Source organism: Juglans regia, chromosome 15 (assembly GCF_001411555.2).
Source record: "Juglans regia cultivar Chandler chromosome 15, Walnut 2.0, whole genome shotgun sequence".
Classification (NCBI taxonomy): Eukaryota; Viridiplantae; Streptophyta; class Magnoliopsida; order Fagales; family Juglandaceae; genus Juglans; species Juglans regia.
In genome coordinates, this window is record NC_049915.1 from 3,044,804 (window position 1) to 3,113,696 (window position 68,893).

At 35.5% G+C, this 68,893-nt stretch overlaps 5 protein-coding genes and 1 pseudogene across 5 annotated transcripts in view; 3 read left to right on the forward strand and 3 right to left on the reverse strand.

The window, feature by feature from the left end:
- Positions 1-6,751: 6,751 nt before the first annotated feature.
- On the forward strand, positions 6,752-14,646 carry LOC109008893 (replication factor C subunit 2). Its single transcript, XM_018989164.2, has 12 exons — positions 6,752-6,974; positions 7,087-7,165; positions 7,261-7,340; positions 7,978-8,100; positions 8,202-8,271; positions 8,345-8,418; positions 9,174-9,294; positions 9,405-9,467; positions 10,591-10,650; positions 13,409-13,534; positions 13,620-13,703; positions 14,330-14,646. Exons 1-12 carry the CDS (start codon positions 6,931-6,933, stop codon positions 14,432-14,434), a joined length of 1,029 nt encoding a protein of 342 aa, XP_018844709.1. The 5' UTR covers positions 6,752-6,930; the 3' UTR covers positions 14,435-14,646.
- A 9,785-nt stretch (positions 14,647-24,431) lies between these two features.
- On the forward strand, positions 24,432-32,390 carry LOC109008892 (metal transporter Nramp5-like). The gene is made up of 13 exons (XM_018989162.2): positions 24,432-24,788; positions 25,053-25,131; positions 25,204-25,244; positions 25,387-25,465; positions 25,579-25,683; positions 26,326-26,435; positions 28,735-28,916; positions 29,615-29,684; positions 30,024-30,197; positions 30,345-30,449; positions 30,685-30,816; positions 30,903-30,998; positions 31,797-32,390. Exons 1-13 carry the CDS (start codon positions 24,594-24,596, stop codon positions 32,133-32,135), a joined length of 1,707 nt encoding a protein of 568 aa, XP_018844707.2. The 5' UTR covers positions 24,432-24,593; the 3' UTR covers positions 32,136-32,390.
- A 584-nt stretch (positions 32,391-32,974) lies between these two features.
- On the reverse strand, positions 32,975-38,998 carry LOC109008891 (annotated as a pseudogene).
- Positions 38,999-50,865: 11,867 nt separating this feature from the next.
- On the reverse strand, positions 50,866-58,720 carry LOC109008890 (beta-galactosidase 16-like). Its single transcript, XM_035686076.1, has 19 exons — positions 58,544-58,720; positions 57,621-57,716; positions 57,394-57,506; positions 56,902-56,968; positions 56,689-56,781; positions 56,426-56,569; positions 56,144-56,238; positions 55,892-56,000; positions 55,734-55,818; positions 55,527-55,645; positions 55,235-55,396; positions 54,861-55,033; positions 54,664-54,755; positions 54,098-54,213; positions 53,668-53,760; positions 53,008-53,115; positions 52,662-52,807; positions 52,130-52,481; positions 50,866-52,011 (listed from the first exon to the last, which is right to left on the reverse strand). Exons 1-19 carry the CDS (start codon positions 58,718-58,720, stop codon positions 51,901-51,903), a joined length of 2,451 nt encoding a protein of 816 aa, XP_035541969.1. The 3' UTR covers positions 50,866-51,900.
- A 2,668-nt stretch (positions 58,721-61,388) lies between these two features.
- Positions 61,389-62,300, reverse strand: LOC118344735. Its single transcript, XM_035686077.1, has one exon. It carries the CDS (start codon positions 62,298-62,300, stop codon positions 61,389-61,391), a length of 912 nt encoding a protein of 303 aa, XP_035541970.1.
- A 5,494-nt stretch (positions 62,301-67,794) lies between these two features.
- The window catches only part of LOC109008889 (proteasome subunit beta type-3-A), a 7,058-nt gene continuing 5,959 nt past the window's right edge, over positions 67,795-68,893 (forward strand). The window contains exons 1-3 of the mRNA XM_018989160.2: positions 67,795-67,964; positions 68,115-68,296; positions 68,393-68,500. Of these exons, the coding sequence (XP_018844705.1) occupies positions 67,959-67,964; positions 68,115-68,296; positions 68,393-68,500 (296 nt within the window). The 5' untranslated portion in view covers positions 67,795-67,958. The remainder of the gene's footprint in view (positions 67,965-68,114; positions 68,297-68,392; positions 68,501-68,893) is intronic.

The window sequence follows — 68,893 nt, forward strand, 5'->3', positions numbered from 1 at the left end:
CTCAAGTTCTCTCATCAAGCTGTCCGGTTGACTCAACGAGGAGGAGAAACTCAAAATGCAGACTCAGTTGACACTTATGGCGTGGAGTGTGGGATTTGATGGCTTATAAGAAAATTTTTTCTATATAAATGGGTTTGATTTGGCTCCCGTGACAAAAATAAGAGGATATTTCCTATTAACCAAACCAATATAGTATAATATTTTTACATTTTATTTTTAAAAATTTTAAAAATTATAATAATAAAATAAGATAAAATAAAATGCACCGTTACAATCTAATTATTGTATTATTCAACAAAAATCAAGAACAACACACTTCTGAGACTGCTAGTACTCGCAGACTTGGTTTCCCATCTTGAGGTACCAAATCCAAATCAAAATGTTCCCATATGAGGTACCAAAATCCAAATTTTCCCATCTTGAGGTACCAAAGACAAAGAAGTGGCACTGTTTTAAGCCTAGTTTGAATATTTAGGTAATATTCTAAAAAATACTTTTTTATTATTTATTATTTTTAAAACCACCCTCAATTATCTCCCCAAACTCGCGTCCGGATCGACCGAATTGATAAAAATAAACACAGATTAAAACCCAAAACATTTTTAAACCAATAGAAAAATAAACAGCTCCAAGAACAAAAATCACAATAATCTCTTTCATTTTCACAGCCCAAAAACTCCTACCTGTATACAAGAACCAGGTTTTATGATAAAAACTCCATTTCCTTTTCTAACTAAAGAAACACACAAATTAAAACCGAAAACATTTTAAAACGAAAAGAAAAGAAAATTCAAGAAAAAGTCCCAAAAATGCTCTTTCATTTTAATGACCCGAAAACTCCTACCTGTATAGAAGGACCAGTTGAGAAAGGAAGAGGATAGGTGGTAAGAGTTTGAAGTGAAGTGAGGAATATATAGGTCAGAAGTAAGTGCGTGGTGGAGCCGGTAGAAAGAGGGTTCCTTCGATAACGCATTGATTGACGCCTGAAAATAATACTACACGACGTCGGTTTGGAGCCAGACCCATATAAATATGGAACCTGCTACTGACACAGAGAAGATTCCTCGACGAAAGGAAATTTTTTTTTTTTCAATCATTTTTTAAACACTTCAAGTATTTTTAGAAAATATAAAAATATCATAAATTCATTTAAAAATAATTTATTAATCATTAAGTAAACAAAAATTAAAAAATAAAATAAAATGCGGTAAAAATTTCCGATAAAAAATTTATGTGGGAATAATATTTTCCTATAAATATACCTTGGTACAGAGAAAAGGTGGTGTGAAAGGTTTTTTCAAAGCATCTACTTTCTTTTTCTTTTTTTTTTTCTTTTTTTGTTTCTGTAATTTAGTGGTATCGTTTGGCTCAAGCGACAAATTAGAGGGGTAACTAGGGGAAGGAGTATGTAGTTGTGAATATAAATACATACGATATTCCCCATCTTATCCTTAAAAAAAATTAGTGATTAGGTAAAAATCTTAATCTAGTTAGCATATTATTACTAGAAAACTATTTATCATGACCATCCTTTAATTATAATTTGATAATACGTGACGATATTATGAGAAAACAATGTTTAAGGAGACCGACGACAAGTAACATTTTTCAATTTAATAATCATGTATATATGTGGCATTTCATGACATGATAAAATTACTCATCTTGTACTCTCAAATTGGTGTAAAATGGAGAAACCAAATTAGGACCTAATGAAATGCCACGGGATTATTAATATTTGAAATGACCATGACCAAAGTGGGTTAATGGCTTATTGGCGAAGTTTCTATGTCGGTTGAGATCACTCTGGATAGGACCCATTTTAAGAATCCAATGCATATGCTTGCCGCCATTCACGAGGAGTTTTTCTAATAAAAATGCTTAGTTGGTTAACCAATATATTGTTCGTCATGCATGCTCACTTGCTCAGATCCCGATAGAGTGCAATCTAGTAAGAGACCCGAGATTTCTTCTCATGATTTAGAGAGTAGTAAAAATACATTAATCTCCATTGCGTAATGGGTAAATTCCAACAATATTATACGTGTATGAAAACATTCCCGGCCAGTGCTTATAATTAGATTTCCATAGCGGGAGGAAAGGTGCCAATATTAATATATGAGAAAAAATATTTACAAACGTGAATTAATGTGTAAGCGCTACGTAATTATTTTGTAAAATGTGAATAAAATATGAGATCTATATGAAAAAATTAATTTTTTAATAATACAATTCACCATTTTTTAAAGTAATTACGCGATATTTACGTACTTCACGGTTGTATGTAGAATTACTCTTAATATATATCTACCTATATATTATGTTCATCGGGGCCTTTAAGTTTGTATCATACAGTTCCCTTTCATCAATGAAGTCTATTAGCGAAGGAAAAAAAAACCAGAGAAGTATGCAAACCTCGGATACACGACATTGTTATCAATATGATCTACAACCTGATCAAATGTTTCCATCTCCACATGAAGTATATGTGTATATATACATCTCTCACAGACAATATTCCCTGGAATCAAATATTAGAGAAATTAAATAAATTAGAAAGGGCATGCTCATGTAAATATTCACATGCATGCACCTTGCAGCTATATAATGAAAGTAGAATAAGATGTTACGTACGGCCCAAATTGGGCATGATAGTTGAGACACAAATCAAAGCTTACACATTCATCGATTATTACGATACTAGCTAGCTAGCTAATTGGTTTCTTTCCTCCCTTTTCAATTTTCTATTTGATCTTCACATGATCAATGGTTTCAATCTCGATGCATCATGTGGTCCACAACAACACATCATGATTTTGCTTATTTTCTCAAAACTAGTCCAACCTCGAGATATTTCAAAGATGATCACTTTGATGACTTTTTAAACCATATCATGTTGGCCTTGGAGCCATTGAATTCGACCAAAATTTTGCTTTGATTTTCTGGTTTTTTTTTTTAATGTTTTTCTGCTTAGATTCGGAGTTTCGAACCTATATATATATATATGAGATGGTTGCTGAGCTCCTGATCTCTTTATTTTTATTAATACATACTCCCACTTGCCTTAAAAATATATATAAAAAAAGGAATCAAATTATTTTGATGGGTTTTACTGTCTCCATCATTCAAAATTTGGGAGTGTTTATGTGTGCACGCGTGTGAGAATTGTTCAGTCGACCAAAACAAGTGAAAGATGTAGCACACCATGGATTAGGTGGTTCGGGTCACGACTCCTCACAATTAACACCCTCGAGACCAGCTAGCAATGTAGCAGCTGTTACACCCATTCGATCTGCATAAGTTATTCAATTTCAGAAAAACCCTTTCTCAATATTCTAATTTTTGCCTTTTGTTTTTCCTTGTTTTGTAGTGCCCGCACATGATGCTCTCTATTGGAGCTTGAATCTCGCCTAGTCCTCCTCCGGACTGTAAGAAGAACATGCGAATTCCTTTACGTTCCGTACGTTCTATTATATTGAGTGGGTACAGGCCTGCATGAACGGCACTTTTTTACTTTAGTGGTGGGGTTGGCTTAATTGCTAATTGGCTTCAGCAACAAATTAGAGGGTAAGGATCCCAGGTAGGAGTACTTATTAGTTCATGTGAACATAGATACATACAGTACGTATTCCCCATCTTATCCTTAGAAATTAGTGTTTATGAAAAAACTTTAATTTAGCAAGCATATTACTAGCTAGAAGAAGAGTGGTACCGTCACAAATGAATTATATAAAAATAATTTCACAAACTAAAGTGACTTCATATGATTCGTCAGATCTATTATTTTACAATAAAAGTAATTTTACAATATGATAAACTATATCAAGTCACATCAATTTATGAAATTATTTTTTGTGTAAATTCTTTATGATTGGAGTATTTACCTTAATGATCATGAAAACCTATTTATCATGACCATCCTTTAATTATCTTCTAATAATTTGATAATACATTAGGAGATTATGAGAAAAATGATGTTTAAGGAGAAGACAAATAACATTTTTCAATTTAATAATGTGGCATTTCATGATAAAATTGAAAAATGAGAATATATCTTATTCTACTATAAGCTAATAATTTGATCAATACTACATGATCCTCCGCACTCTCATAATTTTATTAGTATGATATTTCGTGATCATGATGATGAGTTTTACTATTTACAATTTGAAATCACCCCACATGATGCTGCATGCAGGACTTACTAATTCATAAAAAGAATAAAAATACAAATTATTTTTAATTATATACGCTAATGTTGTAAGCTTTCACATGATTATAGGTGTATCTTGTGTGGTGATAAAGAGCTAGCTAATTTGCAAATCTATTTATTCTTTCGGGCCCGAAAAAATCCCTCTTATTAATATCTACATGTATATATGTTATGTTCATTATGCCTTTTGATCAATAAAGTCTATTTGCGAAGGGAAAAAAAAAAAAAAAAACATAAACTTATTGTGGAGAAGTACCTGATCAAATGTTGGTCAAGGAAACAAACATTGAATTCGACCAAAATTCTGCTTTGATTTTCAGTTTTTTTAAGACTTAGTTTATTTTTACGGATGAAATGAATTGAGATTAAAATTAAAAATTAAATAAAATATTATTAAAATATATTTTTTTAATATTATTTTTATTTTAAAATTTAAAAGAATTAAATTATTTATTTTATTTTGTGTGAAAATTTAAAAAAATTATAATAATTAAATAAAATGAGATGGGTTAATGAAAACATACGAGTAGTTTGTGTTTTTTTGCTTACGCTGTCGAGATTCGAAACTATATATATATCTGCCTATAACTTAAATCTGCCTATAACTTAAAAGCATCTATAACATCTACAGTAATGAACAGTAACCGTAAACAGTAATTATCTGCCTCATCACGTCCCTCTCTGCCTCTGCCTCCCTCTCTATCCTCATAGAAACCCACGGCAAAATCACCACAAAAACTCACGGTAAAATCATCACAAAAACTCACAGCAAATCACCACACAAATAGCACAAAATCAAAAAATCACCTCACAAATCACCAAATCAACACAGCAAAATCATCACAAAAACTCACGGTAAAATCATCACAAAAACTCACGGCAAATCACTACACAAATACCACAAAATCAAAAAATCACCGCACAAATCACCAAATCAACACACAAGTTTCACACAGATCACAAATCAACGCACGGGGAGAAACCAAATCACCACAAAATCACCAAAAAAATACAACAAAATCAAAAAATCACCACACAAATCACCAAATCAACGTATAAATTTCCACACAAATCACAAATCAACACACGGGGGGAAACCCGTGCGTGTAGAGGAAGAGAGAAGGCGATGGGCTTCGACCTGTTGTGGCGGGAGAGAGAGAAAGGTTTGTGGGGACGAGCTCGGCGGGCTGCTGGTGGTGGTACGGTGCCGTAGGGGTGGCTAACGGCGGCCGTACGGGGAGAAACCCGTGGTAGCGGCGGCCGGTTGCGCTGGGTGGAGCCGAGGAGAAGACATCGAGAGGGAGAGAGGCGTGCGGCTGGAGGGAGGGAGGAGAGAGAGGGAAGAATGAAAATGAAATAAAAAGTTAGGGTTTTGAGATTTTAAATCTCAACCATTCATTTTCAATCCTCATTGATTCAACAGTGAAGATTAAAACATTAAAAATAAACTAACTTAAAATAGATAATTGCAATATAAATTCAACTTTAATTTATAAAATATTAATGTTTTATCATTAAATAAATGATAGAGTTTTGTTAAATATTTTTAAAAGAATAAAATCATATAAATAATTAGAATTTTTAATATAATTTAAATCTCATAATATTTTTAATTAATTAAAATCATTTAAATAAAATGATTTTCTACCATTATAATATTTTTGAAGTTTTCAAAATAGAAGAGACTTACTTTAGTGATGAAAAAATATGAGAACAATATAGAAATAAAAGACTCTGTATTTTTTTAGTACTCCCCGAGTCATTGAGTAGTATGGTTGAATTCTACAATTCATATATTGCAAGTGAGGGGAAAAGAAAATTTTTTGGAATTTAAATCTAACATTTCATCATAACTCTCCAAATTAGATCCAATGATGAAAATTTAAATACTGATTTAAATTAATTTAAAATATATAATTAACATATAAATATCATATCATAAATAAATTATTAAATTTAATTTATAAAATACTAATCTTTCATCATTAAATAAATGATGAAATTTTGTTAAATATTTTTAAAAAAGTAAAACTATATAAATAATTAAAATTTTAACATAATTTAAATATGATAATATTCTTAATTAACTAAAAAGAACTGTTACAGCTATCGAAAAAGAAACCCGAAAATATGTCCTGAATATGTATTTCACTTTTTTATTTTTCTTTTCTTTTTTTTATGCATATTTTTAATCATCATAAAAAAATTTTAAAAAAATAAAAAATTTACAACATCATTAAAAAACACTTCTTTAATCACTCACTAGGTTTAAAAAAAAAAAAAATATTAGGCAAACGTCCCTTGGACGTTATACTACCGCTAGTGTATATATATATATATATATGAGATATTGTTGAGCCCCTGTCTTTATTTTTATTAATATACACTCCCACTTGCCTTAAAAAAAAATAAAAAGGAATTACATGATAAGAGAGAGAAAAAAATGTGAAGCCGATGAGAAGCTCGGCCCAATAAGCGTCTCTTGTCCGTGAGCAGCCCAATAAGTATATATATATAACAAATATACGTCAGCTGGTTACCCAACGATTACGCCCGACGGATGCCTGTAGCATTGTTGCTGATTTTCTCTTCTGCATTGACGCCTCTTTTGCAGCTTTTGCTGAGAGCCTTCTTCTTCTCTCTCGGACCTCAACCAAAGCGGGGGAAGAGAAAGCCTTGTATAGAAGGCAGGGAAAAGATTTACAGAAGAAAAGAAAATGGCGCCAGTATTGCAAAGCTCTCAGCAATGGGTCGAAAAATAGTACGAAACCTCTCTACTGCGTTTCATATTTTCTTTATTTTGATGGGTTTTATTTTCTCCATCATTCTATATTTGGAGTGTTTATGTGTGCGCGCGTGTTAAAATTGTTCAGTCGGCCAAAACAAGTGAAAGATGTAGCACACCAGGAGGAGGTGGTTCGGGTCCTCACAAACACCCTCGAAACCAGCAATGTACCAGCTCTTACACTCACTCTGCAAAAATGATTCAATTTCAGAAAACCCCCTTCTTAATATTCTTTTTGCCTTTTGTTTTCCTTGTTTTGTAGTGCCCGCACATGCTCTTCTACGGCCCACCGGGCACTGGAAAGACCACCACCGCGCTTGCCATTGCCCACCAGCTCTTTGGGTTACAACTGCACCTATTTCTCATAAATCTTTAATTTATTTTAATTGAAGTATTAGTTTTGCTTTGAGCATTATTACAATGTGCTCTGAGGGAGCTTAATTGCTTTGAGCGGACAAGTGAGTCTCTTTGGGAGCTTAATTGCTCCCAAGTGCCTGTATAAGCACCAGTTTTGCTCGAAGTACATCATGGATCTGTTTCTTTTAATGCTTTGACGCAAACACATTTATATTATCATTTTTTTCAATGCCTGCCTAAAGCTAAATGAAGAGATACCCATGGAGCTTTGTGGGAGGGAAAACAAATGGGGAACATAAGTCCAGGAACTCGATGGCAGAAAATAATTTGGAATGGGTTGCTTCTCATGTTGAAAAGGACATGACAAGCAGTTAACCTCTGTTGCGTGTTATTTTTTTCTCTCTTTACCCTACCTTGATATTCCTGTTCAGTTTATTGACCCCGTTGTGTAGAGAAAGCACTTTTGGACTACACATAGCATATATAAAACCTGTCTTTCACCTGGACTTGGTTATTTTAATTGGCATCATCCTGACAACTATAGACCATCATCCTAGTTGGTGGAGTTGATAGACTTAATTTACTGGTCTTCCCTTCGTAATAAAACCGTGATGTTTTGCAGGCCTGAGCTCTACAAGTCTAGGGTGCTGGAGCTGAATGCGAGTGATGACCGTGGCATAAACGTTGTTAGAACAAAGATCAAAGATTTTGCTGCCGTGGCTGTTGGTTCTGGTCAGCGTCAAGGGTGTGTACTCATACCTTGTAACTATTGGTATTCCTATTTTAGTCTACACTTTCTTCTATGCACTTTTAACAATGTTTTCCCTTTTCTGCATGGTATTTCAGAGGTTATCCATGTCCACCATTCAAGATCATCATTCTAGATGAGGCAGATTCAATGACCGAAGATGCTCAGGCATGTTTGTTTCCCCTTTTTTCCTTGGTTCTGTTAAATTAAATATACATTCCACTTATATTCTACTTGACAGAATGCCCTGAGGCGTACTATGGAAACTTACTCCAAAGTTACAAGATTTTTTTTCATCTGTAATTACATCAGCAGGTAAGCCTTAATGCTTCCTAATTTAGTATGAAAGTTGATAGGACTCTGACTCACTAATCAATTGCAAAGTATAATAGAAATTGACATGAAGCTCTTGATGATATCCAAAGTAAATGATCCAGGTAAACTGATTTATAGACTGATTATAACTACTCTCTGTTCATTAAAATAACAAGCATGTATAATCACAGTTCTCTTATGTAACTGCATCATAGAATTTCCTAATCCAACTGTTACTTGTGAACCAGTTCAGTTCATGTGTAAAGTACTTTATCAAGGCTTAAGGAGTCATTTTACAAACTCTATTGCCATTAGTCACGCATTTCATTGATTTCTTTAACTCGTGTATGTAAGTCTTTAACTCGTGTATGTAAGTTGCTTTCATTTCTTATCAACAATGATTAAGTTAACTGGGAGCATGAGGCAAGGATCAGGTCGGTGGCTTGAATAAAGGAAAAATATAGACCCACACATTGTTTTTGATATAATCATCATTTGTGATTTCATCTTTGGCATTTTATGATCTTAATTGTTAATAGTTCTGCTCCTAGGAAAGACCTATAATTGTAGTGCTGAACTTAGCCAAACGGAGTGGAGCTGCAATAGGTCTTTTGACTTACAAAGTTCTCATGTTTTTCAAAGTTTCTTTTGTTCAATTTTCATGTGAATCTTTACCTTTTCGTATCACACTGATATGCAGATGATTGAATGGAGACCCTTATACTTTATGATGAAGATGATTGTATTTTCTGTAGGATCATAGAACCACTTGCTTCAAGGTGTGCAAAGTTCAGGTTCAAACCACTTTCAGAAGAAATCATGAGCAGTCGAATATTGCATATTTGCAAAGAAGAACGTCTCAATCTGGATGCCGAGGTGTAGCCATGGTGTCTCAGATTTGTCTTTTGAAATAGTTTTCAGAGTAGATTTCTTCATTGTTTTGGTGGTAGGTTTTCTAACTTCATTAATATGATGCATAATTCTAGGCTCTTTCAACCTTGAGTTCTATTTCACAAGGTGATCTTCGTCGGGCTATTACGTACTTACAGGTGAGAACTGGTTTGTATTTTTCCTGTCGTGTGTTCAAGTATGTAAATATTATCACCTATAAAAAAAAAAGTATGTGAATCTTATGATTTCATCTCTGTGCTCATGCAGAAGAGCATTCTTTTTTAAATTGGATGCCATCTCTGCTACTTAAATAATCTATTCTTGCCAAACTGGTTTGGTCCATACATTTTGATGATGGTTGCTCCAATGAAGCACCCCCATCCCATGAGTGGATAATCCTTCAATGCATCTCTGAAACCTTCAGCTTAAAGTATTGGTTTGCAAAAATCTTTTCTTGGCAGTGCCAGATATACAGGTGCCAGAAATAACCATTGTGTTTTCAATTTAGTTAGTATTTTCTTCAATGCTCAACATACATTCATTTTGGCAAATCCGTGATAAAATTGGAAAAAAATTATTTGATTGATGTTGATGGGTTGACTACTAGGAACTTTCAATATAGGTTTTCCATTTCATTGGTCTATGGTCATGGTTGAAATTGTGCAGAGGATTAAATAGTAGGTCTTCCAGTCAAAATATTGTTATTAATCTGGAGTATCAAAATCTTAAATTCTCAAGTGGCTTTGTTTTTTTGGATCTTGGGCCTTTAAATAGCTATTAATAAACAGAGTACTAGATATGCTTTTGTGAGAGATCATGGGCTCTTTTGAGTCGAATTTTCAATGAAAAAGGTCAAATAAAAATAGCTCTGACATTGGAGCTTAGAGACACAAATCTTTGCCTTGTGATTAAGGGCTGTTGGATGTCTATACAATATAATTGTACAATTTCTTGATGTTGAGCAATGTTACTCTCCAACTTAAATCTTGTCATTCACAGCCACACACGTGTCCCATTTCAAGGTTTTTTTTTTTTTTTTTCCTATCGATCACTTAAATGACACCCATTTGAATTGTGTCTCATCACAAAGTGTGATTGGGGATGACAGATCGGGATGAAGAAGAGCATTTCTCAATTGTTTATTCTGTAGTCTTGCTTTTAAATTTAGTCCCTCTTCATCCATTTATTTTTTCTTTTCTACTAACTATTCCATGGACACTGAGTTGGAGCTTAGTATGTAGATAATGACTTAAGTTTCTAATCTGTCTTGGCATATTTCAGTCAGCTGCGCGATTATTTGGATCATCCATTTCTTCGAAGGATCTGATTAGTGTGTCTGGGGTAAGTTATGATAAATTTCTAAAGGCTTTGTTTGTCTTAACATGCATCAAAACCCATACACAAACGTGCATACACATAGGTGCATGGATGCAATATGTGTATACATTTATATGTTTCTCTGATTTAATTGTGGCTTCTTCAAGCTTTTAATGAATAAAACCACCCGTTATATCCATGTGGTCAAGTATATAAGAAACTTCTCTCAACATCAAAGATTGTTGTGCTTGTGCACGCAAGCTTGTTTGAGACTTTTTTTTATTTTTTTAAGAAAAACCGAGGTCCAGCCTCTTATTATTGATAACCCTCACTGAGGTGGAGGAAAACCATTCACATAACTTTCCTGTATAATAAATCAAAGCCGAATATAAGGAAAAGACAATTTATCTAGTCGAACAATGCCCCAAAGTTGTTCATGCACAAACTCCTCCCCAATAAAATCTGAAACTCTGCCTTTTGTGCCTTCTTTTGCCGAAACTCTGCCTTCTTTTGCCAAAAACCCGCTGCCATGTTAGCCTCTCTAAAATTATGTCTAAACGGAATATTAAGCAAACTAACAATCTCTTTAATCTCCTCCCAAAAATCCCAAAGAACCAATATTTGCATATCCCAGAGGCTAACCAACCCATCACAACACTTGATACAAACGTAGCCCATCAAGTAAAGCATGGCACTCAGCAATAGTATTCGTCGCATGCCCATAGAAATGAGAAAAACCCGCTAACACTTTACGCCGATAATCACGAATGATGCCTCCACCACTGGATCTACCTGGATTACCACAAGATCCGCCATCCACATTCAGTTTAAGCAACCCCACAACCGGCGCCTTCCACGCAATCAACCTTGGTAATCTATTACTGACTGGAAGTATTGGACAATTTAACTCCTGCAAAACTAACAAATCATTAGCTCCCATTTTTTTGAAATGCCTTAACCCTTGTGAGATGTCCCTTAAATTTATTTTCACTCTCAAAATGACCCTCCAATCATAACTAACACCTTCCATCCGAGAGGCACATCTAGGCCTCCAAAGAGCCCAAGAAATACCACGAACCCAACCAGCCTGGGATGAAGAAGCCGCGCGGCCGCACCAAAAATTCATCTTCCCCTCCCAAGTCGAAAAGCCTGGTAATTGGACCCCACAAATAGAAGCAAAATATCTCCATATTTTTTTCAGTCCCTCCCCCACACAGAGCATGATCTAATGTCTCAATATTCGGCACAACACAGTAACAACACTTTGAAACCATCGGGATACCCAGCTGTCGAATACTCTCATGAGTTGGAATTGCTTGCCGTCTAGCCCTCCAACAGAAACAAGACATTTTTTTTGGCACTAAAGCCTTCCACAACCACCTGCGCCGAGGGCAACTCTCACCTTTCTTCCTTACAATCTCCCAAGCTGACTTGGTAGAAAACCCCCCATCAACCGAAGGCATCCATATAAATATGTCATCTCCATCCCTCAAATTAATACCTGAATGAGTAATTTTATCCACCACCTGTTCAGGAACAAGAGCCCTCAACTTCACAATATCCCACCCAAATTCAGACCACATAGCTCTTACTTTCAATCCAGCATCAACATTCCCCTAAACTGCTTGCTGCCAAAGGACCATCTCCCAACCAGTTATCATTCCAAAAGCTGGTGTTTCCACTACGAAGTATCCAACTGGAGTTCTCCAAAACCATAGGCATTATCCGCATAATTCCTTTCCAAAACCGAGAGCCCCTACTCAAATTCATAATTGAATAAATGTGAGCATCACCTACATACTTAGCAGAAAAAACATTGAACCATAAAGAATTGCCTTGAATAATTTTCCATGCAAACTTCATAAGCAAAGAAGTTTGAACCTCTGACAAATCTCATATTCCAAGTCCCCCTTCCTTTACCGGCATACAAATCTTCCTTCACGAAATCCACTTCCTTTTTTTTATTTTCTATGGTTGAACCCCATAAAAAGTTCGAGAACATTCCTTTGAGTGCCGACAAAACTCCCTTAGGCAAATTCAAATTGAAAGCATATGAATGGGCATACTATTCAAAACATGCTTTATCAAAATAATTTTACCACCAAAGGAGAGTAACTTACTTTTCCATCCCGCCAATTTTTTTCAAATTTGATCAAGCAACGGATCAAACATCCATAATCTCATTCTTCCCACATGGAATGGGATACCCAAATAAGAACAAGGCCATGCACCTTCCTCAAAGCCAGAAATACGTTTCAATTCCAATTTTCTATCAACAGAAAAATTAGAAGAGAAAAAAATTGCAGATTTATGAGGACTAATTAGTTGACCCAACATAACCTCATATAAACGAATTACATCTATCAGTCTTCGAATCGACACTATGACGCCATTAGAAAAAATTAAGAGGTCATCCGCATATAATAGATGACTAATCATGATTCCCCCACAAGACTTGAAAGGCTTGATCCTTCCCAACTGAAATTCCTTGTTCAACATTCGTGATAACACTTCTCCTGAAAAAACTGAGACTTGGTGCAAGATGTTGGAAGTTTCATCCATGAATTTCACACTTGGGTGTTTTCTCTGATTCCAACATGTTGCTGTCAGTTCCATGCTTTATTGATGTGATAGTGGAACTTCATATCATCATTCAAGCATTTTCTTTATTCTTTTTTCAGCGACCGATGATAAATATAAGCACTCTTCATAAATACAAGGACTTTTTCCTCCAGTTTTAGAATCCCCGCCATGTGCTAACTCCTAAACGCTTTATTATTAGGTCATTCCACAAGAGATTGTCAAGGCATTCCTTGTAACTTGTAAGAGCGGTAACTTTGATGTGGCAAACAAGGAAGTCAATGATATAATTGCAGAGGGATATCCGGTCTCTCAGATGCTTTACCAGGTTTCCAAATTATACTTTTGTTAGTGGTTCTGTACCATTTGCAGTTGGTAGATAAAGATACAAATAATTGAATGTTTTTTTCCAGTTACTTGAGCTGGTTGTTGAGGCAGATGACGTATCAGATGAACAGAAGGCCAGAATTTGCAAGAAATTGGCTGAAGCAGATAAGGTTAATTATCTAGTTTGAGCATTTTTTCAAGCATTTAAAATAATGGAATTTGGTATCATTCTGTTAAAAATGAAACGAATCTTACCATAACTTTGTTGTCTTCCTAGTCAAGATGTTGTACATATCATGTAGAATTCAGATGCTATCTTTTTGAATATTTGAGATTGCTTGAAGGTGAATCATACTTCCGCAACATAAGATGCTTTAAAGAAGCTTTAAATCATTGTAGAACTTATGCTCTCTCAGGAATGACCTAGGGTTTACCAATTGCCATTCTCAATTGATTGAACCCACTATTGCCATTTACCTAAAGAAAAATGGCCCTAGCCTTAAAATTTTAAAATCTGCGCCTGGATAATGGCTCTACAACTGGAAGTTTCTGGTATTCCTACTTATCAAGTAGAATTTCTGGTATTCTTGTTTTGGTTTTTTGGAAATTCTAGGGTACTATTTTCAATTGAATGTAATAAAAGGTTATTGTTTACTTTCCTTCATGAACTTAGGAATCATTCTTTATCCATGCAATAATGGTTATCTACATTGATGGCTAATTTTTAAAGTAGCACTCCACAGTACAGAGACATTGTTTTGCATGGTTCTTACTTCTTTTAATTTTGAATCGACAGTGTCTCGTTGATGGTGCAGACGAGTACCTGCAGCTGCTGGATGTAGCTAGCAATACAATGCGAGCTCTTTGTAACATGCCGCAAGAATTTTCTTACGAGTGCTAGGTAGTTTGGAACCCTGATCTAAATACAGTTTGTTGTCATATATTGCAGAGATAAGCAAATTCAGCTTTGGATGGATGTTGAATTTATAAAGCAGACGAGTCTTTTTGCAGCCAGATGCTGCTGATATCATGTAGCATTAACACTGCAGATTTTGCTTCCAGAGTCTGTTTGGCAAGTGTCTTTTTTGGCTTCAAGGAGGTTCATTTCTGAGTTAACCCCACTAGCAAATTTTGCATTAGCAAAGACTCAAAACTTAAAACTACCCAGTTCTAAAGAAGCCACCCTCCCAAAAAGAACTAATATCAGTTTTTTGTTAGGTATTCAAACAGCTTAAAATGTTTTTCTTTATTAAAAATAAAAACCTTCTTCATTTTTTCCAATCTCTCTCTCTCTCTCTCTCTCTCTCTCTCTCTCATCCGGTTTGGATGCTAGTTGGGAGTTGGACAGAGTATATACTCTTACATGCACAACCAAAAAATAAATGGCAATTAAGAAAATGGACAAGTAGAGAATATAGAGGCCTTTACTAGGTTTTTTTTTTTTTTTTTGAACTAAAATAGGTGTCCTATTTGTGATTTTACATTTACCACAAAACTCCCACCAGAAAATTAAATAATTTTGATTTTTAAGTCCGGTTGAATTCGCTTAAATATATTAATTTCTCCCCATTCACAAAGAAATATGTATTATTTTATCATAACATGTTCTAAGCCACCCGTTGATTGGTTAATATAATCAATAAACATTCAACTGCATGCCCTTAAATTTAATTAATGTTATCTTTGTCTGACTATCCTAATTATCCCCACCTGTTGATAAGAATATTCCCCCCATCGATCACAACATATATATATATATATATATATAATGAAGATTTCCGTTGCAGGCACGATCCAACCTGAAAAATGGACCCAAAATAAGGACGTTTTGACAGTAATCAGAAAATCTCAACACTAGACATTTATCTAATCCAAATAATCAAGACCACTCACTTCATCATCAACAATACGTACGTACGAGATGTCCTTTGTCGTGGAGGGTTTTGAGGGTCAATGCGACTACTGCTGATCACTGCTGATCGTTCATTACACTTTAATTTTTCAAAACCAGCAATCTTTAGTATTAACCTCTTGTCATTTCTGCTTATATAACATGTCTTTTATACATACATACATATTTATACATGACATATAGATTGTAATGTTTTAAATTTTTAAGGGAGGCAAAAGTTATATCTTGACCTCTACTTCAAAAGAATTAATCAATGATAAAATTAAATCTTATTAAAAATATTATAAAGAGGAAAAATTTATCATTTTCAAAAAATATGAAATCTCATACATCATATATTCTTATCAGTCAATATGAAATAATACAAGAGGCTCTTGTTTGATCGATCCTTTGATGGGGTTTCTTGTCATTATAAGAGAAGATTCCACAAATCAAGCCAAGGATAAAAAATCAGCCAGCTAGCTGAAAATCATGCTTGTAACAGTCTTCATATCTCAAGCAAATCAATTCTCTGTAACTACTATTTTGTATAGCCATAACAATAGCTAGTTTCCTAAAATAAAGTTTGTAAGGTCTATATTTAAATGTATACGAGTCTCTGTAAATAAGGAAGTATAGTTTTTTTATTTTTTAGAGAAATAAAGACATTGCTCTTACACAATTTTCATCATGGTATCAGTGGAGCCATCTTCTCACGAGAACTCGATCCCCATGTCATTTAACCCCACTCAGAAATCCTTCATCCCCAACAAATATTCCCTTGATTGCCCACAATATTTCCGCACAAATCAATGACAAACTTACTCCCTCCACCTTCCCACAGTGGCGTGCCCAATTTGAAGCTCTTCTAATTAGGTACAATCTCCTCGACTATGTCACTGGAGATAAACCTTGCCCCCACCAAACCGAGACCCCCACATCCTCTCTTAAAAAAACCCACTGGGTAAGGCAGAATAAGCTAATCCTAAGTATTATCCTAGCCTCTACAGCAACCACCATCACTCCTCTGATTTCAGTTGCCAAAACATCTCAAGAAGCGTGGAAAAAATTAAACACCCTTTATGCTAGCAAATCTCGAACTAGAGCAATACAACTCAAAGAAGAAATAACACTGATCAAAAGAGGCAATCAAACCATTCAGGAATACTTGTAAATTGTGAAGTCTATTGCAGATGAAAAAGCTCTCATTGATCATTCCATTTCAGATGATGATCTTACTTTATACATCCTCAATGGTCTTGGCTCTGATTTTCAGGAGATTGCTGCACTGATTAGGGCTCGGGAAAAATCCCTCACCTTTGAGGAACTTCACAATTTACTCGTGGGTCATGAGGCTTACTTGCGTTGTCTCGAAGCTTCTGCACAGCAGCTGCTAGCCACGACCAACTACACGCACCGAAGTACAGGTATGTCTTCTTCATTTGGAAATTCCTCTCAGGGTTCAACCCAATCACGCCAAAACAATGGGCCATGTGTTAACAAAAAGCAACACAACTCGGGCCGGTCCAATGGTCAGCGACGCTTTAAGCCCAAATGCCAAATTTGTGACCAACTGGGTCACATTGCAAAGTAGTGTCCACGAGTAACTTTTTCAGACGCTACTGCAAATTGTGTTTCCACCTCCCAACAGCAGGACAGTAAGTGGCTCATTGATTCTGTTGCTTCCCATAATATTAAGGGTGATTTGGCAAATATCTCAGTGCACTCAGAATATGATGGAACAGATGAAGTTGTCATCGGTGACGGTTCAGATTTGCGTGTCTCACACATTGATTCTTTGGTATTCCAATCCCCCACACACACCTTTCATTTAAATGATACACTTTGTGTTCCAAGTATTCGAAAGAATTTAATTTCTGTTCACCACTTTAACACTCAAAATAATGTTTTCCTCGAATTTCACTCCACTTATTTTCTTGTCAAGGATCAGACCACGGGGGCAATTCTACTCAAATGTGCATGTGAAAACGGTGTTTACACTCTCCCAGACTCACTAGTGGACTCTTCCTAAAAAATGGTTGCAAATGTGCATGAGCAGACATCGATTGATAGGTGGCACAAGAGGCTTGGACATCCATCTAAAAAAATTGTCCACTATCTTATCAAAACTTTTTCTCTTCCAATAAAAAAAGACCAAGTGTCTCATCTTTGTACTTCTTGTTCAATTAATAAAGCTCACCAACAACCATTTCTTCCCACTAGTTTAAAAAGCAATGCAACTCTTGATCTCATCTACACTGATATTTGGTATTAATGGTTCAAAATATTATTTTATTTTGGTCAACCATTTTACCAAATATATGTGGTTTTATCCTTTGACAAACAAATCCGGAGTAAGCACCATTTTTGGTCAATTTAAACATCTTGTGGAAAATCACTTTCAAAGAAAAATCAAGTGTCTTTATTTCGATAGTGGTGGTGAATTTGTGGCACTCAAAAAATATTTTTCAATTCATAGAATTAGCCACTATACTACCGCACCTCATACACCACAACAAAATGGGGTCTCTGAACGTCGTTATCGTCATCTTGTTGAAACGGGTTTAACCTTATTACAAGATGCTTCTTTGCCTTTGTCATTTTGGCCCCATGCTTTTCAAACGGCTGTTTATCTCATTAACTGACAACCAACACCATTGTTGAATAATAAATCACCATTTGAAGCCTTATTTCACCAAACTCCAAATTATCTTAAGTTAAGAAAATTTGGATGTCTTTGTTTTCCCCTAACCTGGCCCTATAACTCAAATAAACTCCAGCCCAAATCCATTCCGTGTCTGTTCGTGGGCTATTCCCAAACCCAAAATGAATTCAAGTGCCTAGATCTCTCAACACAAAGCACATCTATCTCTCTCAGCATGTCCTTTTTGATGAAAACAGAAATGCCATCCAGACCCACAGCCCCTGCACCGAATCCTCGCCATCTATGCTGCCCATCTCAACGAAGCCCTTGCCGTGACCACCGCCAATGCAGTCTGAGAGCTCACCGTCTTTTGCTGCATCCTCAGGTAATTCCCCTAATCTTCCTCCTCTAGATTTCCCTAATTTCATCTCTTCATCTTCAATCTCATCACAGGAGTCACACACGAGTGAGTCCACTCACTCCATGACCTCACCCACCACGGATGCACAAATATCTTGTGCCGAAATCACTGAGCATGTAGTCCATAGCACACCTCCTGCAATAACCCACTCCATGACCACTCTGTCAATGAACAACATCCACAAACCGAAACAGTTCCACTTAGTCACAAAACATCCCATTCAACCCACCATTGAACCAACTTGTGTGAGTCAAGCACTCCAAGGCCCAAATGGCGACATGCTATGTCTGAAGAACTCACTGCATTGATGAGACATGGTACGTGGAAATTAGTTCCCCCTCTTACACACTGCAAACCAGTGGGTTGTAAATGTGTATTTTGAGTCAAGAGGAAAGCTGATGGGTCTGTTGATCGCTTTAAAGCATGACCTGTTGCCAAATGGTACAACCAACGCCCTAGCTTAGATTACAAAGAGACATTTAGTCCAGTTGTGAAGTCGGCAACAATACAAACTATCTTGACTATTGATGTTATGCAGGGGTGGATTCTAAGACAACTTGATGTCAACAATGCATTTTTGCATGAAATGTTGACTGAAATGGTTTACATGATTCAACCTCCAGGATTTAAGAATATTTCTAAGCCTAATCATGTTTGCCAATTACACAAGGCCATTTATGGCCTCAAACAAGCACCAAGAGCTTGGTATTCGGCTCTCAAGAAAACCATTATGGAGCTCGGGTTTGTGAATTCTAAAGCTGATTCTTCATTATTTATATACAAAACCAGCTCTGTCACATGTTTTATGTTGGTATATGTGTATGACTTAGTCATAAAACTGGCAGTGATACTCAATTTGTTGCTTCTATAATTGCAAAATTTGGAAACTGTTTCTCCTTAAAAGACTTGGGTCAGTTCCATTTTTTTTTTGGTATGGAAGTTATACCTACAAAATCTGGCATTTTCTTATCTAAGCATAAATATATTAGAGATATTCTGTCCAAAAGTAATATGCTTGGTGCAAAAGATGTGTCCACACCAATGTCAACCACCACAACCCTCAAACTCATTGATGGAACCAACTCAGTTGATAGCATCGAATTCAGGAGTGTTATAGGTGCTCTTCAATACCTCTCTCTTACAAGGCCAGACATTTCATTTGCAGTGAATAAACTCTCTCAGTTCATGCATAAACCCACTACAACTCATTGGACAGCTGTGAAGAGGCTTCTTCGTTACTTGAAACAATTTTTCATGGACTTCACATCAAAAAAACCAGCTCATCAATTCTTACAACATATAATGATGCGGATTGGGCAGGGAACTTTGATGATAGAACTTCAACTTTTGGTTACATAAGTTTCCTTGGCTCCAATCCAATTTCGTGGAGCTCAAAAAAACAGAGGGCAGTTGCTAGTTCATTGACACAGGTTGAGTATAGAGCTCTTGCAAATGCGAGTTCTGAAACCATTTGGCTACTTCAGTTATTTAAGGAACTCGAGCACTCTATATCTTCCACACCAAAAGTGCTTTGTGATAACTTTGGTGAAACACACTTAGTTTAAATCCAGTCCAACACTCTCGAATGAAACACATTCAAATCGATCTATACTTTGTCCGCGACATGATTCAGAAAGGAACACTCCAAGTTCATCATGTAAATACACAAAACCAGCTTGCCGACATTCTAACAAAACTGCTGTCACGGCAACGCACGGAACAATTGAGGAACAAGATTGACCTTGAAGATGGTAGCCCCATCTTGCGAGGGCGTATAAGAGAAGATCCCACAAATCAAGCCAAAGATAAAAAATTAGCTAGCTAGCTGAAAATCATGCTTGTAACAGTCATCATATCTCAAGCAAATCAATTCTCTGTAACTGCTATTTTGTATAGCCACGTAATATTAGCTAGTTCCCTAAAATAAAGCTTGTAAGGTCTGTATTTAAATGTATTCGAGTCTCTGTAAATAAGAAAGTACAGCTTGTTAATTTTTAGAGAAATAAAGACATTGGTCTTGCACAATTTTCATCAGTCATATCATTTTATTTACTGTAAATTTGCAAGTGTATTAGGATTGATTAGATGGCAAAAGACAATAATCTTTAGCTATCTCTATAACGCCCTTTTTCATCATATCGACAAGATTTGATATATCCCATTTTGTTATAAAATAAATATTGACTTGCTTTTATAAACTAAACTTACTACTTCCATACTAATACGATCGGATTACACAAAGAACTATTTAATCTAGATTTAGAAAACAAAATTATCTTAATTAGTTATAGAGTAATGTTACCCACTATTTCTTTTATTATGATTCTTCTATCATCTCATGGTGTAACGTTTAATAATGGAATATTATTTGTTATGTTTCATTTGTAGGTAAAAATTTGATACCACGTCAAAAAATATTGAGAGAATGATAAAATGGATGATAAATATAATTTTTCCTATAAAGAGTAGTGAAATCAACACACACACATAAATATACATTAAGACAAGAGATAATATTGTTTCCTAAGTCAAGGCTGTAAGAGTTTTATTTAAATTATATGTCCCACACGCTCATATCTTGATAGGTTTAAAATAGCTTAATACTTATCACTTAATTGATGAGTCACAATGGGATAAAATTAACTCCAATGAGATAAGATTAATTCTATATCTAATCACAGTGAGACACAAATTAAGTCTCTAGATTTCTTGATAGCCAAAAGTCTATAAATAGTACTGAGTAGTTAATAGTTTTCACCTATAATATCATTATGCCTCTAGCCATCGAGAGACACTTGTGAGGTTAAGTTGCTAAGGTGATTCTTTTCTCATAATCAAGTCAGATTCTTCATCAAACTGTGATGGAAAAAAAGTACGTCTTTTAATTGTTATTATTTTATTATTGTAAATCACAAAAAATCAAAGATCCGATTAATAATGTTCATGTTAGAATATTTAACATACCTCGAGATTTTCGTATGTACCTACATCGACAGGTATAATATTAAATTTCTTACTGTTTTTAATTTAATATGATGACTATTGTTTAGTAAAGTACTTACAGCTGTGCAACAATTCAATTAAAATGATGAGTCAAATAATATTTCGATAAAATAAGTGCAACCTGGTCTCCTATTCTTTACGTAAGATAGATTAACTTAAGATTAGAGTTCTCATTTTTTTAAGATCCTATATATAAATATATATATATATATATATATATTTATATTACACACACACACGAGTAGAACTAGTATGAGATCACAGATGGTGAATTGAAGTGCAAATTAGTGACAATAATGCTTCGGACAACAAATGAGAATCGGTCCACATGATATGATTAATGAATGCATTCACTGTCGAAATCCTATTCAAGATTCAAGTTCTATAACATGATCAGTGAATACATTTGGGTTTCTTTTTGTCATGAGTACCGGAAGCTTTTCTTTTTCCCAGAAAATATGTATTTTCCCTGCAGTCATGAGATCAAAAGCGATGATTGGCCGGTTAGAGCAGCTAGCCTCGAATTTTTAAGCCATATATCTTCAGGCACACTGAAGTAGAGGAAATATATTATGGAACAGAGTCGTTTTCCTTCAATGTCAGACATCAAAGCAAAAGTTCTCGGAGATATTAATGCATCCAAGGGTTAACCATCATGAAATGATTCTTCGATAATAAGTATGAAGTACTGAACATGAACTGGGATTTATGTTCATTAATTTCTGTCCAGTCTGAGCATCCTTTTACACACATTAATATCTCCGAAACTACAAATTATGATTCAATATATAGTTCTATATAGTTTTCATTGTTCAATGATGTAATTCCAAGTGGTAATATATATAGAAAGAGAAATTATTCAGCCATAAAATAATTTAACAAAAGTCAGATTACATACTGACGTGACCTGATGTACTATATTAGATTGTAAAATTATTTTAATTATAAAATAGATTTAACAAATTAATCATGACATGAAATCACGTCAATTTGTGAGTTTACTTTTATGAAATATTATTTGTAGTACTATTATATATATACACTAGATTAATTGACTAAGATTCAATTAAGCTTCCATATATTTATATATATGGTTTGATAATATGATAGTTCAAGACAAAACTATGCCATTAATTAATTAATTATAGGTTTAAATTTGTTGAAGTGGTCTAGGTGTGACGTCCCAACAGACTGATCATATTATAAAGCCCTGTTCATTATTGAAATGGTACTCGTTGATATTTATCTCCCAGACAAATGTACGTACGCACGTAAGTGTTTAGAGTGCAGAAGAAAAAATTGATCTGTCAAATTGAAGGTACAGAGTAATTAATTCCTTTCTCCTTACAAACAACAATAATGTGAAAGGCATACATGAAGCATCGGTTTTAACTTGTAACTAGGGATGCTAGATTCCTCTTCTTTTGTACACCTTCTTCATATGATCAATACCTATATTATATACCAACTTACCCAAAAAATAAAATAAAATAAAATTAATGAATCATGACAATTACACCATCATTGAAGGTATATAGTTTATATATGTTGATATATATATATATATTTATATACACACACAAAATGCTTTAAGCATAAATAGATTTCATAAAGATAAACTTATAAATTAACATGGTTTAACGAGGTATATCAGATTGTAAAGTTATTTTTATTGTAAAATAAATCTAATGTATCACATAAAATTACGTCAATTTCAAATTTCAAGTTTATTTTTATAAAATCTTTTTGTAGATGTTATACGTTTTACCACTTGCAGGCTTTGAAATAGTATTATAGAATATTATTGATAGGTTAATATTAAAACTTTGATGCCTGAAAGTTCCATCTCAGCAGCACAAAGTTCCAAATGAATGGCTTCAAACTAACACTGATATTAGAAGTCAAGGCCAGGTTTCTATTTGCAGTTTAATAGACTACTTTTTATGTTGTTTTTTAAATGCGAATGAAGGTGGTAACTTGCTCTTCCTGGCATGCATATTTTTATTATTTGTCCAGCCCTTCTTGTCTGTTTCCAAAGAACAGCCATCATGCATCTTTATCTATCTAGTTTTTCTTTTTCATTTTTCCCTTTGGCCAAACAACAGAACGGACAACAGAATATCATTGCTAGAACATAAAAGTACTAAAGCATCTTAATTCATCCTATGAAAAATTAAAGAGCCTCTCGATCGATGTGGTTGTTTTAGAAATTAATCCAAAAGCTGATCATTGAGGTGAAACATCATTGACAAATGTTTTAGCTATATAAAAAAAAATCCGTACAATTAAACTGATAAAATTACAGTAAGTTAAATTGTAAAGTTATTTTTATTATAAAATAAATTTAATATATTATATAAAGTCATGTTAGTATGTTGATTTACTTTTATGGTCAGATCAGTCCATATCACTTCTCTTCTTATAATAAAATACTTTTCTTTATGTTTTGTTTATGAAAAATAATATTTGTAGTATATATAAAGTGCGTAAAGTGCGTGAAAGTGCTAGTTAATTCTTTTTAAAAAATTAAATAAATATAAAATTTATATAAAAAATTTAATTTTTTAATAATAGACTACAGTAAAACATTACAATTTGTTTACTTCTTTCGAGACGTACGTGTCTTCTTGGGTGAAGAAAGTGATACGTCCTTTCGTCGTCCACCAAGTGTTGACGCCATTTAGAGCAAATGATCATGGACTACTATGCTGTCAAGAAAGCCAAATTAGATGGATCAGCCCTTAATTAATATATATATTTATGTGCAATCGATAGTGCATTTCAGCTCTCTTTGTAATTATTAGATGATTAATTAATATAAAATTACGTTTATTTAGATAATAGGATTAATTGCAGGATATTTTGTCTAAACCACATGGGATATTGCTATTAATTTGGAGGGATTTGTACTAATGAAGGCATAAGATCAATTTTAGAAGACTTGGCAATGACACCCTGGTTTTAACAAAATTAAAGACACTGCCATACATGCATTATAAATACATGGAGCTCCCAGTTTTGACAGTTTCATTGCAGAACCGCCTCAAGTTTCCAGAGATCAGAAAGATAAAGAGAAGGCCAGAGAGACCTAGAGATCAGAGATGGGAGGCCATGATCAGCAGCAAGCTGAGAGTGAAGTAGTTCCAGCAGGTGGAGGGACAGGGAGTAACCGCATCGCAGCCGCTCTTTATTCGGAGGGAGAGAATGTACTCCCTCCATTCGTCGATCACGATGTCAGTGCTACCAGGAACAACAAACAGCTTGATCATGATTATCATGAAGACCCTAATCACCGAGTCTCTGATCTCACAATCTTTCTCTCTTCCTTTCTTCAGTACCATGCCTTAGTTTTTTTTCAGTTCAGACATTTCCCAGTTCTATGTTTCTTCACCAGGCCTTTCTTTTTGGCTTGGTTCTGATTATTATTCACTTTTTTCTACCGTGAATATTATTGTCTTTATTTATTGTTTGGTTCTATGCTTTGATCATACATTAACTTTCGAGGATCAACATCTGATCAGTACGATGATTCTGCTTTTGTGATTCTTTTTGATGTTCAGAAACCGGGATGGAGAAAGTTCATAGCATACGTAGGCCCTGGATTCCTTGTTTCTTTAGCTTACCTTGACCCCGGCAATTGTGAGTCTGTGTGTGTGTGTGTGTGTTTGACAGTTGATTAATATCATTTTGATATATTGTATCACTTCACAGTGGAAACTGATCTGCAAGCAGGAGCAAGTCACAGATATGAGGTAAATCAAACAGCTGCAAGAGAAAATATTCAAGAAAAAGCCTTCAAATAACAATTTGAAAGCATAAATCGATCTTATTAATGCTCTTTTATTCAGTAGTAATGGGAAATTAACGCATGTTTGTGATATTTGGAATTTGCAGCTACTGTGGGTTGTACTCATTGGATTGATCTTTGCGCTCATAATCCAATCTTTGGCTGCAAATCTTGGAGTCAGCACTGGTAAAGCTGCAAAGCAAACAAATTCAACCCCAAATCTCCAATATAATTGTTTCTTCTGCAATATTTTCTTTCTTTTGTTTTTGGGTAGAGTTAATTAAGTAAACATCTTTCAGGCAAACATCTTTCAGAGTTATGCAAGGCTGAGTACCCCAAATATGTGAAGTATTGCCTATGGTTGCTAGCTGAGCTTGCTGTCATAGCCGCTGACATACCCGAAGGTATTTGATATTTAAATTCTTATCAAGTTGTTCAATATTTTACGTTTTGTATGGCTTAAAAAATGTATACAAGATTACTGATGCTAGATATAGTCTTTATCTCTTTCATGAAAAAAAGTAGGGTGGATCATTTAAAAATAATTATTTTTTATGTGAATCTCAAATTTATTCATTTTATTTTTTCAAAAAAAGGGCGTGAAATTTGTACACTATAAAATTACAAATATAATTTCATCAAATAATATGTGTAATTAAGTATGACAAAATAGGCAATATCCTTCCAAACTGTTGATATGGTCTCGTTTGTTTTCGTAGATGAGATAAGATGAAATGAATTGAGATAAAAGTTGAAATTCGAATAAAATATTATTATAATATATATTTTTAATATTAATTTTATTTTAAAATTTGAAAAAGTTGAATTGTTTATTTTATTTTATATAAAAATTTAAAAAAATTATAATAATTAGATAAGATAAAATGAGATAAAATAAGAATAATTGTAAAAACAAACGGCGTTTGATATTCTTTGAAATTCTTCTATATATATATATATAATAATCAGATAATAGAACAAAAAAGACAACATTATTGTTCATGCAGCATTGACCTCAGAGCAATTTCCTTTTTAAAAAATGGCAGTGATCGGGACAGCCTTTGGACTAAACATATTGTTCCATATTCCGGTATGGGCTGGAGTTTTGTTCACTGGTTTGAGCACTCTCTTACTTCTTGGCCTGCAGACATACGGGGTAATTTCTTTTTTTCTTTTCTTTTTTTCCCTTTTTTAATTAAGTCGGCCATAATTATATTTAAATTATGCTCGACGACGTACGTACGTACGTAGATTGTGTTTTATATATTTAGCGACCTTAATTTTGTCGTACGTATAGTTTGTAAGTAAACGAACAATTAGTTTATTATTTCTCGTCAATTAATTTAGAGTAATATATGCTGCATGTATGTATAACATTATACATATGAGTAATGTTTGATAAAATTTTAAGATATATAAATTTTGCGCACTCTTTTTAAAAAAGTATGAGATCTATCTACTATTAAAATAATTATTTTTTCATATAAGTCTTATATTTACACACTTTTTTTTAAATAGAGTAAGCAAAACTTGTACGCCTTAGACTGTAAATATCATTTTTTTATACCGTATTGAACAGTAATAGTCCCATATTATCAATTTTTCTTTTTTGATTTGAATTTTAAGTTTTCAATTTCAAGATTTTCATCATTTTAATAAATTTAATAACTGACACATCAACACACATATTATATGTATAAAATTGTAAGTATAGATAACATTTTTTATTAATTTATAAATAAATAAAAAATCTACATTAATTACTTCATGTGTTTTTGTTTGTATATGGATACATGTGTTTTCCACATATGATGATGATCATGTGTAATAGGGTACATCATGTGGGTGGGGGACCCTGAATATATAATAAATCCAATACAAATATCAAATGAATAGATTTCCACTTGTGTATTTTAAAAAATATTATAAATATTTTAAGGCAAAAATTTGGTCATGATCTTGGTTTCTTCATTTGGCTTATGCCTTGTATTGCTGATCTTTTTAAACTAATTACTTAGTGAGCTAGGGTTCCTTTTTTTCCAATATATTCCTATAGAAAATGCTTCACTTCTTTTGTCTCATTTGTCACGTGTATGCTGATGGAATCATAATGCTTATGCTTAATTTATTATAGTTAAGAGTATATTTCAAAAGAATATATCCCTTTCTATTTAGGATTAGTTAATTCTAAGATCATCAACGTTATCTTTTTCTTAATTAGTCTTTAGTATTGACTTATAATACTATGTCAAGTAATGCTGAATGAAAAAAGCTATAGGTAGTCGTCTGGTGCAAGCGCGGCGCAAACGAATCTAATGTGGAAAAATTAAAATGCAATGTTTTCCTCTCTTTGCATATCCCCAAATTTCTGACTCTCTCATTTCATTTCCCTCCCTCTCCATTTCTCTCTTTCAAAGAATTGATTTCTTTCCATTTCCCTCCCCTCTCTATATTTCTCTCCACAAAGACCTTCCATTTTGCCAAGACGTCTCTCCATTTCCCTTCGATTTCTCGTCCTCTCTATATTTCTCTCCCTCAAAGACACTCCCTCAAATAAAGAAAAATGAGAAAATGTCGCCATTAAATTTTCTTCTCTCTCTATCTCAGTGCCCCTGTTCCTTTCTCTATCATTCTTTTTCTCTCGGGAGTGTGAAGCAGATTCTCTAAAATTTCCACTTTCCACAAAAATCCAAATCGGTGAATCGCATTCATTTCTGGACCCGGAAAGAAAACGAGTAGGAAAGTAATATATTGGAGAAATCGACTTTGTAGGCTGGCCCGGTTTCTTGGGTTTTGTTTTCCTTTTCTTGGTGAACTCATCATGACTCGTTGCTAGTGAAAGAAAAAAAAAAACCCAAACGAGCGGGAAGACGAAAATGAAAATGATGTCGAGCTCTGTTTATCTTTTTTCTTTCTTTCTCTTTTTTCTCTTTTTTCTTTTTTTCTTTCTTTCTTATTTCGGTTTCTGGTGAGCTTCTTTTCTTCTTCTATTTCTTTTTTTTAATCTGATATGGCATCATCGACTGCGCACCGACTGTATGCATCAACTGTATATAGAAGAATTATTGCTAAATATAAGTCTCAAGATAGTACAAATTTTGTACGGACCATTTGTAAAAGAATGGGTCCCACAAGAGAAAATGTTTTATTTTAATATTTTTTATAGTACAGTCTGTTTTTTTACAAAATGCTTGCGCTAGATTTATATATTTGAGTCTTCCACAAATCATTACTCTATTATGTCGCATAAGATTGTCAATTAGTCTTCTCTTCACATTATGCCATTATCAAATCTCCTCATTATTTTACTATCATCATTTTTAAAAATAAAATATCATTGAAAACCAGAATATATAATTAATTTGTATGATTAATTATGAGAAAGAAGTCCATGTATTTTTGAATTAGATGATCAGAAAAATGAATGAATTATGAGTTGGGGGGGGTTGGTGCAGGTTAGGAAGCTGGAAGTGCTGATAGCAGTGCTGGTGTTCGTGATGGCTGCATGTTTCTTTGGGGAAATGAGTTACGTGAAGCCTCCAGCAGCTGATGTGCTAAAAGGAATGTTTATACCAAAGCTCAAGGGTCAAGGAGCCACCGGCGATGCCATCGCTCTCTTGGGTGCCCTTGTCATGCCGTACGATATTTTTGATCCCCCTCGTATATATATTTATAGAGAGTACTGCTACGGTCTCAAATTCGAGATTCAAAAAATAACTCGAATGGTATAATTTTTTTTTTTGTATTTTTTTAATCATCATAAACATTTTTTAAAAAAATAAAAAATTCATAACATCATTAAAATATATTTTCTTAATCATTCGGTAAAAAAATATAAAAAATAAAAATAAAAAATCTCATTCGGGACATTTTTTGAATCCCGAATTACATTTCTCATTTATAAAAAAGGAAAATGTTAAGGGCACCGACAATGTGTCGGGACTGGCATGACAATACCACGTGGCACTCTCATGTTGGTATGTAGATTGCATAGACTTGGCATTGCCATGTTGTCCTACCATGTCAGCAAAGTCAACTACTTAGCTCTCGTTTTAATATAGAAATGATTTTTTCTTATTTTATTTTATTATTATAATTTTTTAAATTTTTAAATAAAATATAATAAACAATTTAACTATTTCAAATTCTAAAATAATAATTATATTAAAAAATAATCTTTTAATAATATTTTTTTCAACTTTTAACTTTTATCTCACTATCTAAATGAATCTTAATGTTGATTGTGTTAGTAGATGTTTCATGCATGGGCATCGTTGCATATATAAGTATACGATTGTTCGTAGCATGAATTAATTTCTGTTTTCTTACCAACAGGCACAATCTCTTCCTCCACTCGGCTCTTGTCTTGTCCAGAAAAATACCCTCTTCTGTTCGTGGAATTAATGTAAGCCAATTTCCACTAAGAAAAATAAAATAAAATGTTCAATTTATCTCCTATTTTTCAAAACAATATACTTTTCACTAATCCTAGAATAAATCATGACTGAATATTAAATTCATATTTCTCGATTTTTTTTTAAAAAAAATCATAATTAACAATTATATCATGCATGGAAATATATATATATATATATATATATATATATATAAATACATATGATAGGACAAATGATGGCATGGAGTATTAGAATGGTTATTCAAAAATAACTTAAAAAGCTTTTGAAACTGCCAAAAAAATAAATAATGGATATTTTGTCTTCCTCATGATCATGTAAAATTGCAGGATGCATGTCGATATTTCTTGATAGAGAGTGGATTCGCACTGTTTGTGGCATTTCTAATAAATGTTGCAGTTGTTTCTGTATCTGGTGCTGTTTGCTCAGACAATAGCCTCACAGATGATGATGCAGATCGTTGCAGTGATCTTAACCTTAACTCTGCATCTTTCCTTCTCAAGGTTCAAGTTCATCATACAAACATATATATATATATATATATGTATGTATGAAGTTGATTGTTTTAATCCAATTAAGTACAAGCTCTAACAGAAATGAGATCAAAACATTAATTATTTAATTTTTTTTTTATTGTTGTATGTATGTAGAATGTGTTGGGTCGGTCAAGCTCAACCATTTATGCCATTGCATTACTGGCTTCAGGACAAAGCTCCACAATCACAGGCACTTATGCAGGGCAATTCATCATGCAGGTCTTAAATTATGATAGACATATAAGATATGAATCATGATAAATGTTATTCATCATTCTTTCATCATCTTCTGATATGACATGAAATGTTTGAAAGATGAGTAAAAAAATAATGAATAATTTCTCAATAATTTAATGACAAAATAAAAGAAAATAAAAAAATGAAGAACAACACATTCACACACAAAATTCAGTTGAGTTTGATTTTCATTGGTTTGAGGATGGTGTGGTTTTAGGGTTTTTTGGATCTCAAGATGAAAACGTGGGCTAGGAACTTGATGACTAGGTGCATTGCCATTACACCTAGTCTTGTTGTTTCCATTATTGGTGGATCTTCAGGTGCAGGCAGATTGATCATCATCGCATCGGTTTGTAACTCTTGGAAACTATTATATCTTTTTTATTCATATATACTAAACAATTATATATTAAATGCTTTTAATTTGTTATGCAGATGATACTTTCATTTGAACTTCCATTTGCTCTAATCCCTCTCCTTAAATTCAGTAGCAGTACCACCAAGATGGGACCACACAAGAATTCAATCTATGTGAGTTGTTTTCTCTCTCTGGTTTTCTTCTTTCATCAATTGCCATTTATATTGAGGTGAATCAGTCTAAGGTCTTCACTTGGGTTGCTCCGTCTCATCTTTGATATTGGGATAATGCATCAAAGCCTATGCAAACTTACAAACATAACAATAAAACTGATCATTTTCCTAGCCCAAGTGTGTGTATTTATATGGGTGTGCGACATGTTGTCCAACAAAACACATGCTTTAACGTGACTAAATATGACACACTAGATTGAAAAATTATTTTCTAATGTATTGTATCCATTATCCAAGCATTTCAATTTGTTGGCTTCCTTTTTGTAATTCTATTTTTTTAAGTATAAATGTATTAATATCAATAGGAGTAACCAAGTACACTGGGTGTATACAAGAGAAAACACCTAACACTTCTGTATTAATATCAAAAGGACTTCATCCTTTATGTAAATTCTATTAGTAAACCTAGTACTCCTCGCATGTATACGTACCTACATAGATACATACATACATTCATGCATGCATATATATATATATATATATATCATTGTCTCTGCCTTCAACATGTCTCAGTCATGGCCCACCTTTTGGCCTCCCTAACACTAAATTTTATAATTCTATATGCAAGTCCATCTGCATGTTGATGCCATGAATTGAATAGGTCAATGAACCATAACCATAAAGCAAAAGAAGATTTAGAAAACCCACGCAAAAGTAAAGGGAGAGCGAAACAAACTTCCTTCCAACTATGAATCTAAATATATAATTATGCCTGTATGTATGTATGTATGTGTGCAGATTATTGTGATCTCGTGGATCCTAGGCTTGGGCATAATTGGCATCAACATATACTACTTGAGCACGGGCTTCGTGGATTGGCTAATTCACAACAGTTTACCCAAGGTTGCAAATGTGTTCGTGGGGATCTTAGTGTTTCCCCTAATGGTCGTCTACATCCTTGCAGTGATCTACCTAACCTTCCGAAAAGATGCTGTTGTAACATTCATAGACCCCACAAAGGATGACCCAGCAGCCCAAAACAATATGGAACACGGGCGAGGTGGTGCTGATCGGCCAGGACAAGTAGACCGCATCCCTTACAGAGAGGACTTGGCTGATATCCCGTTTCCGGAGTAGAGGGGGGTTTCAAGATCAAATGCTTCACCCTCGTATAACCTAGGGAGCTCCAGACTTTTATGTTAATGACTTTCTGAAGGAGCTATATAGGGCTTCCTCGGCATTATTTGAAGCTTCTTCGAGTTCTTCTAAAGCTTTATTCCTATAGGGCGACACACACACACACACATATATATATATATATAGTGTTCAGTTGTGAGTTTATATTGAAGCTCTATTTCTTGTATCAATATTACTTAGTGTTTCGTAACTTAATCATCTCTAATGAAAAGAAACTTTTCAAGTTCCTATTTACTCATATGATAAAATAGGCATCTGTCGTCTGCACGCATACTGTTAAATGGACCACTACCAACTCAACTGTTGAAAGCATTTCTATTCAAACCTCCCCCTCCATTGCATATTTATATATTTTTGGTCCTCCCTGAATCAAATCCATTCCTACCTCTTTATTGTAATATTTTATGCATTATTTATCTCTCCCCCTTCCAAAAAAAAAAAAATGGGATTAGTCTTACAGTGTCTGTCTTCAACCATCAACAATTTTTATACCTTCTCGCAATACTTGAGTAAACATGGCCGACAATATAGGGAAAATTATAATATGGAATAATCCATGGTGTGCATGAATTTATGTCACATTTTTAAAATAGTTGAGGTTGATGGTACAACTATATGACTCAAAACACAATTCATGAGATTGTGCAGGAGAGCCAGAACAACTTCAAAGAATGTATCAAGGGAATTCAAGGATGAGCAAGACAGAAGTGGAACCTATCATAAGTACAACTGACTTGGAAAATTCTAATTTCTATCTTTTTTACCCGTGTAATTACAGGCCTTACATGAACTGCCCCAGATAACTTCTATATAGATCAAAACTCGAAAAAGTGCAAGCCAGATATATTTCATTGCAGATTTAAATAATTTCCTTCCTTTTCATTTTCAATGCAGAAAGTAATCTATAGAAGTAATTGAATCATAAAATTACGACTCATATTAAGTTCTCTTTTTCAACCTAAACCAGAGGTAGTACCACATACAGGCCGAAGCATTTGATAATTGAGAGCAGGCTGTGCATTACCTGAAGTATTGAACGTGGCATTCGAAGTAGATGAGTACTGCTTCATCCCTTCTACAGGCAGCCTTGGCCCCAACCCAAACATTTGCTGGCGCGGTATAAACGGCATGTGGGGATGAACTGGTTGGTTGTTACCAAATCCTGGAATGCTAGGCTGTGAAGGTGAAGCTGACATAATCTGTTGCTTATTATTACTAGTGTCATTGTTACCCATAGGACTAACATCAGGTAAACTCGAGGATGAAGTAAAACCAGCAGGTCCAAATCGGGTTGATAACACATGGACCCTCTCAGTAGCAAATCTCTGCCTTGTCCTCTCCACTTGTTCACATTCTTTCACCAAAAATGTTTCCACTTCAGCAAACTGCTTCAGCTTCAGCTCTAATCTTTTCAACTGTCAAATACATTTTGTAGCAGAAAATGGCAACAGGACATTTTAATTTCAAAGGAGGGGTTCAATACTTAGTATAATTTGTCCAGTTGAGTTTGTGTAAATTTTGGTGACAAAAAAAACCTTTGGTAACTAATCCAGCTTTTCTAGGGCATGATTGTTGCCCACTATACCATTAATGGGGATCAAAGACCTTGAGTTCTTGCCCGAACTTGAGGGCCTCAAGAGGGAGAGAAATAAACATATCAAGTGAGCCTTACGGCATTTATTGCTTATCTAACACTGCCCTAAACATTTATACCGGCAGCAATAAATGTTGTAGGGCCCACATGATGTCTATCTCTCTTCCACTTGAGGCCCTCAAGTTCGTACCCGAACTTGAGGGAATCTTTTTTTTTTTTTTTTATAAGTATATCAAAAAAAAAAAAAAAAAGATCAACAAATTAATGCAACTTGGTCATTTCATAAGTCACCAAATTAGCATTTCACCAGATTCAGTCTTCCACAGTAACAAGATACGGCAAGGAGTGAACACTGACTGAAATAAGATTCTAAAGTTTTGGGACAACAGCAAGCAGCCAACACAAGCCAAATAGGTTATATGCCCTTCCCCTCCGGATCTTGAAACTTCAAGATTTCCTAAGAGATTCAACTCCAACTACTAAAGGAAACATTTAACAGATAACAATAATCAATAGGAACGGATAAAACTTGGAATAGAAGTGGAAAAGACACAGAAGAGTGGAAAGCCAGACGTTTAAAAATCAATAAAACTTGCCAATATTTATCCCTGATGTTTTATAATATTTGCAGATAGCCTCTGAATTTCCCTTTCTTCAAGATCTGCAAACAGTTTCGCTTTTGTTGCTGCAGCAGCAAGGCCAGCTTTAGCAGCAGCTTTAACTTTCTCTGTAGAAAATGGAACCTGTCCCTCATTATGATTCCATGAACCATTTACTCCTGAGTTCTCTTCTGAAGTTTATTCTGCATGAAATTTTAGTATAGACTTGAGTTAATAAAATTAAAAACAGAGAAAAAACAAGAAAAGGTACAAGTGAAGAGAGGGAAAATAGACCATGCTGACCTTTCTGTTGGAATGAATTTGCAATTTCTCCATGACGAGTACCTTCTCTGCTATGTATACCTTCTGAATTCCTCCTTCATAGGTGTAAAAGAAAGTTTTTATTCTGTGTGCAGAACGCATAAGCTAACATTCATACATAAGCAATGATTTTAGATGAAAAATCCTTAAAGAGGGTTTCTAGAAATTTATAACAAAGAACCCTTCCTCCATAAATTATCCTAACAGAATTCATAATGCGGAACAAAATATCAATTGAAGCACCTTTCTTAAGGAATAATATTAGGATTTTTACCAGTGATATTAAAGTAAATGATAATACCAATGTTGTCTTGTAAAGTATCAGAAGGAAATGCACTAACCTATTACTGTGACCAGGTCCCTCCACCTGTAAAATTCTTCCAGAAGGAGACAAGCCATTGCCCTCAGACATTGCTGCCAAGGATGCATGGACACATGCTGCGGCAACTCTTGGTCCAACAGCAGAGGCCAAGATGGCAACCTAAAATTTTTTTCCACTAGTTAGATCTGTAAAAACACAAGCACAGCCTCTTAAATTTTTTGCATGTAAACAAAATGAAGTCAATTTTCACATAGGAAAGGGTTTTAGCTTCCCTGAAAAGGAAATTGCTTCAAAAAAATAGATCTTTGACAAAAATTGTCCTAGTTGTGGAAACAATTGGACCATGAGTGCAAGAATTTTTTATTTTTTTTATAGGTAATCAAGAAGTTTTATTCATAGAAATAGGCAAAGCCCAAGTACATAGGGAGTATGCACGAGAATCACCTCGATAGAGTTTACAATCGATGAATGCAAGAAAATTCAAACAATGAAATGTGATTCTTCATTGACTAACTTTGATGGAAGCATTTGATGAAAAGTGCAGAGTAGGAGAGGTGTAAAATTCAACAAGAACTATACAAGAACATTGTTAAATTTGCTGATAATTGTTTTTTGATAAATAATATGAATTTCACTAAAAGCGCAAAATGTGCATTCCAAGTTCAACAAGAAGTGTACAAGAACATGAAAGATTTAAGATGTTTCAAATTCATATATGTTTTCATTCGAACAAAATCCTAAAACCAAAATGAATTGTGTTTTGTAATAAATATCGACCATTTAATACTAGCATTTTTTTCAAATCACTTGGTTTTAAATCCTCAAATCCAAATGCAATGTCTAAATACATTTATGAAGAATAATGGATTTTAAACTTCACAGAGCCAAAAACTGCAATAGGCAAAACCCATGCGAGAAAGTTCAGTAATCTAATTTCCATGGTATTGTGGGTTTAAGTCACCTACCAAGGCCATAACTGGATTCCTGGAATTTGCAAAAGGGAGCCCGCTTTCAGAACCAGTATCTTGATGGCAGGATCCTGAAAGAAGAAAATAAAACATAATACGTTACATATAAAATATCATTACTTGATGGTGGATGCTTTAGGTCAATATGACTACCTGCTGAATCCACATTATAATTTGAATTTGATCTTCCATAATCATCTCCATTTAACAAATTGGATGACATGCTGGGAACTTCAATGTTTTCCAGTAGGCCATTCTCCATGGGTAGACGGAGAAAGTGAAGAATGCATTGTGCTTTTGACATGGTACCAACATGTTTGGCAATTTCATTCCAATTCTCGTTGTAGATCTCAATTGCCTCAAGTAGAAGTAAGGTTTCCTGATCGTTCCAATTTTCCCCATCTGGGTTAGCATAATCATTTGTTGAATCCACCCTTATAAAATCAATGCTGGATTGTCCAGTAACAAACCTCCCCTCTTGGAAGCACCCAGCGCATAGTCTAGTAATCTCCCAGAGACCATGAACCTATTCTCTAGATTCTCCATGTATTTGGCAACAATGTAGTTCCTACATTCCATGTATTTCTCTGATGTGTAGTCTAGTAATCTCCCAGAGAAATAATGTGGCACCACTTGCCTTTCCAGTCGATGCACTGCAGTTGGTGAAAACCAATCTGCAAGAAGGAGAATCCCAACAAGAAAAGACAAGATTACTACATATATGCAAATGTTTGCATATATACTTACTGTAGCCGTCTAAATCTCTATCTGTCCGCACATACACATGCCTATTTATCGCACCCACAGGCACATGCAATGCACACGGTGGGGGATAGAAAGACACAGATTCGCACTACACAATATCAATGGGGGTGGAATACGGAAAGTGGGGAAGAAAGAGAAAACAAACAAACAAAACCGTGCTTTGTTGGTCTTCCGGATGCCGGCAAATTTAGCTGGCATGACACCTGGCCTCGTATTAAGGATCCAGAATATCCCAAGAGAACTGTCCCATTCTCTCGTAACCCAAAGGGGAATGGCTGAAAGCCACTGAATGACATGAAAGGAACATAAAAGCCTGCAGTTTGAAACAGAGTTATGCAGATGAAGCAGTCCTATCTTAGCATATTATCATACACAAAGCCTACCCATGGCTTGCTTCTAAGCGGCATCGGTTCGAGGAGAAAAAAATAAAGAAACACAAAGTTTGTCGAGTAACTCGACAGATAGTTCAACTGTATGGCAGATGGACCTGGTTTCCCAAACAAATTAAAGTTTCGTTTGGTAACTAAATTCATCTCAATTTATTTTAATTTATCATTACAATTTTTTTAAATTTTATTATAAAATTTAATAAACAATTCAATTTTTTTAAATTTTAAAATAATAATAATATTAAAAAATAATATTCTAACAATATTTTATTACAATTCAATTTAACATCTAAACGTAATCTAAATGAAAACTTTAAATTAAAAAATACTAAAGATGTGTTTGGATGTTAAAGTGAGTTGAGTTGAGTTGAGATGATAAAATATTATTAGAATATTATTTTTTAATATTATTATTATTTTAAAAATTGAAAAAGTTGAATTATTTATTATATTTTATGTTAGAATTTGAAAAAATTATAATGATAAATTGAGATAAATTTATGATCCAAACTCACTCTAAGGATACGTTTGGTTATCAAATTCACCTCAACTCATCTCAATTCATTATTATAACTTTTTTAAATTCTAACATAAAATATAATAAACAATTCAACTTTTTTAAATTTTAAAATAATAATAATAAATGATATTTTAATAATATTTTAACTCAATTTAGGTTGAATTTGGATGTTAAAATGAGTTGAGTTGAGATGAGATGATAAAATATTATTAGAATATTATTTTTTAATATTATTATTATTTTAAAATTTAAAAAAGTTGAATTATTTATTATATTTTATATTAAAATTTAAAAAAATTATAATAATGAGTTGAGATGGATTGATAATACAAACGAGGTCTTAATTTAACATTAAACGTAGCCCAAACCCCACCCAAAAAAAAAAAGTGCTATTTGCGGCATTCAAAGCAACACGCTCCGTCTTTCGGTTCAGAAAAGTCTCAGCAAGTAAAAAATTCACTTTCCAGAGCTAATGGACTAATGGAGTAGACAGTGTTGCTCAAATAGGCTCAACAGCAGGTGTGTATTCGTGTATGGTATTAAAAAAATAACCTGAATGCACTGGAAGCACATGAGCCCTAGTCCCAATCCGCTTGACAACGCCACGTCCTTCCATGATCTGCGGAGGCGTGATCACATAGGTCGAACTGGCACCGTCCGTAGTGCCGTCCTGATCGAACACCGGAGCATCGGCGGGGACAGCGGAAAGCGCCTGGAGCTGCCCGCAGGACACATTTTCCAAGGCTGGCAGAGGAGTCAGGAACTGGCCCTTGCTGCAGTCTCCGCTCTGATTGGCCTGCTCGGAGGCCACTATGGCCAGAACGGAGGAGTGGGGCCGGTTGACGGCGTGCTTGACGACGGGAGGGAAGTCGCAGATGCGTTCCCCGGACTCGGAGAGGACCTCGCTCTCGTGGGAAGGCGGGAGAAGGGTGGCGTGTTGGGGGTCATCAGCGTTGCCCGTGGGTTCAAGCTCGTCGTCATCGTCGTTGTGGCGGGGGTGAGGAAGAGGTTCGTCTTCTTCCTCCTCCTCTTCCATCTCCTGTTTCTGTCTGCGTCTGATCTGGGGGTCTCTCTTTCGCTTCTTACATTTCGTCCTTGTTTCTGACCCCCAAAAAAAAAACCCAGAGTGAAAATCAAAACACAAATACCGGAGGAAAACACAGAGAGAGAGAGAGAGAGAGAGAGAGAGAGAGAATTTGGGTATGAAGAAGGGGACCTGAAGGGAAGGAAGGAGAAGCAGGCATTGTGGAAGAGAATTTGCTGAAAAGGTAATGAAAGGAAGGATGACGAGGGCAGTGAATTTGGGTTGGGGTGGATTGCTCTGCTTCTGTGAATTTGTGTGCTTCGATCCACCGGTGCCCAGCAAACAAGACGACGTTACGTTACTCTCTGATTTTCTTTCCATCTATGGTTAATTGTAAAAGCAGTCATTTTTATTGAAGAGAAAAAAGGAAGAAATTTAGAAAAAAACTAAGCAAATTGTCAACACATGAAGAAGGTAAATATTTAAGATTAAATATTTTTGTTCAGCATCTATGATTGTTAGTTTTTTAACAATAGAGTAGAATTTAATGCGATATCATGATGAATTATTCATTATGTACTCAAAATCTATCAAGAATAAAATGGGGGTTCGAAAACATAAAAGGAATAAGGATGAAGCTGTTTTCAAAAAAAAAAAAAGAATAAGGATGAAGCTAAAATTTTAGATTATTTTTACTCTTTATATATATATATATATATATATATATATTTATATAAATATATATATATATATATATATTATGTCTACTCTTTTATATTTGTGTTTTTAATTTAATTCAGGTGATACCACGCTAAGAAAATAAAGTAAGTGATATAAATTAGGGGTAAATAACATTACCTTAGTTTAAAGAAAAATTATACTCATCATTCTCACACATTATCTTTTTTTTTTTTAATTTTTTTTCTCTTAACAAATATGTGATGTATAGATGATGAGTAAAAAAATTCAATTAGTTTAAGAAGAATAAAATTAAATTAATAAATAAATAAAATATGTGTGGCGTATGGAGCTTTATTTCAAATTAAATGATGAGTAATGTTAGATAAAGTTATAAATTGTGTAAGCATCGTGCAATCATTTAAAAAAAAATAGTTCACCATTAAAAATTAGATTTTTTTACGTAGATTTCATATTTATTTATTTTCTAAAAAAGAATGCACTTATGTACTTTATGACTATAAATATTATTTTTCATGAACCTTTTTCATTAATTGACACACATTATATTATGTTTTTCCATATAATTTATTTAAGATCAATTCCATAAAATAATTGTATAAAATTAATATTAATTTTAAAGAATTGTGCTTCATTTATGTTAAAAACTTGTACAGTGATAACTGATTTTACATTATTAGCCTGAACTCTCTTGAGACGGCCACGAACTTGCATGGTGGCCCGAACGAGCTCAAGTGAGATGGCCGCGAGACTAGCGATCCGAAACCACCTTTTGCGTGTACTCATTGACACTGCGCTCCCTCCCAATCATGAAGAGGTCCAGAACCACCTCAAGTCTCACCGGCCACCTCCCTATTACACTCTGGCACAATAGGAGTTAAGGTTAAGTGAAGTGAAGTAGGGGTGCTACCCGCATGGGTAGGGAGTGAGGTTTTCTGCCCGAAGGCGGGGTATCCCATCTGGGTACCACGGTGCGGGGGCGAATACACATATGTCTGCCTCCCTCCCCCCTCCCAAATGGCCTAGATCATGTTTATGGACCCAAATGACCCAGAAATAACTTAAATGAGCCCAAAATCATATTCTTGATCCAAAATAAATTAACAAAAAAGTGAATTTACAATAATAAAATAATATACAAATTAAGAGAAAATGAAGTACTACATAATAAATTAATAATAATAACTAAACTATTACAATAATACAAATTAAGAGAAAATAATTACAAACATAAAAGGGACATTATATTAACATTACAAATAAGTAAATCATTGAATACAACTAAATGAGCTGTTTGGCATTTGGGGCAGATGGCCAAGGGTGGAAAGACATGTAATTAGTGATGTCTGCTGTGAGATCATAAAATCTGAAAAATTAACAATTTAATAGGAAAATAAATTAAAATTAAAATTACAAACATATATTAGAAATGAAAAAATTACAAACTAAAATCTGACTTACCAAGATAAGATGAGGATCAAAATGAGAATAGATCATTTGAATTTTCGTTCTTGGGCTTGGGATTAGGATTGAGGCTTGAGCTACGCATATGATAGTAAGATTATAAAAGCTAAAAAAATACAAGAAAAACAATTAGATACTAAAAATTATATAAATGCAAAAAATAATTAAGGGACAATACAAATTGTATAAGCCTATGGCAAATGGCAATGATAGGTCCAATACCACGAAATCATACTACAACGGAGGTAGATGTCGTCTTATGTATTGCTACAATAATTAAATTTTAAATTAATATTGATGAAATGAATATAAATAAATCAAAATAATAAATGAAATCAACAATTACTAGATTAAGGCTGATCACCACCCTCCTCCTCGTCGGTCTCCTTAAAGTCAAGAACATCCAGAACATGAATTTATGTCTCGTTGATCAAATTCTGCGTGCAAATCAATGCCTCCGGTACTAAAAACCGACTCTGAGGCAACAGTACTAATAGGAATGACCAAAATATTGCGGGTTATCTCTCTGAAGACAGGATATTTCAGGGCATTGGTCTTCCACCATGGTAATATATCAAATTCTCGTGTATATGGGAGAAGATCCTCTACCAAATATTCGTCTACCTTCGACTTCACCTCCGTAGATTGAAGGACTAGTAGGGAGTTCTATGAAAGGCTCTCATCCCACGCCAACCTACACTTTTTTTTCCGCCCTGGCTTTTGGAGGAGGTGGTGGGGTAGGTATAGGTGTAAGTACATTAGCACTCCTGATCACAGTAAACTCATCAAACAATTTACCAAGGGTTTCTCTAACCATTGTCTCAATAAGCTCAGCCCATGCATTCCTGTGCACAAGTCTCAAACCATATATCATACCATCAATCTTAATCTGGGGGTCAAGAGCAACAGCCACATATAACAAAATATTTAGTCTACTCAAATCTCCACAATACTTGTCATATTTAACCCCGATTATCAATGTCATCTCTCATATCCTAATATGGTCACCCCTACACATTTTATACAATTCTTCTTTCACCTTACATATTTGTTGACAAAATTATTAGATGTAGGGTACAAAGAACCAGATAGCCTCAATGTGACCTCGTAGAAAAGCCTAAAAAAATATACAAAAGTAGCAACAATCTCTCAATCATCATCAATAGGCTTTCTTAATCCTCATGTTCATCGAAATATTTGACATATTGAATGTTTTCATCACCCAATAATTCAAAGGTCGCCTTATATTCTTGGGTCGCCTCCAACATAAAAAAAGTTGAGTTTCATCTTGTAGGAACATTAGAACAAAAGTTCTTCTTGGATGTTATGCCCACATTCCTCACAGTAGTTTTGAATTTCTCCAATCTAGCAGGAGAAGAACTCACAAATCTCGCCTCTTTAAGATAGGTGTTAAGATATCTCAATGCGACATCTTTAGATAAGACATTATTAATTGTAACTGTCAAAACTCGTGCCAACCCCCACTCTTTTATTGCGGCCTCCAAGGCCTTCCCAACCACCCCACCATTGTGATTGAAAATTTGATAAAACTTAACAATTTTTTTGTATATTGTCTAATTACAATCAATGAAATGCATAGTCAAAAATATATAATTATAATTTTGGAAGAATTTCCAAGTATCGGTAATGAGGAAAACTACTTGAGCCACAATTGGTCCCTCAACAAATATTTCTCTTTCTTGTAATATTTTTTTATTATCCTTTGTCACTGTGTGACGAGAAGGAATATTAAATCTAGGTTCCAAGAATATTGTATCTAAGCAATTAGAATATTCCTTAGATAGAATATTCTTGGAACCCTCTCTCCTCCACAAACTGAAAATGTAACTCGTCCATGATAACCATGTGAGCTAACTTTCTTCTACACTCATCGGGATCATACGTAGTATACTCATTCAACGTTGAATCATCACTACTCCCATCCGACATTATTTTTAGTCCAATCTTTAGTTTAGATTGACTCTTTTTTTGTAAGGATTTTAATGTTGAACTCTTATTGCATTATTCTTCTAAATTGACATTTAATTGTGATGTACCATGTTTCTTATAGTGACATCCATAGAGTTTATCATAGTACTTACACTTTGCTTGAAGGTTATTGGAGTCACTACTTTCTAGTTTGGTAAAGTAAGACCAAACTATAGAAACATGTTTCTTGTTTTGTGTGAGCTTGGAGGCAGAGCAAGATTTCGTCTCTGTAGAGTTAGGACTAAGGTCTGTGGGGTTAGTGTCAGGTGTTGGGGTAGGGGTAGAAGAGCTATCAATAAAATCTGTTAGACCAGACATTCCTGATTCCCCAAAATAGTAAAAAATCTGAAAAGAAAACGTGCCACTAACATCATAAGTCAACACCACAAATTCACATAATGACATAAACACCACAAATTCACAGCCACTAACATCAATTGTATACTCAGCAATTTTCAGCAATTAATATAGGGTTTCCAACATGCATTATCAACTCAACAATTTTCAGCAATTAATATAAAGATTTCCAACAGTTTAGAAATGCCATCATTGCTAAAATGCAAAGGCTTATTCATTGCTCACTGGCATGGGCCAGCATGCACGATGCTAAAAGAAGCTTACTCTCCAACATATAAAATCTATGCATCCTTAATTTTTTGTTTCCAATTTGGTTTTTGTTTTCTTTTCTGCTTTCATCACCTCATGAAAAGAAGATTCTGCTTAGATCATTATGGTATGCATGTGTTTTTCATGGGTTTTGTTTTAATTGTCATGTATATCTAATTCTCTCTGATCTCTTGCATTTCATTCTTTTTTTATAATCATGAAGAATCAATACTCGCGAGATGGAACAGGTTAGAAAGTGAAAGAAAATACATATCATAATATATACCTATTTCTCACAAACTTTATAAAGCTAAGCTGATGAATTTGTCAATTTTGAAAGCATGTTCTTATTCATGTTTTGAGAGTGCTTGGTGATCTCATCAACCAAAATCTTGCATACACAAGCCTCATGAAAGTGTGAATATTAAGACCTGAATTTTGTGTTGAGCCGTGATATATATAGAGACATGGATGCAAAAATAAATTCACTGTAAATTCATCGTACGTGCATGAACACTAAATTCATTGTACGTGCAAATTCATTATACCCTAAATTCACTGCAAATTAGTTAATTTAGGAGTTTCAAGATTGAAACCCCTAATATAATTAAAAACTTTAGGGTTCCAATCTGAAACTCTAAAGTCAAAAAATATACAAAAAAAATTAACACAAACATCAAAACACATGCACAAATTGAATCTCCACAACACACAATTCACAATGACACAATCTCATCCTCCAACTATTCTATTTAATCTCATCATTCATCTAATCTCCATAACTCAACAAAAAGTAAATAAACACTTCAGACTCGATTAACTTACTTTTAGCGATGGAGATGCAGACGGACGGCAACGGCGCAATGCGTACGACAGATGGACAGCAAGAGAGAGAGAGAGAGAGAGAGAGAGAGAGAGAGAGAGAGAGAGAGAGAGAGAGTTTTCAGATGACATAGGTCAGAGAGAGTCTGAGAGAAGGGGCCAGGGGAGGGGGAGTCAGGGGCTTTTAACACCCCATACCAAAACGATGTTGTTTTGTTAGATACAAAACGACGTCTTTTTTTTTACTGCGATTTTTTTTAAATAAATACATATATATAATATAAATATATATTATAGCGAGCGGGGAAAAATTGGGCCCCCTCCGTCCCCCGCCTCCGCTAGAGGGGAAAATGTAGGCCGGGCTACCCACCCCCCACATCTAGCGGCACGAATCCCCCATCTTGCCCATGTTAGGGCGGGGCCCTGCTACCCTCCCCTACAGTGAAGTAATGAGTTAAAGAGAAACCAAAATGAATGTCATGTGAAGTGAAGAAGGGTCGTGGACCATGAACTTTAGCATGGGTGGCTTAATAAAGGAAATGACAGTTTTACGGTAGTTAGTAAATGGGTCTTAGAGTTGGGCCATTGGGTCATAGCCTTATTGGATTTGCTAAGTCCAAATATCATTTTATTAGTTGTATTTCTGATTTCAGTAGTATTTTACTTCTAATTTCCTATTGGATGGAAAACATCTAAAGGAATAGGGTCTAGGTTTGTTCTAGTCTATAACAGGAGGTTGTTAGAGGCAAACAGAATATTCTCAATTGTTCTTCCGTGTTTCCTGGAGGTGCTCGCCTCGAAGAGAGCTGTGTTATTACTTGTAACATTAATTCCAAAACTTTCCATCATTTTCTATCAATTTTTATCTCTTTTAAAGCTAAATTTCTACTATACCTTATTTGAATTTTTTATATCTGGTATTAGAGTAGTCGATTCTTTGTGCTATCAATTTTACACGACAGATGGTACACGGTTTAATCAGCTGTAGGATGGGTTAAACTCCTTGAAGAAAGCCACTGAATCGCAGTTTAAGGCTTTCAAGGTGGAGATGCGAACATTGAGACGGCAAGTTGAAAAATCTGTGGAAGGCAAGATGCAGACCATGCGCAGGCAAGTGGAAGCAATGACTCATTAGCTCTCTTCTCTGACCATGGAGCTGCAAAGGAAAAACACTAATCAGTATGAGGACTGATCATCTAACCAGAGGGAGTTTAGACAAGAATCAGTAATGACACATATGGGGGAGATCCAACCACGGGCAATAAGGTTGGAGTTTCCTACTTTTCATGGTGAGGACCCGTTGGGATGGCTTTCTAAGGTAAATCAGTTCTTCGCCTTCCTCAACACACAACCACAACATAGAATGAGGCTTGTATCATTTCATATGGAGCCTAGTGTGGTTTAAAGACTTGGATGATTCTGGAGCTTTGACAAGTTAGGATGAGTTTGTGAGCGCTCTATTGGTTCGATTTGGCCCTAGCAGCTATAATGATCCTATGGAATAATTTACCCGCCTTAGACAAACGGGTACTGTGGAAGCATACAAGGCCAATTTTGAGTTCTTATCAAACATGTTAAGCGGACTGTCAGAGGGGAATAAGCTTAGCTGTTTTCTAAGTGGGTTATAAGATGAAATTAGACTACCTGTCCGTATGTTTAACCACTCCAATCTAACCACTGCTTATAGCCTAGCCAAAATCTAAGAAGAAAATGTCAACCTACACATAAAACTACCTACCCGTACCTTTACTACCCAGCCCACTAAACCAACCTCCTTTAAATTTCATCCCACCCATCAACCACCAGACCCAAACAAAAAACAAAGCAAGGCAGTTGTCCCTGTGCAAAAAATTAGCCAAGCTCAAATGAAAAATGGAAGAGAGAGGAGCATTTGTTACTGTTGTGATTCCAAATGGAATCCGGGTCACAACTGTCATAGTCCTAAACTTTATTTGATGTAGAGGGAAGTGGGGAAGATATTGAAATGGGGGTCGAACAACAGGAACAACTTAAAATGTTGTATCCAGAAGATCCACAAGAAGTATCGCTGCATGCGATTATAGGCTCCTTAAACCCTAGGACTACTAGGGTTAAGGGTAAAATTGGTAGCCAATGGGTCATCATTCTTATAGACTCGGGCAATACCCACAATTTTGTGGACCATGCCATACTAAATCGAGTCTCTCTAACCTTGATTGAGGAAGAAAAAGTAAGGGTTAAGGCGACAAATGGAAAAAAAGGTGGACAATGAACGAAAGGTAGTGGGGGTCAATGTACACGTACAAGGAGTTAATTTTACAGTTGATATGTTTGTGCTGGTTTTAACAAGCTGTGACATGGTGCTTGGCATGCAATGGCTCCAAAATTTGGGTTCCATTCAATGGGATTTTAAAGAACTCACTATGCAGTTTTCTCATAAGCAAAAAACAGTGAAGTTGAAGGGATTAAGTGTAAATACATGGATTTAGGAAGGCTATGTCGGCATGCTTCATAAAATGGAGAATAAGGGGGTGTTGTTACATCTGATTGATGAGTCCACCAAGGCAACAAGTCCAGAAAATTCCCCAGCCATCTAGCAATTACTAGATCAATATTGTAACATTTTTTTCCTCCCCAAACCAGCTTACCTCCTGCAAGAACACACGAACATTCAATTAACCTTCAGCCAGAAACCAGCCCCATTTATGTACGACCCTATTGTCACCCCTATTTTCATAAAAATGAAATAGAAAGGATAGTTAAGGAGCTTTTGAACTCAAGTGTTGTGAGGCCTAGCCAAAGCCCTTACTCCTCCCCCGTGTTGTTGGTAAGAAAGGCGAATGAGACATACAAATTGTGTGTAGACTACTAATCCCTGTGACTATTAAGGAAAAATTTCTCATATCAGTAATGGAGGAGTTGATGGATGAGTTGTTTAGAGCCAAGATCTTCTCTAAGCTTGATCTAAGGTCGGGTTACCAGCAAATGTACCAAAGACTGTCTTTCGCACCCATGAAGGGCACTACGAATTCCTAGTTATGCCTTTTGACTTATCTAATGCCCCCATCAACTTTTCAAAGTTTAATGAATGAGATTTTTAGACCCCATCTCAGAAAATTTCTTTTAGTATTTATTTATGTCATTTTAACTTATAGCAGGGATTCCGAGAAGCACCTAACTCACCTACAGCTAGCATTTGAAATCTTGAAGGAGAACCATATGTTTGCCAAACTAAGCAAATGCATATTCAGGCATGAAGAAATCTCCTACTTGGGCCATCTGATTTTAGGTCAAGAGCTAAGGGCAGACCCTAATAAATTACAAGCTATGATGAATTGGCCAACACCTACGTCTCTAAAAGCCTTGAGGGGTTTTTTGGACTTAACCGAGTACTACAAAAGATTCATAAAGAATTATGGTGGAATTACTGCTAAGCTGACCAGTTTGCTAAAAAATGACAGTTTTAAATGGGAAGAAGGGGCACAAAAGGCATTTGAAATGTTGAAGTCAACCCTCACTCAACCACCAGTTTTAGCACTTCCTAATTTACAACTTTAGTTTATTATTGAATGTGGTGCTTTTGGAGATGCTATAGGAGTTGTCCTTATGCAATAAGGCAGGCCATTGGCCTTTTTCAGCAAGGCGTTGAAGGGAATGACCTTAGGGTTATCAACATACGAAAAGGAGTTGTATGCACTAGTGTCTGCAGTGTAGAAATGACGTCCCTATTTACTTAGGCATACTTTTGTGGTCAAAATTGACCACCAAAGCCTCAAGTTTTTATTAGACCAAAGGGTGGGCACACCCATGTAGCAGAAGTGGGTGTCAAAATTGATGGGGTATGACTTTATGGTGGAATATAAGAAATGAAAGGAAAATGTGGTGGTGGGCACCTTATCTAGGCAAGGAGAAGAGAAAGTTTGGGTAGTTATACTCTCACTGCCCAACTTTGACTAGATTACAGAAATTAAGACTTCCTATGACTATGATAAAGAGTTGAAAAAGCTACTAAGAAAACATTATGGAGGGAATCTGTCATTCCCTTACTCCATGAGGGATGAGCTGTATTTGTACAAGAGAATGTTGTATGTCCCAACTGACTCAGCCTTTATTAAGAAGTTATTGACATTGGTGCATAGTAGTCCAGTGGGGGACATTTTGGCTTTGATAAGACAATTCACAAATTAAAGAGAGATTTTTATTGACCGGGATGGAAGGCAGATGTTAGGCAGTTTCTTAGAGATTGTGATACTTGCCAGATGGTGAAGGTAGACAATACATTGCCCATTGGGCTGTTGCAGCCTCTACTAGTGCTTCAGAAACCATGGACTACCATAACCATGGATTTTGTGGAAGGACTACTTAGCTCTAATGGGTTTAATATCCTATGAGCTGTGGTGGACAGGTTCACTAAATACGCGCATTTTGTGCCACTATCTCATCCTTACACAGCTCGTATAATGGCTCAGTTATTTATGAAACACATATTCAAGCTATATAGTATGCCAAAATCCACTGTGTTTGACAGGGATCCCACCTTCACAAGCAAGTTTGGGAATGAATTATTCTCACTACAGGGTGTGCAATTAGCTTTCAATACCTAATACCACCCATAGATAGATGGTTAGTCTGAAGCAGTCGACAAATGGCTAGAGAACTATTTGAGAAGCTTCACCAGTGACAAACCAAAGGAATGGTCGAAGTGCGTGGAACTAGCAGAGTGATGTTACAATTCTAACCTACATGCATCAACCAAAGTCTCCCTTTCTTACACTGCAGGGACCTCTAGACTTGAAGAAGTGGATGTTACACTACGAGACAAAGACAAGCTCTGGACTTTACTCAAGGAAAATATCATAGTGGCCCAAAACCATATGAAACATTACTCAAATTTAAAAAGGAAGGAACAACAGTATGCAGTAGGTGATTGGGTTTATCTTCGACTTCAGTCGTATAGGCAGACCTCGGTGCAAAAACGTCGAACTTTGAAGCTCTTTACCCACTTCTGTGCCCCTTTCCAGGAGGTGCAATGACTGGGTGAGGTGGCATATCGCTTGAAGTTACATGACACAACCCAGATCCATGAAGTTTTCCATGTATCACAACTCAAGCAAAAACTGGGCCAAAGCACAACACCCATACCCAAGCTACCTCCCGTGAACTAGCAGGGAATCGTCAAACCTAAACTTGAAGAGGTTCTTGCTCATCGACTGAGGAAGAAGAAGAATCGGCCATTTGTGGAGGTCCTCGTACGCTGGCAGGGACAACATGTTGAAGAAGTCTCATAGGAACCTTACCACACGATGCATGTAGATTGTCCTCACCTTGTGGGCAAGGTGTTGTGAAGGGAGAAAATATCACACGATGGCACAATGAGAGTTAGGGTTAAGTGAAGCGAAGTGATGAGTTGAAGAGGAATTGAAGTGAATGTCGTGTGAAGTGAAGAAGGGTTATAGGCCATGAGCTTTAGCACGCGTGGGCTTAATAAAGGAAATGGCAGTTTTACGGTAGTTAGTAAATGGGTCTTAGAGTTAGGCCATTGGGCCGTAACCTTATTGGATTTGCTAAGTCCAAATATCATTTTATTAGTTGTATTTCTGATTTCAGGAGCATTTTACTTCTAATTTCCTATTGGCTGAGAGCCATCTAGGAGAATAGGGTCTGGGTTTGTTATAGTCCATGGTAGAAGATTGTTAGAGGCAAGTAGAATATTCTCAATTGTTTTTTCGTGTTTTCCGGAGGCACTCCGCTCAAAGAGAGCTGTGTTCTTACTTGTGACATTAATCCAATAACTTTCCATCGTTTTCTATCAATTTATATCTCTTTCCAAGCTTAATTTCTATTGCACCTTATCTGGGTTTATTACACTCCCACGACATCGCTCTCTACAACCAAAGCCACTCACACCCATCTCCAAATCCATGACTGCACCCAAATGGGTTCAACACGGTCTCAATAGATTAGAGCTCTTCCTGAGTCCTAGCCCTCACTTTTGCCACCGGCAACAGTGGAAACAATCCGGCTCTCTTCAGTATGCCAGTGTCGTTGACTCCCACCTCGTTTCCCCGAAGTACCTCCAAGATGGCGATGTGTCAAACTAGTTCATCCACCACATACCACCTCCGAGGCCGAAATGTTGTGCTACATGCAGCAATTACGATCAGTACGGAAAAAAGAAAACAAAAAAATACACAAATTTAATGTGATTCGACAGTGTGCCTATATCTATAGGAGCGGGGGCTGAATTTTTACTAACTGTCAAAGTAGGGTTACATAATACTATATTTATACTAACTCTAGCCGTACAAAAATATTAGAAAATTCCAATAATATCGTTCCGCTCCGTTAGACTTCGTTTGGTTAGTTAAATACTCTCAACTCATCTCAACTCATCATTACAACTTTTTCAAATTCCAACACAAAATATAATAAACAATTCAACTTTTTCAAATCTCAAAATAATAATAATATTAAAAAATAATATTCTAACAATATTTTATCATCTCAACTCAACTCAACTCAACTCATTTCAACATCCAAACACAACCTTACTTAGTACGCTACGCTCTCCTCACTCGACTCCGCTTCACTCTCGACATCAAACTGCTTTATCTGTATACGAGTCACATACTACAACACGAAACCAACAACGCCAGAGTGGCTCTGCTCGATGTTCGCAATGTGGGTATTTCTCTCAGTGACATCTGGGAAGTCTTTCGGCTCGGACCCGAGCTGGGGCGCCATTTGGGCGGTGCCCGGGTGCTCAGGCAAGACGGTCCCGCTCGAGTGTTCGATACAGTTACTGTGTTCCTCGAACAATATGGTGATGAGAATTACCAAAGTGGTGGACTTTATTTCGTCTCTGCGGTATTATATGGGGACCGTGGGGCGTGGAAGGCTTTGAGTTCCACCAGTTTCCGAACTGGGAGCGGTTGGCAATGGTTTCTGAGGATTACAGGTAAATCAGTTCTGCCTATTTTCATTGATAAAATCTCTTCTTTACTGATAAAAAAAAAAAACGGTTCTTAAGCTGGCTAATTGTACTGTTATTGATTGTACATTGTGTGTCTGTTGACTCTCTCTAGTTTTAACGTCTATTGGTCAAAATTGTTAGCATTTGATTACCCTATCAAACCAAAAAATCTCTCAGTATTTGATTGTCTATATCGATGTTCTGTAATTCATACTGGAGTAATAGCCCCTATTTAACAAACAAATTTGACCGAATGACTCTGGCCAAGAAGATGGTTCCATCTTGCCTAATGTGAAGTATATGAAGAGAGAAATGACTGGAGTTTTAAGGATTGTGGGAAGTCAATGTTGGAGCTTAGAGCATTTTTCTTCAACACCCTTCACCTTTGAAAGTGATCCATCTGTACCTAATCTTCAAGATTTCTATCTTTTTCCTTTTCTGGAGAGCTGTATTTCTTGAACTGCTTGTGTACTTGTATTGAACATTCGTTTTGAAGTTCTAAAAGCATATATTTACTAAACTAAAAATTGTTCCTTTCATTCATAGATAAAAAATCATAATTCAACGATAATATGCATTTATTACCTTCTTTACACATCTACAGATAAAAAATAGGAGTTGATAATACTAATCTTTCTTCCCCCATGGAAATGGTACAAACTTATCCAGGGTCACGTGCATTGTGCATCAACCAATAGAGCTTTAGGCTTGCCAGGGCATGGATCACCACCAAAAGTATGATTTGATACAATGATGGAACATTTACTCTTCCTTAGACAGGCCTGAGAAGTTACATTAAAATTAGAAAGAGAATTATAAGTCAAATTACTCCACATTGATTTCATGAACTTCAACATAAATGAAAAGCATATTACTTGGAAATAAGTTGCAGAAGCTCACCTTTTCTATAATGGTTCTGGAATTAGATGAGTGACAGCTTCCAATAGCATGATTCTCACAATCCCCTAAAGGTGTTCCAAAGCTTGCGAATAAGATCTTTGATATGGTACTATTTGGAGGACACTGGAGACGAAGTGCAGGTCTTCTATGAGGTTTCACTTGATAGATTATTCCGCTTGAGTTGTCTCTCATCCAGGAATTAGCTGGGGGCAAGTTGGAATCAGACACAAAGCCACATACTTTTTTTCTTGAAATTGTGTCCAGGGAAATCCCAAAGGGGTTCCCATTTTCTTCTTCTAGTAAAACTAATAGGTTGTCTTTGGGCTTGAGAAAAGATCGAGGCACATGGTACCTAAAATAGAAGTCCTACCATAAGTAAAGCATTTTACGACATCAAGAAATTTTACTTTATAGAAAACTTCTTTAGCAGAAGGGTAACAGTTTTCACAATAGAAACTGTTGTTCTCTGGAGAGGATATTGTGAGAATATTTACACAATAATATTAAAAAAAAAAAAAAAACCGTAGGTTACCATGTTTGTGAAGGATTTCCTTCTGAGGTGTGGTATGATACCCAATATCGGCCGATGCTCTGGCCATTGATCCAAACTTCTCCCTTTCCCATGGAACCAAGGTTCAATGCAAGAGGTTCATTTCCAGCAGGTGCATCAAATACCGTCTTGTATTCAACCACAAGAGAAAATATTAGGTTAAGACATATAATGGTTAATAAAATCAGAGATGTTATTGATTCTGATAGAAAGACGTGCAAGTAAAAAGGATTAAAAAAAGGAGAGAAAATCTTCCATCTTGTTGCACATCATGCATGAAGTGAACCTATAATTATTATAGGGTAAAAATGGGCTTTGGTATTCCTACCTTATACCATGCAAGTCGTTGTTGAGTAGAGCTTCCAACACCACTCCATTGAATTTTACTTGATCCAAGATTTGTATAAATTTTTAGTTTCTCTCCTAACAACCCAACCTGCAGAAAAGCTACACATTAGAATTAACCCGAGCAGTAGAATGGTCACATAAAATATGATACATCAAATTGATGCCAAAACAAAATACTTTTTTTTTTATAGGTAATGCCAAAACAAAATACTTAATAAGTGATGATAAATCATGACTTTTGAATTGTGGGTTAGACACCCAAAATATAAGTTTGATATTAATATGATATGATACTGAAATTTATGGAAAAACAAGGAGAAGTTGCAAATAATAAAATTGAATTTTCTATCCTATGCACCCGTGGGATTAGTCGGGACTTTGTTCTCAGACACCCGGTGCCAATAAAAAAATGAATTTTCTATAATGAGAAGGATGGGCTTAAATGCATTGTTGAATTTTCTTTAATTCATCTCAAATTGACATGTTGAAAACATCTTGAAAACTTTTCATGTATTTGCAAATAACTTCTTAGAAACAAAAAGGCTCAGGACTATAAATGAGAAAGCACATTGCAAGATATTACTTTTGAATGTTCTATGTAATGAAAGCAGGCAGCATTTTATAGCTATCAGTGAATTACCTGATATCCCCATGGGGAATTAGTGAAGTCTCTGCTTTGAACTCTTACTCTGCGCAAGCCTGCAACTCTATGCTCCAGATATGCTCCCCAATCCTTCATATGGAAATAAATTTTTGACACTCATGAAGAAAAAAGCATTTGTGTGTAATTATGTCTGTTTTATATTGTTACATAAAAGAATCGGTACTGCTTGCTTGTTTCACTGACAGTCCCCCTGGCTATTGTTGACAATTTCCTGAAATAAGCTAAATTTTCTTTCTGAAGGTTCTAATCTTGCTTTTCATCAAAATGAAATATTTTACTTGCCCATGTTACTGAATTGCTAGGAGAGGCCATATTAGGTCATTGTTTGGGTCTCATTTCATTAATTCACGATGCATAAAAAGTAAAAACTAGTGGGGAGAATGAGGGAAATGAGATCGAAAATTACCGGCAAGCCAACCATGACACTGAGTAAGGAGATGTAGTTTGTCCCCTTTCTTAACGTTATGTTATTCTCCAGGGAGAAAGCTCTGCTCTTGCTGTTGTGACTACCATGTGCAGATCCTAAAGAATAACAGAGTAAAGTTAAATTTGCTTGTGAAATTGTGATATATCAAAGAAAGTACTTGTTAACAGGTTCTAGTAGACAATAGCCGGGATGAAAATAGACATGTTGAAGCGTTTTGTTTTCATTGAAAAATACAAAACAACAAGGCACTGTGTTGAAAGCTTAGAGAAAAGGCTTGTTGTAGTATGGAATGAAAAGGCTTCAAAGGGAAGAAGGAAAAATTATGAATGAATCAGTCTTCCTTGCACACTTAAAGGTGTGGAAATATGATGAGTAAGAAAATGCAAGCCATCACTTCCCCAAATCTTGAAAAGAGAAGCTCACAAAATGCATACATTTCCATGTGGAAGAGGCATGCTGAATTTGTTAGCAGATGTAGAATTCACACGTTCATATTTGTGATCCACCAATTACTTGAAAAGAAATCAAGGAAACATAACACTTACCTGCAAACTCTCCATTTACAAATGCATGGAGAACGTGGCTGCGAGATCCAACATTCAGTACAGATTGAGCATTTGAGTTATCATTCTGAAACCTGCATATATATCGTCAATAACATTCATTTTAGTATGATAAGGCTTAGTTGTATTCAGCCAACTTTCACTTCAAGTCAGCTCTAGTGACTTTAAATTAGCTTTACCTGAAAGTGTACCAAAGATAATCAGACGCAGCTTTTGTTGTACTCATTTGCTCTAACAATTTATTTGCTCTTAATGAAGTGTCCTGGAATTTGGGGATGACTTCTTTGTACTTGCTCCATTGTTTGAAAGTTTGGCTCGAGATCACTGATCTTTTATTATATTGTGTGCTTACCTGTTGCAGGAGCAAGTTAAAAATGTGAAACTTAAAAATAGTTTATAGTTTGTTGTTGTTTATTGTGATTAAGCACTTATTGTCAAGTGTATCGCTTAAGCCTTATGTTTTCTGATTCTATTATGTGGAACTGGAACACAGAGACATCAAGCATATGGAATTATTAATACAAGAAATGAATTGTGTGCATTTGAGTCTTACCTTTGCAGTGTTGAAGACTGTGGTCTTGCAATCTGGTAGGATACTGATTGAATTTGGAGGCAAATCATATGTAAAATTATTAAAGAGAGCATTGACACGTCTCTTGCCATTGTTCACCAGAAAGGCAGCACATTCTCCAGAGTTCATATTGAAGACATAAGCCTGTACAGTCCAGCAGAATGATAAACAAAGGAGGAAAATATCAAAACGGACAAGATTTCTCTATATATATGGTTTTTGGAACAGAAATACTAGGAAAGAATACACAGGAGTTACTATTTTATGTTCTTACTTCTTGTTGCTGACCCAAAGGAACTGTAGATTGTGTTCCTGAAAGTAAAGGCTCCGAACATAATTTTATTGCAGCATGTAATTCCTTAAGATGACCCCACTTTGGTTGATTAAGTAGACCTGAACTCATTAGGTAAACAAGTCAATTATAAACTCAAATATATATGCAATTATGAGTAAAACAAGAGTACTTGCAAATAAAACGTACCGTACTCATCCAGAGGAGCATTATCATAATAACTTGTGGTTACATATTCAGAGCCTGTTCTTCCAAAATTGGTACCTCCATGATACTGTGAGGAAACTATGTCGTTAGGGGGGAAAATGTTAAGCTGAACAGAGAGAGAGAGAGAGAGACTATCATACCATGTAATAGTTTATGTAGCTTCCTCTTTTCTTTGCAATGAACAATGCAGCATGGAATGCAATATCTTTCTCAGATCTCAGGTAGGGTTTTTCACCAAATGTTTGAAAGCTTCAAAGAAAATTCAAGGCATTAGTTCGGTATTAGCTAGATTTTTGTTTTCCAATTTGTTTTCAGTCTCAACTTTGCCTAAAAAGAGGGCTAAAAAAAAATGATTGCAGATCATATAGATCAATATTATAATGAGAACATACAAACTCGTCCAGTTCTCCGTCCATAATGCTGGTTTATTGGGTGAGTTGGGTCCTGCAAATGTTTCTCCACATCGCATCCCATTGCATGTATTTATCTGTACATTAATTCATCAAAAAAATCATGAAATAGCTAAGGATCATTTGATATAACAAAATCAAGAAAAGAAAAAACAATTTAAAAACAGCGCAGAATCAGATCAGACGCAGTGCTCATAATGGTTCAAGAAGAAAGAACCCAGATCTGAAAAAAACAGTGCAGAATCAGAAGGAAAGCAAACTAACCACTGGATCAGGGGCATCATCTTGCTTACACATAACCCAGGGCACACCCGTTTCAAGCCCTACAGCCATTTTTGCAGCCCAACGAACGTAAGCTGGCCCTCTCTCACGAAAAGCTGCTTCCACCAGCTTGTACTCGTTCTCGATCTGCATTCATGCATGCATACGTACGTACACTTTATAAATCACGAAAATGGTACTGCTATTTAAACAAATCTCAGATGTTTACTCTTTCTTTACTTCTCATAATTAAGAACTTAATTAACCTGTGATAGTATAATCGGCCCTCCTTGGGAAGCATACAGTCTCTCTGATTTCATCATGTCGACTATCTTCTTTGCAAACCTTTGCATGTGAAACTTCCATGCATTGACAAAATAGGGAAGAGAGAACAGTTTTTTAGTAATGTTTCATTCAGGTCATATATGGGTTAAATTATGATATAGAGGGAGTTTAGAGATCATATAAAAACTAAATACCTCGAATGGTTCATTATCAGTTCGGAACACAATGCCCGGCACATCATGCAACCAAAATGGTAGACCCCTGCACACCACAATTATCAATCATACTCAGAAAATTATTATATATTTGCAAGACAGTGTAGAAGACACATCCTTTTACACTACTGATATGGTAGAATCTCTTGCAAACATTAGAAGAAAAACGAACATTTGTGACAAATTATTTGTAATGATAATGACTATTTACAATGAAAATAGACATATTTTGACAGAAAATAATCATTCTCGCAGAGAATAACTGATAACAAATAAGTAATTTTCTTGTAGTGAAATCAAGAACATTATGTCAAAACTGTGTCTTCCACACTGTCTAGAAAGAATATATAAGCATACACACAAACAAACGCAAAGTCTAAACACAGATTAATGTACGTGTTTTTTTGAGTTTGCCTATTGCACATATATAGAAGAGTACGTAGTAGGAGAGTTTAACGTTGCTTTACGTACCCATAAGACCATTCACCCTCGATGAAGGGTCCCACTCGAAGGCATGCATAAAGACCCTGTTTTTGGATTTCCTTAATGAATAGAACTAAATCACGTCCTCCCCTAAAATCAAACTGCAAATTACATACATTAAAACCAGCATCATATATATAGCCATAGGCATTAGCAAATGTGTACGTTATATCGAGAGAGAGAGAGAGAGAGAGAGAGAGAGGTCAGGGTCTTACATGTCCTTGCTGTGGCTCATGAAGGTTCCAAAACACATAGGTTTGGATTACATCTATCCCTCCCATTTTGGCTCTGGCTATCAAATGTGGCCACATCTGCAATAGAATTCACATAAGGGCATACACCGTTAATCATTTGGTCCACGTCAAGTAACGATAAAACGACCATGATTGAGATGATGATAAATAATATTTTCATAATACATCCAAGCATGATCAAGGAACAAGCAAAAAATGACCATTCAAATCATGAGAAAGGCAAGGGCTTGATGACTTGGCTGGATCAAGCTTTTGTCTTTATACAAGTGAGACAAACAAATTACTGCAGCATGTTTTAGTTAAAATCCAAATCATATACGAAGAGTGGGAAAAAAAACCTCATACGTAACCATATATATATATATACACACATATGGATAGAATAATTCTATGCATCAGCCACTATTCACTTTTACACTCTATATTTATATTTTTTTTTATAGGGTGTGGGTCGAGGGTGTTTTTCATAGAATGTGGAGTAGTGAATAATGGTTGATGCATAAAATTTTTCATATATATATATATATATATATATGCTTTTCTTGGACGTGTTTGATATATTTGGTTTATTTTCTGTCTCCCTATCTTGAAAATAAACTACTGAATTCCTGTTATGGAAATAACGACAACAAAACTTCGCAGGTTATCGGCCTGATCATCAACTACTGCATATTACTTCTGTATACATTGCGTGTAATTTGGGTTATCCATTCTGTGAATAATGTTTTCCTTCATTTATTCGTTCGTCATGCTCAATGTCCTACCTAACCAAAACAAGAACTGCATGGTTGTTTTCATTAATTTTCTCCATTCTCGTTCCTCCAAACTCTAAAAAGTACATTAATTTTTACGAAGGAAAAAGAAAAAGTGGAAAGAGCAAGTACATCTGGAGTGCTACGCGTATAGTGAATTGAGCCGGAGAAGAGAAGCCTGTGTTCGCCATTGATGATCAAAGATCTGCCATCATACGTTACGTTGCCGCCATGAACGAAGCCAATTAGAGCCAGAGACAAGCTGAACACCAACAAGCTGTGAAATAGCCACGATATCTTCATGGACATCATGACTTCAACTCTGATCTATTCTTTCTGATCAGTACGTATCAGTAGCCAGAGTTTCAACAAATCTCTGCAGTTCTTTGTTTCTTCTATATGTGTAACTTTCAGCCCTTACCATACATGTATATATATACACGTACACTCACTCTCAATATAGGACTGTTTAATGGTTCCCGGCCAGTCAAAACTAGCTAGCCTTGAGAGAAATTAGAAAAGGATAAGAGATCAGAACTAGCTAGGAATATATATCAACACTGCAAAATTCTCTCCCCGTATTCATCATACCAATTCTAGACGGCACAGATTAGGTGGCGGGAACAAAGTCGAGACTTCATAGAAAATAGTAAATCAAGCGCTACTTTTTCTGATCTTAAATTATATCTAAATTATAATTTGTTAATGCCATATATTATAATAAATTTTAATCTCAACCTATATCGTTGTTTAAATGTGTGATCATATCAATCGACTTGATTAATGATGATTAGAAAATCAAATATAAAGGATAAGTGAGGGCTTCTAATAAAATTTAGAATACCGTCTTCTTCTTAAAAAATATATATATATAAAAATTAAGAAAAATTTTCTGGATAAAATTAGAAAATTTTTAAATTTTCAAATTAACGTGAATTGATATATTAGATTGTTAACTTATTTTTATCGTAAAATAAATCTAACATATTATAAAAAAAATGTCAAGAGATGAGATCGAAGTATAAGAAATAGATTGAAACCACGTACGACTCAAGTAGCATAGCTAGATCACGTGGTAAATAATATTAGACAAGTAGATCAGTCCTGATCAAATTACGTACGGCCGAAAATTAAGAATCCAAACAACTTCTAATTTCTTCGATCACGGCCTCTTTTGCAGACGAGATTTTTTTTTTGGTAGATAAAGTTTCCATAATTAATAATTAATTGTGATATTGTACGTGTTAATTAAATTAGTAAAAACAAGAAAAAAGTAGATGCTGCGTGTTGATGTCCATTTGGATTGGAAAGTACTGATGTAGTAGTACTTCAAAATACTGCCCGGCCATGCACGTTATAAAAAAAAAAATTAAAATTATTTCTTATAAAAATAATTAATTTTTATTAAAATAAGTCTATTTTTATTATAAACAATCATTCTAATCTGTCATAAATACGATATATACATCAAGATCAAGATGATAAACACGATCATCGTAAGTGATCAGAACTACTATATACGAATCAGATTAGATCAAATAGCCTATTATTTTTGGATGTATATGTATTGTGTACTTTTTGATCTCAAACGTACACTTCAAATGTACGTTACAGTTATATATCATGTGTACGTGTGTTTACATAAGAAATTATATTTACAGTACTCTTAAAGTGTATAATTTTCTACATACTTATTTTTAAAAAGATAGATAAATTTAAGATTTACATGAAAAAATTATATTTTTTAATGGAGATTCTCACTTTTTTCAAAATGAATATGCAGAGACTACACATGATTGTATATAGCATTATCTTATATATATATATAGAAAAATTCTATTTAGCAACCCTACACTACACACATGCTTTTATTTTCTTATCTTTTTAATTTTTTTTTCTCTCAACAAGTGTGCGGACTGTTGAATGAATAACTCTATCCTATATAGTGTATAAAGCGCATCAGCCAGTAAATTAATATTTATAAGATATAATTTAATTTGAAAAATAATTTTTAAAATTTGAATCTTATATTTTAATCAAAATCGTACTGATATAGATACACATCAAATAATAAACACATGGGATCATGATATTATCCGAAAGACCATTTTAATGTTGCTCGTGGGAAAGTTCTTAAAAGTTAAAACGTGTAAATGCTTTAAAAAATGATTTATCTAAATTACTTCAATGAATTAGATAATGGTGAGACAATTCTGTGGCTACTAATCATTCCTCATATATATATATATATATATATATAAGAAAACGCCCAGGTGCGTTAGTTTCAGAGTACACCTGATATAATGATTTAAATAAATAAAAAATAAAAAAAATAATAGCTTATTTGTTTGAAAAAAAAAATACAACGTTAAAGAAAGATAAAAAATCAAGATTAAAGAAAAATCTAAATTTCAGCAAAGTATAAGCATAGGTCTACATCCATATTGAATTATCTATTTACTCTCTCTATAATAATAAAATATTATTAATTTTTTATTTAAAAAAAATTGAAACAAAAAGAAAGAAAAATGAGTATATTGTCAGAACAAAAAAGACATAAAAAATAAACGTCAATTCATATGCGCCGCGGGACTATTAAGGGCCTTTTGGTAAAACATGATTCTTCATTAAATTCTACAAAAGAGTTACATGTCAAATGGTCAAGAATCTTAAAGACATTTTAGTAAAACAAGATCATTCATTAAATTCTGTAAGAGAGTTACACGTCAAATGATCAAGAGTTTTAAGGGTCTTTTGGTAAAACATGACATAACGGATTTAACAGAAAAATAAAAAAAGTTACCAGAAAAAAAAATAAAAGTTAATATTCACAATTAGATAGCCAATTATCATAATATTTATAGTAGATAAATATAATAAATGTGTAAAGGGAAATATATTTATACGCAAAAGTCTTACAAAAGAAAATTTACACACTGACATTTTTTTTTTTTTGAAAAATACCTCCTTGTATTCATTAACATCTTGTATCAGTATCCATGTACAATTTATCTATGAGTAATTGATTAGTAATCAATTCAGGACCCTCTTCTACCCAGTACATATCACACTCCCCATGTATAGCCAGTTTTGCCAATTGGTGAGCAACCTCATTACCCTCTCGATGCACAAAGCCAGTTTCCCATCTGTCAAACATTCTCAACTTCTGCTGCAATCCCTCCACCAGATGACCCCAACATGAATCATTTTTCTCCTCTTTGCTCACAGCCTCAATTACACCCTTGGCATCCCCTTCAAAAATGACAGCACCTAGTCCCAACTCTTCACAGAGGACCATAGCTTCCCAAAGAGCATAGCATTCAGCAACATAAGCAACACTACTGAACACTCTAATAGCAGAACAAGCAGCAACAAGCTCCCCTCTGTCATCTCTGATAACCACCCCAACGCCCAGCTTCTTTGAAGAGATATTAATTGCAGCATCAAAATTAGCTTTTAGAAAGGAGCCAACTGGCTTTTTCCATTCCTTACCTCCAGCGACCCCCCTCTTTACACTCTGATTTATTGCACCTTCCTCCCTCCCTGTTGCCAACTTAAAATCCTCCCATCCTGACAAAGACACCTGCAAAACACTAGCAGGATCCAAGAATTTTTTCTCAAAAACATATTTATTTCTTCTATACCAAATATTCCTCATAATCATAACCATTAACTCTAGATGTTCAGTTGAAAGCTTGCTGTTCATTTCCTCCCAAAGTTGAAAAAAATCCCCTATCCCCACCCTCCACTTATGAACTGGGTTACCCTTCTCTGCCCAAACATCAATAGCAGCAGGGCATTCCCAGATAGCATGCATTATAGATTCATCTTCATTTAAACAAAGAGGACACTTGGCATCCTTAACCACCCTTCTCAGTAAAAGATTCATTTTAGTTGGCAGAATGTTGTTAGCAAATTTTCAAAGGAAGTGTTTCACTGTCCCTGGGACCCCAAGCTTCCAAATCTGCTTCCACATAGGAGAATCCCTATCGCTTTCTGAAGTTTCCCCCTTCTCTTGCCTCCTTACCACCTGCAGCATATGATAAGCACTCCTAACTGAATACTTGCCATCTCTTGTGAGGTCCCAAATAAGTCTATCCTCTGCACCCATAGGACTAATAGGCAAAGAAATAATCAACTCAGCTTCATCTTCATCAAAAACCTGCCTTATCAGATCCCTCCTCCAGCCTTTACCAGAGTCATCAAACAGATCACACACATAGGCCTCAGCATTTAAAGTGTTCACTTGAGTCTGCACACAACCAGTCACACGTTTTGGAAGCCATTTATGGCCCCAAATTTTAGTAGTTTTCCCATTACCAATCCTCCACCTCATTCCTCTCTTTATAATACTCAAAGAAGACCAAACACTTCTCCAAATGAAAGATGGTGATTTTCCAAGTGAGGCTTCCAGTAATGAAGTACTTCTGAAATATTTTTCCTTAAAAACTCTAGCCACAAGGGAAGTGGGATCTGTTAAGAGTCGCCACCCTTGCTTGGCTAGCATTGCCAAGTTAAAGTCTTCAAGTTGCCTAAAACCCAAACCACCTTCATACTTTCCCATTCCCAACCTACCTCATTTCTGCTAATGAATCCCATTATCCTTTTTATTTTGAGACCACCAGAATTTTGCAAAAATCTGCTCAATTTCAGTACATAACCTTTGAGGCAACTTGAATACACTCATCGTGTATGTAGGAATGGCTTGCAAAACAGCCTTGATTAACACTTCCTTTCCAGCTTTTGAGAGAAAACCATTTTTCCAATTTTGCATTCTACTCCAAACCCTTTCCTTCACAACACGCAAAGCATTATACTTTGATCTCCCTACTATGGCAGGAAGACCAAGATACTTTTCATATCTATCACAAATAAAAGAGCCAGCCTCTCTATATATTTCATCCCTCACCTTTTCTTTTGTATTTCTACTAAAGAAAATAGAAGTTTTATCCTTATTAAGTTTCTGCCCTGAAGCCCTTTCATAGCACTCAAGCACTTCATACATTCTCTTCCATTCCTCAGTAGTTGCCCTTCCAAAGATCACACAATCGTCTGCAAATAGCAGATGATTGATCCTTACACCTCCTCTCACAGCAGCAACACCTCTTATAAGCTCATCCCTACCAGCCTTCTGAAGCAAGTGACTCAGGCCTTCAGCACAAATCAGAAACAAGTAAGGTGATAGAGGGTCCCCCTGCCTTAGCCCTCTTGATGGGATAATTTTCTTTCCAGCCTTGCCATTTATCACAACTGAGTAGCTCACTGATTGGACACATTTCATGAGCAAACCAGTAAATATCTCACCAAACCCCAGTTGGATTAGCATGAGTTTTAAAAAGGGCCACTCAATTCTGTCGTATGCTTTTGACATATCAATTTTCACAGCCATACTACCAGTTTTCCCTACTTGCTTTTGCTGCATCGAATGGAGCAACTCAAATGCAACCATGATGTTATCTGTGATAAGCCTATCTGAAATAAAAGCACTCTGATTTTGAGAGATAGCCACATGTAAAACCTTTTTGAGTCGATTGGCTAAGACCTTTGAAATCAGCTTATATAAAACATTACATAAACTGATTGGTCTAAATTCCTTCACTGACTTGGGCTCCTTCACCTTAGGAATCAGTGCAATATGAGTATGGTTTAGACCTGCCACCAAATCCCCTCCATTCAGAAATTCCAAGACAGCCTCACCTACATCTTTACCAAGAACATCCCAATGCTTTTGATAAAAACCAGCCCCGAAACCATCAGGCCCTGGGGATTTCCATGGTGACATTTGCTTTAAAGCCCCATCCACCTCTTCCCTTCTAAAAATCCCTTCCAAACCTTTTCTCATAGTACTCGAGATCTTAGGTTCTATATCAGCAATACATCTCATAATGTCACTTTTTGTAGGGTTACTAGAGGCATAGACATCAGAGAAATACTCTTCAAAAGCCCCTTCAACTTCTACCTGTCCCTTTTGAATAATTCCTTGAACATTAGAAATTTCAGAGATGACATTCTTTCTTCTTCTCTGGTTTGCACAGGCGTGGAAGAATTTTGTGTTTCGGTCACCCTGCTTCAACCAATGAGCCTTTGCTCTTTGCTTCCACCAAATATGATCCTGTTCTAGCAATGCTTCCAGCTCCCTACTTACCTTTCTTATCTCTGTGACATGGTCAGGCCCTTCATCATCTTTAAGCTCTTTGAGCTTATGAGAAAGAGATTTAATCACAGCCCCTCTATTCAAAACCTTACCAGAGGACCATTTCCTTAGTGCCTTTCTACACATATTTAATTTTTCCTGCACCTTTGAGAGTCTGACCCTTTCCCCCTCATTCCTCTTCCACACCTCCTTAACTTTTTCACCACATTCCCCATCATCATTCCAACACATTTCATAACGGAATAGCTTAGTCTTTTTCATCTTTTTGAAACAATCTGTAGAACAGCAAAGAAAGATAGGGAGATGGTCAGAACACCAAGCAATTAGTGTTTCCACTTCAACATAATTAAATGTCATTCTCCAAGCCTGATTTGCTGCAGCTCTATCAAGTCTTTCCTTTACAAAGGAGTCATCACTATGGCCATTACTCCATGTATATTTGGTCCCCCTCCACCCAAGGTCAAACAAGCCCCCTGCATTTAAAGCATTTCGAAAGTCCTCCATTTGGCTCTCTCTTCTTTCATTTCCCCCCCATTTCTCCCCTTGAGATACTATTTCGTTGAAATCACCAAGCACACACCATCCCACCTCAGAGGATGGTTTTAAAACTTGTAAAAGATCCCAAGATATCTTCCTCTTAGCAGCCTCGGGATGCCCATAAAATCCTGTCAAAAGCCATTTAGAGCCCTTCCCTTTATCCTTCACCCAGAGACTAATATGCCACTGAGAGTAGTTCCATAACTCAGCCCCTTCAATATCCTTCCATAGCATCACCAAACCACCACTCCTTCCTCTCGGTTCCACCACCAAACAGCCATCAAAACCTAGTTTTTTCTTCACCAACTCAACTTTATTAGAACTTAATTTTGTCTCCATGAGGAAGACAAAATCCGGCAGCTTTTCCTTTGCAAGTTTGCAAAGGACCTGAACTGTCCGAGGGTTGCCAAGCCCTCGGCAGTTCCAACTTAAGATCCTCATTGGTCCTGGCAGGGCTGCCCAGCAGCACCTGCCAATAACCTAGATTCCTCAGCATTTTTAGCTCCCTGCCTTGTCTTCTTTAACCCCTCCCCTTCTCTCCCCTCCTCTTCTTCCTCTCTTACCATGACTCTTTTCCCCCCGACTGCCCCCAATCCCTGATCTGCATTTTTTCCTTTAACCCTTGCTCTCCTCTTCCAAGTTTTCCTAACATTACCTTGCCCCCTATTCCCTACTATCCCCCCACTTAACCCATCCCCTTTACAAGACAATGATACCCCTTCCACCACCTCCCACTCCTTCTCAACAGACTCTAAGTTGCCTACTGCCCCACCTTCCTTTTTACAGCACAAAGGAACCTCCTCCACCTCTCCTATCTTCCCATCACTCCCATCCTTCCCCCTTCAGCACCGTAACCAACATGTTATGCCCTCCACCATCTTCCTCAGCCCTCCTCCCATCCATCTCTCTTTCTTCCTCCCCAAATGACTCTGCCACCTCCATATCAGAACCATCAGGAACTTTCCTACCCTTATCTTCATCATAAGTTGAACTCTCCCAATCTCTACTACTCCTATCAAAACCCGTTTTCCTCCACCTCCCCTTATCATCTTCTCTCTCCTTATATAGTCTTCTTCTTGGACCCCACTCAGCTCTAAGCCATGATCCAAACTGCTCATTAGCATCCAGTCCATCATCAAGCCCCTCCTCACCTCTCGTACATCCATTTTTCCCATGAATCAGCCAACCACACTGGAAACACAACTTAGGCATTTTTTCATACTTAAGGTTAACCCATACCTCCCTTCCACTCATCTTAATCCACCTGCCTCTAACAATCGCCCTTCTTAGAGGTATTTCCACCCTAACTCTCAAAAATTCACCCCACCCTATACCATTCCCAGCAACATCAACCTCAATCACCTTCCCCAAAAACTCCCCAATCAAACGACCTTTCTCTTTTGTCATACAAATCAATGGTAGATTATGGATCTGAATCCAAAATAACTCATTATCAAAGTTCCACAGATTCGGCTGGGTAAATGCCTCAAACACCTTGAGGACCAACAGATGGTTATCAAATAACCATGGCCTTCCATCCAGTACCCGTAGCTTATCCATTATAGAAGAGAAAGTAATAACAAATTTATTATCACCTACCTCGCGAAACTCAGCAGGCTTACTGATTTTCCAGATCTTCCCCATCGTAGATGATAGCATTTCCTTACCAATTTTCCTCTCCGAGCATACCTTTCCAACCACACTGCGTTCGCCATACTCCCACACTCCCTCCTTAGACTTTTCCCCAACATCCACCACTATTCTTTCCTCCTCAGATAATCGCAACTTCTCCCATTGATCCTCCAAACTCCTCATCCCGCCACCAGAAAACTCTTCCATGGCTTCCTCCTTCGCCCTCACTCACAGTCGTAGTTAGTTATAACTGTTTTCACCACCTCTATTCTCTAGAGAGAAAAGAGAGGAGACTCTACACACTGACATATTAGATTAAGTTACGAGCATGTAAATTCCGTTTTGTAAGATTTATGTACAGTCCTAACACTTTTCATATAAGCTAAAAAAAAAAACACTTTTCATATAAAAATATTTAATATTTGTATAAAGTTGTTTGAAATGCGAATGAACAAGCGAGATGGCATTCTATCCAAAAAACTACACCATATTTATTTTAGAAAAAAACTACACCATATTATTGTTCTATGTACTATTATATATATCAGCGACAGTTTTTAATAATTCTTAGATTCTTGTCATTTTCAACGATGATTAAAATTATTAAACACTGTTCTTGAGCAAGTTAGATAATGATGTAACAATGGTGGAGTTTCTAAAAATTTCTCATATGTATATATATATATATATATATATATATAAAATAATATTTACAGTCTTAAAATATTCAAGTCTTACGTATTTCTTTAGAAAAATGTGGATATAGGAATGAACCTCTATGAAAAGATTATTTTTTTAATAATAAATTACATTTTATTTTATAAAAAATATACGAAATTTACATATTTTATAACTATATCTAAAATTACTTTGATAATATTTAGTATTATTGGTGCGAAGTCGTTGAAAATTTGAAATGTGCAAAATCTTAGGTCATAGGTGGAAATCCTCTCTCTCCAAATTGGATCGAGCTTGTTCTGGCCCAGTACAGAAAGCCCAAACAAACTAGATTCCGAAGAAGTGATCGTTCTTAAGCCCGTATATTTCTGGCCCACTACCCAAATGGCAACATGGAAGAACGATGAGTAAAAAGTTCGGATATCGTTAGAGTAACCCCCAAGCCAGTCTTCTTCTTCTTCTTCACCAAGTCTGCTCCAAAACCTCATTTAGTCATTTCTCTCTCTCTCACTCACTCTCACTTTTTTCAATTCCAAAACCCTAATCATGTCGGTAAGTCCCTTTCTACCCTCGTTAATTGCGATTCGTATCCGGTCTCAAACCCTAAGCACTTTGTAAATGCAATTGGGTGTAATCATGTAATCGTATTTTTATAAATGTATCACGGTTAAGGCTCACTTTCTATTCCTTTTGGTCTCGCAGATTTTCGAGTACAATGGATCTGCTCTGGTTGCCATGGTGGGAAAGAACTGCTTCGCCATCGCCAGTGATCGTAGGCTCGGAGTTCAGCTCCAAACCATCGCCACCGACTTTCAAAGGATCTATAAGATTCACGATCGCCTATTCCTCGGTCTCTCTGGACTCGCCACCGACGCTCAGACTCTGTACGACTCCGTCGGAGTCTCCTTTTGATTTCTCTTCCTCCACCGCTTCAGTTTTATTTAATTATATAATCGTTTTGAGTGGGGGTTGATTAATAGGTATCAACGGCTTGTGTTCCGCCACAAGCTGTATCAGCTTCGTGAAGAGAGAGACATGAAGCCTGAAACTTTTGCAAGCCTAGTCTCTGCTGTTCTGTATGAGAAAAGGTAAAGTCAGTGCTTTTAATCTCTTGTATATGAATATGTTTGTGTGTGGAGTCACCATTCGATTTATTTGTTAATTAGTTTTTGTTATGTTACTATAGAATTGTGAATTGCTACATATGACTCGATGTAGTGCTACCTCCTGTGAATGATAAGATTCTCTAACAGTTCTAGTGCCCAAGAAATAGGGATGTCAAATCGTGTTAACGGGTCGTGTTCGTGTCGTGTCAAGACATGTATATTATACTATATGGGTCAACCCTAACTCAACTCGTTAACCTCATCGTGTCAAAATCTCAAACCCTAACACAACCCATTAACATAACGGGTCGTGTCAACCCGTTTTGACCCATTTATGTAAATGGGTTGAACAGACCATAAATTAACTCGTCTGAC

What these genes read in the sequence shown, in the direction of transcription:
- LOC118344735 (XM_035686077.1), bottom strand. Translation starts at nt 62,300, where the DNA reads ATGAATCTTTTACTGAGAAGGGTGGTTAAGGATGCCAAGTGTCCTCTT.
- LOC109008893 (XM_018989164.2), top strand. Translation starts at nt 6,931, where the DNA reads ATGGCGCCAGTATTGCAAAGCTCTCAGCAATGGGTCGAAAAATA. An exon ending in GGTTCTGGTCAGCGTCAAGG is followed by an intron (nt 8,101 to 8,201) that starts GTGTGTACTCAT and finishes ATGGTATTTCAG; the next exon opens with AGGTTATCCATGTCCACCAT. An exon ending in CAATGACCGAAGATGCTCAG is followed by an intron (nt 8,272 to 8,344) that starts GCATGTTTGTTT and finishes TCTACTTGACAG; the next exon opens with AATGCCCTGAGGCGTACTAT.
- LOC109008892 (XM_018989162.2), top strand. Translation starts at nt 24,594, where the DNA reads ATGGGAGGCCATGATCAGCAGCAAGCTGAGAGTGAAGTAGTTCCAGCA. An exon ending in ATGAAGACCCTAATCACCGA is followed by an intron (nt 24,789 to 25,052) that starts GTCTCTGATCTC and finishes TTTGATGTTCAG; the next exon opens with AAACCGGGATGGAGAAAGTT. An exon ending in TTGGGTGCCCTTGTCATGCC is followed by an intron (nt 28,917 to 29,614) that starts GTACGATATTTT and finishes TCTTACCAACAG; the next exon opens with GCACAATCTCTTCCTCCACT.
- LOC109008890 (XM_035686076.1), bottom strand. Translation starts at nt 58,720, where the DNA reads ATGTCCATGAAGATATCGTGGCTATTTCACAGCTTGTTGGTGTTCAGC. An exon ending in ATACGCGTAGCACTCCAGAT is followed by an intron (nt 57,717 to 58,543) that starts GTACTTGCTCTT and finishes ATTCTATTGCAG; the next exon opens with ATGTGGCCACATTTGATAGC. An exon ending in ATGAGCCACAGCAAGGACAT is followed by an intron (nt 57,507 to 57,620) that starts GTAAGACCCTGA and finishes TGTAATTTGCAG; the next exon opens with TTTGATTTTAGGGGAGGACG.